This window comes from Mauremys mutica, chromosome 12, assembly GCF_020497125.1.
Source record: "Mauremys mutica isolate MM-2020 ecotype Southern chromosome 12, ASM2049712v1, whole genome shotgun sequence".
Lineage (NCBI taxonomy): Eukaryota > Metazoa > Chordata > Testudines > Geoemydidae > Mauremys > Mauremys mutica.
Genome location: NC_059083.1, coordinates 37,316,044 through 37,388,132, shown reverse-complemented (window position 1 = coordinate 37,388,132; position 72,089 = coordinate 37,316,044). Strand labels below are relative to the sequence as shown.

At 46.0% G+C, this 72,089-nt stretch overlaps 2 protein-coding genes and 2 pseudogenes across 2 annotated transcripts; 1 reads left to right on the top strand and 3 right to left on the bottom strand.

Annotated features, from left to right (window-relative positions):
• The first annotated feature begins 8,224 nt into the window (after window positions 1-8,224).
• LOC123346739 (olfactory receptor 14A16-like) lies at window positions 8,225-9,184 on the top strand. The gene has a single exon (XM_044984203.1). It carries the CDS (start codon window positions 8,225-8,227, stop codon window positions 9,182-9,184), a length of 960 nt encoding a protein of 319 aa, XP_044840138.1.
• Window positions 9,185-23,781: 14,597 nt separating this feature from the next.
• LOC123346738 lies at window positions 23,782-24,701 on the bottom strand (annotated as a pseudogene).
• Window positions 24,702-33,236: 8,535 nt separating this feature from the next.
• On the bottom strand, window positions 33,237-34,133 carry LOC123346736 (annotated as a pseudogene).
• A 17,598-nt stretch (window positions 34,134-51,731) lies between these two features.
• On the bottom strand, window positions 51,732-52,688 carry LOC123346223 (olfactory receptor 14A16-like). The gene has a single exon (XM_044983505.1). The coding sequence runs from the start codon at window positions 52,686-52,688 to the stop codon at window positions 51,732-51,734; it is 957 nt and encodes a 318-aa protein (XP_044839440.1).
• Between the last annotated feature and the right edge of the window lie 19,401 nt (window positions 52,689-72,089).

Genomic DNA, 72,089 nt, shown 5'->3' with positions numbered 1-72,089 from the left:
TTCCCCCTGGAAAGGTGAGGGTACCTGTTTTCATTGGCTGACCTTTTGTGTGCGTACTAATGACAGCTTGCGGGTGTATGTGTTACATTTGTGGTCAAAAATACCCTCCTTTGTACCCTAACTAGGTGAAAGGTTAGTAAACATTCAAAAAGTCCCTAGACATTTGCGTAGGTTTGTCTCCTATTATTACTTTTCTGAGTAAGGGTCTTAAAGGTTGCTTTCAGCATCACAGAGGAAATAGGCCAGGATGTCTGGTCTAGAAATTTCTAGGTATCTTCATTACAGCTTATTGCAAATTCTATTAATCTATGCAGCCTACACACTTTTATCAAAAAGACATTTTATACAGACCAACAGATTAATCCTCAGGGCTACAGGCCCCATTCCAGGGATATGATTCTAGGGCAATGGCACTGATTATTGGCACTATTTGCCACAGGCAGTAGTAGAGTGACCACCTTCTAAAAAGGCAAAAGTGGGACACATGCATGAGCCCAGCCCCCTCCATGGCCCTGCCCCTTCTCTTCCCTTGAGCCCCCACCCCCTGCTCCTCCTCTTCTCCCAAGGCCTGCAACTGCACACAACAAGGCAGAGCTCCTAGGTGGGCAATCAGGAAAAGGCATTTCAAAAATATGCAGGGATTTGAAAAGGGTGTGTGACTTCTGGTCTCCACGAGCCCAAGGCAGTTGAGTTCACCATTGTGACCAGCAGAGTCATTGTTGCATGGAATGGGGCATTGTGGGACAGCTGCTGGAGGACTGTTAGGATTGACACAGGTCATGTACTGTCTACACACATCCAGCATCAACCTCTGTAGGTCGACCATGGCTCAATGCCACTCAGGGAGGTGGTTTTACTGCATCACCTTCACGGGGTGCTTACATCAGCCAGAGACAAAATGGTAGACGTGGGCACAAATAGATCAATGCAAGTTGACTTACGTCGACCTAACTTTCTAGTGTAGACCAGGCCTTAGACGCACCCATGATAAACAGAACCCTCCACTCAGGGGCTGCTATGTGTATTTTGCTGCCCCAAACACGCAATCAGGATGACTTCGGTGGCATGCCTGCGGGAGGTCCGCTGTGAAGGCGGATTTGGTATACTTGCCGCCGAATTGCCGCTGAAGCCACAGGTTCAGAGGACCTCCCGCAGGCATGCCACTGAAGGCAGCCTGACTGCCGCCCTCACGGTGACCGGCAGGCTGTCCCCTATGGCTTGCCGCCCCAGGCACGTGCTTGGTGCACTAGTGTCTGGAGCCACCCCTGCCTCCGCTCAGGTGCTGAATAACCCTGTCGGCACCTAAGTTTCTGCCTCAGGCAGGCACCCAGATGCCTAGCTCAGTGCTAAGCCCCAGAAGGAACCTCAAAGCAGGTGAAGATGGACTTTTCCGCACCAAGTTCACCTGCAGGGCCCGATCCAGTAGGTGTCCTGAGAGCACACGTCACTCCAGCCAACACAGCTGGTGGGGTGGGGAGGCAAAAGTCACCTTCAAGCCATTGGTTAAGGCACTCAGCTGGGATATGAGAGTAGCCACTTCAAGTCCCTCCTCTGCCTGAGGAGAAGGGGCCTGAATAGGGATCTGCCCCCTCTCAGGGGAGTGCCCAAACCACTGGGCTATGGGATAGCCTGACATGAGGCTTCCTCCAGCTCTCCCACTCCAACTGTTTGATGCTGCATCCATAATTAAACATGCCTTGGTCCGGAGAGAATGTGGGACCCGCTCCACAGCCCAGTGGTGGGGGCATCCCACTGAGTGGGGAACACCTGTTCAAACCCTGCTCCATACCACGCAGAGGTGGGGTCTCCATGGGACATCTCAAACACCTAGCCTAGTCCTTTGTCCTACTCCCATGGGTGCAGACCTTTCTCTCCCTCGCCCTCCCACCCCTTGACCATATGCTATGCGGTTGGGTACGTCCCACCTCTAATCTTGCAAGAAACAGCTTAGATGCCTGGCTCCAGAAGGGCTCCCGGCAGTGAATTGCTGGAAGAGCTAGGCACCTCCTTTCTGCCTGGACTTAAACGCAGAACTCTCTGCTAGAACACTTCCCTCTCCTTGGCATCTGCTACTGGCTGGCTTAGGCAGCTCCCCACCTAGTGTGCTGGCTTTGTGCATCCCCCCTCAGCCATCTACCTCTTCCCAGGCATTGTATGGCGATCTGGGGCACCAAACAGAGGATCTGTGGTTTCCCCTGGGTGGCAGGTTACCAAAAAGCTAGGCACTGCATTACAAGGCATTGCAATAGCTAAGTGGATCCCCACCCACTAGGCCATCCTTCCACCCCATGTGGTTATAAATCCTCTCCATCCTCATTTGTGAACCTCCTATGACTGCTTCTGCCCCTCATAATACAGAAGCTGCAAGCAACAGGTAAGGCTTGACAAGGGGGTATTTATTTCCTATGATAGCCATTGGCTGGCAAAAAAAGACACCTGATGACAAAGACCTCTGATAACTTTACTGTTAATGGGCAATAGGGGAAGCAGAGGGTGGGGGCAGGGAAGGGGCAGCTATACTGTATAATGGGCACTAAGGGCAACAGAGGGTGGTCTGGGAAGGAGTTGCTATATCTGATGTACAGGGCTCCAGGGAGAAACTCACCAACCACCCTTAGAGAACAGACATGGATAAATCTTCTATCCTCAGCGCCAACTCTTTGCTGCCAGAGCAACCCAGAGTCGGTCACGCAGCTCATAGGCAGTGAGCAAGAGGTGTGAGTTTATTGATATTCAGTCTCACTGAGAACAGTGAAAGGGTCCTTTGGCTACCTAACATTTGGCATCCAGATCCGACTGTGATAGGGGCATCAGAGGTAGATAGATAAATAGATAGATAGATAGATGAACTTCAGTGATTCCTTCCGAGCAGTACCTTGACATTGAGAAAGAAACAGTTTCAGCTGGAATAAAGCCGCACTCCTCAGCACAGTAAGTTGACAGTTGTCATTAAATATCTGGGATATTTAAGGAGTTGAATTTAGCCATATAAATGTGAGTAACAATGCTCACTTTTTACTGTGAGCTCAATCAGCTTGGTATAGCTAATTCCATGGCACCCAGGGGCAAACTCATTTTGCTTAATTTTTATCTTTTTTACATAATGGGGAACATGGGATCTGAATGGAGACCTTGGGTCCAGTTTCTGCACTGCCAGTGTCTTGTCTTGTCCTGTAATTTTGGGCAAGGGACTTAACATTCATGGCTTTCTTGTTCCCCATGCGTCGAAAGGGTGGAAATCTGGAACAAATTCACTAAATTCAGTGGGATAGGGCTGTCGTCCGTGAGGTCAGATACTGGTCTTCTAGATTCTCTTAGACACTTGGGGCCAGATTTTTAAAGGTGCTTAGCGGGATTCTGAGATGAACCTAGGCACGTACAAACCATTAAATCAATGAATGTTAGGCATCTAGATGCTTTTGAAAATCCAACTGGGCACCTAAACACCTTTAAAAACCTGGCCCTTCATTCTTGATCCACTGTGTGATCCAGTGGCAGGAGGAAATTAGCTCCAATTAGAGCTGGCCAGGAATTTTTCAATGAAAGGGTTTTTTTGTTGGAAAACACCGATTGTCAAAATCAAACTGTTTTGCTAAAATGTACCAGTTTCAATGAGACATCCATCAGGAAGGCATCTTTATACTTTTGAAAATCCCACCCGATGCCTAAACACCTTTAACATTCTGGCCATCTATGGGGTAAGGCAGCGGCTGAGCGGGGGTTTTGTGACTGTCTGGGGGGCATAAATGTTGGACTGAGGTGCCTAAAATGGTATTTAGGGTCCTAAGCCCCTTTGTGAATCAAGAACTTAGTAAGCAAAGTGACCAGACAGGGCTTAAAATAAACACAAGCAGCAGGTATGTTGAATAAAAAGATGCCATTAAAGTAGCACCTCATGAACCTGTATTGTAAACCTTGCAATTACATGGTCATGGGCGACGAGTTCTATGCGTCTGAGGTGTCTGGGCACCAGGAATATTCCTGGTATCCAGGCAAAACGGGCCTGGCTCCAGCACTGTCTGAGGCCAGGTCTCTTACTCAGCCCCACCTCCTGCCCCCAGGCGCCCTCTCCCCGCATGTCTCCCGGGCCATTTAAAACAGCCCGGGACCACCATTCACCACCGGCAGGGCAGAGGAGCTGAGTGACTTCCCACCTGCTCCCTCCACATGGATGCCAGGCCCTCTCTGCAGCCTCTGGATGGGGTGGGTCTGTGTCCTGCCCCAAGCACCCCTGCAGCCAACAGGAAGCTGCGGGGGAAGTGCCTGGGGATAGTAGCGCGTGGAGACTTCTGGCCTGCCCTTCCTAGGAGCCCCAGGTAAGCACTGCAACTCCCCACCCCCACTCCTATCCCAGAACCTGCACCTACTCTTCAGTCCCCAAACTCCCTCCGAGAGCCTGCACCCCCTCCCTCCACATGTCCTCCTGCGTCCAAACTCCCTCCCAGAGTCTGCATCCCCTCCCTCCACATGTCCTCCTGCGTCCAAACTCCCTCCCAGAGCCTGGACCCCCCTCCCTCCGCACTCACCCCACACCCAAATTCCCTCCCAGAGCCTGCAACCCCTCCCTCCGCACCCTCTCCTGTGCCCAAACTCCCTCCCAGATCCTGCACCCCACCCCCAGCCCAGAGCCTGCACCCAAACTCAGTCTCAAACCCTGCACCCCTCATCCCCTCCTGCACCCCCAGCCCCTGTCCCAGCCTGCACACAGCACCCAAACTCCGTCCCAGAGCTTGCACCCCCACCCCCTCCCTACATGCCTTGGTCCGGAGAGAATGTGGGACCCGCTCCACTGCCCAGTGGTGGGGGCATCCCGCTGAGGGGGGAACACCTGTTCAAACCCTGCTCCATACCACGCAGAGGGGGGAGTTGAGCTGTGGTCTCCTTTGGACATCTCAAACTCCTGGCCTAGTCCTTTGTCCTACTCCCATGGGTGCAGTCCTTTCTCTCCCTCGCCCTCCCACCCCTTGACCATATGGTATGCGGTTGGGTACGTCCCACCTCTAATCTTGCAAGAAACAGCTTAGACCCCTGGCTCCAGAAGGGCTCCCGGCAGTGAATTGCTGGAAGAGCTAGGCCCCTCTTTTCTGCCTGGACTTAAGCGCAGAACTCTCTGCTAGAACACTTCCCTCTCCTTGGCATCTGCTACTGGCTGGCTTAGGCAGCTCCACACCTAGTGTGCTGGCTTTGTGCATCCCCCCTCAGGCATCTACCTCTTCCCAGGCATTGTATGGCGATCTGAGGCACCAAACAGAGGATCTGTGGTTTCCCCTGGGTGGCAGGTTACCTAAAAGCTAGGCACTGCATTACAAGGCATTGCAATAGCTAAGTGGATCCCCACCCACTAGGCCATCCTTCCACCCCATGTGGTTATAAATCCTCTCCATCCTCATTCGTGAACCTCCTATGACTGCTTCTGCCCCTCGTATTACAGAAGGTGCAAGCAACAGGTAAGGCTTGACAAGGGGGTATTTATTTCCAACGATAGCCATTGGCTGGCAAAAAAAGACACCTGATGACAAAGACCTCTGATAACTTTACTGTTAATGGGCAATAGGGGAAGCAGAGGGTGGGGGCAGGGAAGGGGCAGCTATACTGTATAATGGGCAGTAAGGGCAACAGAGGGTGGTCTGGGAAGGAGTTGCTATATCTGATATACAGGGCTCCAGGGAGAGACTCACCAACCCCCTTAGAGAACAGACATAGATAAATCTTCTATCCTCAGCGCCAACTCTTTGCTGCCAGAGCAACCCAGAGTCAGTCACGCAGCTCATAGGCAGTGAGCAAGACTTCTGAGTTTATTGATATTCAGTCTCACTGAGAACAGTGAAAGGGTCCTTTGGCTACCTAACATTTGGCATCCAGATCCTACTGTGATAGGGGCATCAGAGGTAGATAGATAGATAGATAGATAGATGAACTTCAGTGATTCCTTCCCAGCAGTACCTTGACGTTGAGAAAGAAACAGTTTCAGCTGGAATAAAGCCGCACTCCTCAGCACAGTAAGTTGACAGTTGTCATTAAATATCTGGGATATTTAAGGAGTTGAATTTAGCCATATAAATGTGAGTAACAATGTTCCCTTTTTACTGTGAGCTCAATCAGCTTGGTATAGCTAATTCCATGGCACCCAGGGGCAAACTCAGTTTGCTTAATTTTTATCTTTTTTACATAAAGGGGAACATGGGATCTGAATGGAGACCTTGGGTCGAGTTTCTGCACTGCCACTGTCTTGTCTTGTCCTGTAATTTTGGGCAAGGGACTTAACATTCATGGCTTTCTTGTTCCCCATGTGTCGAAAGGGTGGAAATCATGAACAAATTCACTAAATTCAGTGGGATTGGGCTGTCGTCCGTGAGGTCAGAGTCAGGTCTTCTAGATTCTCTTAGACACTTGGGGCCAGATTTTTAAAGGTGCTTAGCGGGATTCTGAGATGAACCTAGGCACGTACAAACCATTAAATCAATGAATGTTTGGCATCTAGATGCTTTTGAAAATCCAACTGGGCACCTAAACACCTTTAAAAATGTGGCCCTTCATTCTTGATCCACTGTGTGATCCAGTGGCAGGAGGAAATTAGCTCCAATTAGAGCTGGCCAGGAATTTTTCAATGAAAGGGTTTTTTTGTTGGAAAACACCGATTGTCAAAATCAAACTGTTTTGCTAAAATGTACCAGTTTCAATGAGACATCCATCAGGAAGGCATCTTTATACTTTTGAAAATCCCACCCGATGCCTAAACACCTTTAACAATCTGGCCATCTATGAGGTAAGGCAGCGGCTGAGCGGGGGTTTTGTGACTGTCTGGGGGGCATAAATGTTGGACTGAGCTGCCTAAAATGGTATTTAGGGTCCTAAGCCCCTTTGTGAATCAAGAACTTAGTAAGCAAAGTGACCAGACAGGGCTTAAAATAAACACAAGCAGCAGGTATGTTGAATAAAAAGATGCCATTAAAGTAGCACCTCATGAACCTGTATTGTAAACCTTGCAATTACATGGTCATGGGCGACGAGTTCTATGCGTCTGAGGTGTCTGGGCACCAGGAATATTGGGCCTGGCTCCAGCACTGTCTGAGGCCAAGTCTCTCCCTCGGCCCCACCTCCCGCCCCCAGGCGCCCTCTCCCCGCATGACTCCCGGGCCATTTAAAACAGCCCGGGACCACCATTCACCGCCGGCAGGGCAGAGGAGCTGAGTGACTTCCCACCTGCTCCCTCCACATGGATGCCAGGCCCTCTCTGCAGCCTCTGGATGGGGTGGGTCTGTGTCCTGCCCCAAGCACCCCTGCAGCCAACAGGAAGCTGCGGGGGAAGTGCCTGGGGGTAGTAGCGCGTGGAGACTCCTGGCCTGCCCTTCCTAGGAGCCCCAGGTAAGCACTGCAACTCCCCACCCCAACTCCCATCCTAGAACCTGCTCCTACTCTTCAGTCCCCAAACTCCCTCCCAGAGCCTGCACCCCCTCCCTCCACATGTCCTCCTGTGTCCAAACTCCCTCCCAGAGCCTGCACCCCCTCCCTCTACATGTCCTCCTGCGTCCAAACTCCCTCCCAGAGTCTGCATCCCCTCCCTCCACATGTCCTTCTGCGTCCAAACTCCCTCCCAGAGCCTGCACCCCCTCCCTCCGCACCCTCTCCTGCGCCCAAACTCCCTCCCAGATCCTGCACCCCACCCCCAGCCCAGAGCCTGCACCCAAACTCAGTCTCAAACCCTGCACCCCTCATCCCCTCCTGTACCCCCAGCCCCTGTCACAGCCTGCACACAGCACCCAAACTCCGTCCCAGAGCTTGCACCCCCACCCCCTTCCTACACACCCTCTCCTGCCCCCAAACTCCATCCCAGAGCCTGCACCTCAGACCCCCTCCCCCACACAAACTCCCTCCCACTGACCAACCACTCACCCATCCTGCACCCCACTCTCCTGCCCCAGCCCAGGGCTTGCACCTCAGACCTCCTTCCCTGACCCAAACTCACTCCCAGAGACTTAGGCAGGTGGTGGGGGCGTGGAGCTTGGGACGGTGGAGCTTGGGAGGCGGGTTATGGGCACCACCAAAATTTCTACAAACCTGTACATGGTGATGGAGAAGAAAAGGAAGAGTCTTGTTATTTTCCTAAGCTGCAATATATGCCCTGCAGCATAATATGTAAAGACAGGCTCTATCTACCTTCTGTTTCTCATTCCATGACCATTTCCCATTGGCCTTCCCTCTGCAGTGTATAGCTACACAAGAAATGTCCAACAGAACTACCGTGACTGAGTTCCTTCTCCTGGGATTCTCTGATGTGCGGGAACAGCAGATTTTACACTTCCAGGTGTTTCTAGTGATTTATCTGGCAGCCGTGGTGGGGAATCTTCTCATCATCACAGTCGTAGCCCTTGACCACAACCTTCACACCCCTATGTACTTTTTCCTGGGCAACTTATCCTTCCTAGACCTCTGCTACATCTCAGTCACCATCCCGAAGTCCATGGCTGAATCCCTAACTAACAACAGACTCATCTCTTTCTCTGGATGTGTCACCCAAGTCTTTTTGGTTGTAACTTTTGCAGTAGCCGAGCTGGCCTTTCTCACGGTGATGGCATATGACCGCTACATTGCAATCTGCCACCCTCTGCATTACAGGGTTACTATGAACAGAGGTGCATGTGCCCAGATGGCAGCTGGCTCATGGATTAGCAGCATGATGTGCTCTGTATTACACACAACTAATACTTTTAGGTTACATTTCTGTGGGTCCAATGTTATCGCTCAGTTTTTCTGTGATATCCCACAGTTGCTAAAGATCTCTTGCTCTAATACACATGCTAATGTAATAGTCATGACTGCCCTTGGATCACTTCTAGATGTGGTCTGCTTTGTATTGATAATTGTGTCCTACATTAACATCTTCTCCACGGTGATGAGAATCCCCTCTGAGCAGGGCAGGTACAAAGCCTTCTCCACCTGCATCCCTCACCTGGTTGTTTTTTGTTTATTTATCAGTACAGCATCATTTACGTACATGAGGCCCAGGTCAATGTCTTCAACATCTCTGGACCTGATGGCTGCTGTACTGTATTGTGTGGTGCCACCACTAATGAATCCAATCATTTACAGTCTAAGAAACAAAGAGATAAAAAGGTCTCTGTGGAAAATGATAGGCAGGATATTTTTTTCCAACAAAAGCAAATTCCTCACACTGAACTCTTAGCGTCTGACTGGAATGAAGTGTTCCCATGCTCTACCTTATGGAATGGGACAGGCTGACTCTGTATGAGGACCAGCCTATGTTCATGTTAGGGTTAGAACTTGGTGTTCTGCATTTTCTGATTTTGGCTGAAAGATTTTAAGATTTGAAAGAAATATGGGGGAAAATATTTAAAGCATCCAAGTGTCCCAGGAGCCAAAGTCCCATTTTCAAGTAAGACTCAGACACTTCTGAAAATTTTACTCTTGGGTGCTCAAATCCCGATGAGTTTTTGATAGAATGTGTGAGTCTAATTATCTTTTGGCCCCTTTGAAAATCCCAGGAAAAGCTAATTGCAATTTTTCCATATCCTATTTTGGAATATCCACTTAAAAAGAACTTTTTTATTTCAAAATGTCATTTCCAAATAAAAACAATGATTTTTTTCTTTTTAAAATGCTAACTCCATTTAAAAAGAAATGAAATGTTTTGAATGGGCATTTTGACTTAAAATATCATTTTAATGTCATTTTTAAGTCAAACTGACAATTCATAATGATTATTTTCAGTATTGTTTTGTAGACATGCTGGTCCCAGGATATGAGAGACACAATGTGGGTGAGGCAGTATCTTTTATTGTACCAACTTCTGTTGGTGGAAGAGAGAAGTTTGTGAGGAACCTGAAGAAGAACTGTGTAGCTTGAAAGCTTGTCTTTTGCACCAACAGAAGTTGGTCTAATTCATAATGACATTTTTTCATTTGCAGCTGACATTTCTAAATGAAAGAATTTTCTTTGGAATGTCAAAGCGTTTCATTCTGGTTAAAAAAAAAATCAGCGTTGTTGGTTTTGACATTTCCCAATCAAGCTTTTGAGAACTTTTCATTCTGTGAAAATGTTTGATATTTCTACTCATCAGTCCTAGCTAAGATGAAAACAAATATCAAAATACCAGAATTTCTCACAGAAGTTTCTGTTTTCCAACCAGCTATAAACCCCAGGCTTTTACACTAGCAACATTCTCACTTTGACTTTACAAGGAGTGGGCTGCTGACCTCTCCACACCTCAGGAGAAAGAACTGAGGAGGGAAAAGGGGCCCGTGGGGAGAACCTGGCTGAGGCCTGCACCTGGCCTTATTTACATCCCAGGTCCATCTCCTCCTAAACCTCCATAGGGGAGGTTTGTGCACTTAAATCCATTCCCCAATTCTATCCATTGAACAATGCGTCCCTATTGACTAGGGCTGGGCAGAAAAAAATTTTTTTTCTGTAGAAAATGTTGACTTTATGACAAACAACCCCTCTCCCCAACTTTCAGCTGAAAATGTAAATTCCTATTTGTAAATAGCACTGCCGTGTCTCTTGGGAGTTGCAATTTGTGTGCTTCAAACCCCTGTTCTCCTCTATGAACAGGTTCTCTGGCTGGACAACATCTACACCATAGGATTCCTTTTTCCTGAGCCACTGTGGTACATCATGAGAGTTCCATGGCTGCAAGAGTGGCGGGCGGAGGGGTGTTGCAGGGGAGAGGTGTGAAGGAGAGGAGGGACGCACATGGCAAGCAGGGACCTCTGGAGAAGGGGAGTGGAGGGGAAGGGAGGATCCCTGCAGCCAGGCAGCAGCTGGTGGTGGGGGCCTCAGGGAAGAGGCCAAGCAGAGACAGGGAGAGGCCCACCATGGCCCAGGTGTCTGACAGTAGGTAGTCGGCGGCTGCAACGGAGGAGACTTAGCCTCTCCTGGTCTATTATACCCACTGTCCCTTGGGACATGGAATGGGAAGAGATCCCAACATGGTTTAGAGTCTTAGTTTGGGTCCATCTCTGCTTTTCTTTCATGTGGATGCATTCCTGTTAAGGGGAATGTTTCTTCTCTCACACTGAGTAAGCCTAGATGCTATATCCCAGCAGTGTGCCAGTCTTGTTCCCATTGGAATCCATAGGCTATCCATATCTTCTGGGGAGAGCTCGTTGGGAATTTTCCATTGGAATGGCTTTCCAATGTAAAATTCTCGCTCATAAAATCAAACAATTTCCATGAGATAATTGAGGTGTTCAGTGATCCCTCTGTGCTGAAGGAGCTTGCAAGAGCTCAATGCATAGGAAAAAAATGTGTGTCTTCTCTGCATGAATGGGGTTAGCACCTAGGGATTCCTGCCTCCAGCCGCTGAGTTCAGCCCACTCAGCCTTGCTGCTTTTGCGTCTTTGCTCTCCCATCAGTTTGCCGACACTGCAGAAACTCACAGGGCAGAGAAGCCTGGGTCTGAGCTGGGCAGAGCTCCCGGGGGTGAGTCCTGGAAGCCCTCAGAGAACAGACATTGTCCCATCTTGGTTTTCCTGGCAGTGACGAGCAAAGTCTGCTGCACACAGCCCTGCTGCAGAGACCAGTGTGTCAGAGTCACCCCTTGTCCCCTGGTTAAGCCACCCAGCTAAGGGGTGGCAGAGCCCTGTTCAAATTCCATCTCCTCATCAGGCAGAGGGGACTTGAACTGGGCTGTTCCACAACCCAGGAAGTTCCCTAACCACTGGCTAAAGGCAAAAAGGGAGACTTCCCCTGGCCTGATTCCTTCTGGCAGGAAATGGCTTAGGTGCCTTAGCCAGCTGACTCCAGGAGAGGGGCTCCCAGCTGTGGTTCTCAAACAGAGATAAGGGTGTCCCTGAAACCTGGACTTAGGTTGTGATGTGCCTTATAAGGAGCAGGGATTAGCACACCCCTCTTGTCAGCATTTCCTGTTGGCTAGTTTAGGTATCTCTCTGCCTAGCATGCTCGCTTTTCTGGGTCCTATTCTTAGGGACCTGTCTCTCCCAGTTCATTGTGTGAGTCAGGGGTCCTAACTCAGGCTTTTTGGATACCATTATTCCTCAGTGATTTTCTAGGCACCTGAAAGTTAGTTGCTGTGATTCTCAGCATTGCAGCTTGTGAGTCCCCTTATAGATCTGTGGCTGCGCTCCTCTCTCATCCCTTAGAAGAGTCCCTCCTGGTCCCATCCCCCTGCCTTGCCCACACTGTATATGTTAACTACATGACTCAGGACTTGATCATGCTCCCATTCAAACTAATGGGACTTATGCCATTCACTTATTTTATTTGGGGCATGAGAAGAAAATAGCTGAGGATTTCAAACAGAGATCGGGGTGTCCCTGCAGCCTAGACTTAGCTGCTGAGCTGCCTGACGACATGGACGCTGGCACTACAACCTTTCTCAGTCAAAGTTGTCAATGCTAATCCTTCCCTCTGCCCCATTCATCAGTGGAGGGGTCTAAAGTATCTGACACAACAAGTCCTAAAATCCCAGCTGCAGTCCGCAAGCTGAAATTACCCTAGAGCAGTGATTCTCCAACTTTTGTACTGGTGCCCCTTTTCACAGTGCAAGTCTCTTAATGCGACCACCCTTATAAATTAAAAACACTTTTTTATATCTTTAACACTATTGTAAATCCTGGAGGCAAAGTGGGGTTTGGTGTGGAGGCTGCCAGCTCACGACCCCTCACATAATAACCTCATGACCCCCTGAGGGTCCCAACCCCCAGTTTGAGAACCCCTGACCTAGAGCTATGGACCCTGGGAGCTCATTCCAGGAATCCCAGGCTCCCAGCTTAAAGGTAAGGAGCTTGGAAGCCCTGACAGCCCTACTCCATTAACATCAAGGGTTTAATACTGATGAGGTTCTGGCCCAGTGCCTCTGGGCTCAATTCAGTGATAACATAAACACTGGTGTTAGTTACTTGTTTGGGGTCATTTTCTTCTAACCTTCGTGTAAATGGAAAAGTGCCATCACTTGCACTGATCTGGCATTCCATGCAGTATCCTGTGTCGATCTACTCACATCAAAGCTGAAAAAGAATTTAAGAATTTGGTTGATTCTTTTATTTATTTATTATTCCTTCTCTGTGCATTGTGTACACTGCTGAGGTCGATAAAAACTGGGTATGTGATTAGATAGACCATTCCTTGTCCTATCACACAACCTAACTGTGTCATGATAGATTTCTGTTTGATTGTGAACTACAGTAATTAGATAGATAGATAGATAGATAGATAGATAGATAGATAGATAGATAGATAGATAGATAGATAGATAGATTACGCAAATTATTGATCCTCTTTTCCTGCCATGACTGTCTATGTCCAGAGCATAATTTTCTTATAAGTATTCATGGTTAAACATTATTTTCCAAAGCATGTCTATGAATATTTCTTATCCTGTAACTCCATCACAATCAGCTCATCATATATGTACTCAGTGTATGAACTTAAAACTCTTTCAAGTGGATATATTTTCAACACTCTGTTTTCTTTGATTGGATAAATTGAAGTATTAATGTAAAAATGAAGGGACCAATTCTCAGCTGGTGTAAATTGTTATAGCGCCATTGAAGTCAATAGCGCTATGAGAATTCATATCACAAGAGGATCCACTGTGAACACTCATGATTATGATTTCAAACCCCACTACTTTTTAATATTTTGTACAAAGGCCCTAGTTCAGGAAACCACTTTGGTACATGCTTAACTTTAACCACATGAGTAGTCCCTTAAAAGCTTCAAGTTAAACTTGTGCTTAGGCACTTTTCTGGATTAGGGTCTGGGTTAGGGTTAGTGGTAAAGTCAAAGGCTACATATAAAAGGGTGTTACCCGAACTGCTGTCACATCCAGCCGCTGCCTCAGTTCCTCTCCTTCCCCATCCAAACAGTCCACTGCTATTGGTGCGTTAGAATTACTGTCCCCTCTGAGATTTGGTTTATTAACAGAGAAGAACAGTTGAAAGCCAGAATCTGCAGGCTGCCTTCTCCAGACTCACCGGCCATTATGTCCCTTGTGGGCTCCTGATTCCCTCTGGCGGGTTTTGTTCCTGCCCAGCAGTGCAGGTCGCTCAAGCCAGGCCTCCCTTCTGGCTGCTGTGAAGAGCTGCTTCCCAAGTTCTCTCTGACCCTGGGTCCTCTTTGGTTCCCCTGCAGGAGGCTCCTGATCCCTACAATTCTTCTACTTTTTACCCCCTCCCATGCCCAGTCACTGACACAACCCAGCCCCAAGCCCAAACCCATCACCTGGGATCAGATGACAGGGCACAGGTATGGATGAGCCCATCTTCCCTTAAAGGGTCATTCCATCCCATCCCATGCACATTCCTGCCTTCAGTGCTGGAATATTCACACAGGGGCCATGATCTCAGCTGAATCAAGTTCCCTGTAAGAATAACATGACTCTTCCTACAGGGATGATTTTGTTATATTCACTCAGTTCCAATGATGCAGGGTGGAGCTCACTCGAGTTTATGGCAGAGATAAATGAGAGGGTATCTCACAAGTAGAGCTGGTTAGAAATGTTCTGAGGAAACAGCATTTTGTCCAATATTGCTGACTCACAGAACCCAGAGATTCACGGAAACATCTCAGGTTCCATGAACTTTCAGTGAAGGAAAGGCAGACTGGCAATGAAGCCCTGCCTCCCACGGTACATGGCTCTGGGGCAGCCTTCCTTGCCAGGGCTTCCAGTCTCCTTGATGGATTTGTTCCCAGGATATGTGTCCCCACCACATAAACATCAATATTACTGGCAATATATTTGCACCCTTGTGCTCTATTACTCTAGCAAGGTCCAGGGGCATGGAGAAGAGGATATCCTGACATCTACAGAAAGGGTCACTCCTGCACAGGGTAGAGGCACATGTCCAAGGAATGATGACTGGGAGAAGATTGCACAGCTGCTACCTGGACTTCTATGTGTTCTATTGAAAAATGTCAGACTTCAGACCCTTGTGCTAATGATCTGACCATTTAGGGTTAGGGTGACACTCAAAAAAATTAGGAGATAAAGGGACAAGACAAATTTCTGTACATTAAGGCTGCTATAATCAAAGGGGTCTAATGAGTTAGGTGCCTATCTCCCCTTGTACGGTCAATGGGAGTTGGGCACCTAATTCTCTTAAGTCACTCTGAAAATCCCTGTCCCAGCTCATAGCCAGAGCAAGAGTCCCCTGTATTGTTGCAGATTCTACAGTACAAACTGTCCCTTGTTCCTGCTCTAATTGCACAGGATGCTGCCGAGTCAGGTATAGGTCCCTCCATAGGGCCAAGCCCATTCTAGTGCCTTTCCATAGAAATCAGCAGATTTGTACCCAGGAGATATTTGGCCCATGCTGTTGAGCTGTTTTCCACTTGCTCCTCTTGTAATGACCACAGGGGATAATCACAGATCTGTGACCCTTATGAGGGTTTCCTAGGGGATTCCCCATTCTGTCTGATTGCTTTGGTTGCTATCAGTACCTGAATCCCTGGGCTTATGTTATATCCCTTGCACACCATGCAGAAGCTTAATGATGTGGCAAGGCCTCTGTCATAAACAGATAGTTAAAGGTTAATGTCTCTTTTACCTGTAAAGAGTTAAGAAGCTCAGTAAACCTGGCTGACACCTGACCAGAGGACCAATAAGGGGACAAGATACTTTCAAATCTTGGTGGAGGGAAGTCTTTTGTTTGTGATCTTTGTTTTGGGGGTTGTTTGCTTTTGGGACTAAGAGGGACCAGACATCAATCCAGGCTCTCCAAATCTTTCTGAATCAGTCTCTCATGTTTCAAACTTGTAAGTAATAGCCAGGCAAGGCGTGTTAGTCTTTTTTTTGTTTTCTCAACTTGTAAATGTTCCTTTTTGCTGAGAGGATTTTACCTCTGTTTGCTGTAACTTTGAACCTAAGGCTAGAGGGGGTTTCTCTGGTCTATGTGAATCTGATTACCCTGTAAAGTATTTTCCATCCTGATTTTACAGAGATAATTTTTACCTTTCTTTCTTTAATTAAAAGCCTTCTTTTTAAGAACCTGATTGATTTTTTCCTTGTGTTAAGATCCAAGGGGATTGGATCTGGACTCACCAAGAATTGGTGGGGGAACGGAGGGGGGATGGTTAAATTCTCCTTGTGTTAAGATCCAAGGGGGGGATCGGTGTTCACCAGGAACTTGGTGAAAAAGCCTCTCAAGGCTGCCCAGGGAGGGGAAGGTTTTGGGGGGACAGAAAGTGATCCAGACACTGAAATTTCTGGCTGGTGGCAGTGTTACCAGATCTAAGTTAGTAATTAAGCTTAGAAGTGTCCATGCAGGTCCCCACATCTGTACCCTAAAGTTCAGAGTGGGGGAGGAACCTTGAAAGCCTGGGAATAGATTGTTCTGCAATCAGCATCTTTAGAGAGCAGAACAGTCCCTGGCCTTAGCTCCTCCTGGAGATTTGAAAAGACAAAAGATACAAGTGCATTTGCTTGTAGCTAAAAGTTACACCTTTCTCCATTATTTTTTCCTAATAAATTTAACTCTTTGCAAATCCAGATTGGAAGGTAGAGGTGAGGAGTTGGGAGAGACAATGAACCCTTTAGCATAAATGGAAAGATCTGCTGTCTGGAAGTCGGCACTGAAAAAAAACAACAACAGAAAAATAAAATATTTAATTTATAACAACAGGTGTAGACAAAGAGGAAAAATAAAGTTACAAAACTTCCCATTTAAACCCTCACAAACCAAACTAAACTTAGCAATAAATACATTGAATAAGTTCAGTGAAATTAATAATTTTAACCCTTTAGGAGTCCAAATGTCAAATTTGTAATATGATTTTTTTAACACAACAAAATATTACTTTGTTTTTAATCCTCGAATTTTGCCCTTCTGTATATAGCAGTAATCATTCAGGAAAAATTAAGTATATTGCCTTAAGTTAATTAAATTAATACAATTAAGGAAGGGCAAATAATATGAATTCTAATTAATTTTATGGGTGCATTTAAATAGAAAGGTAGCAGATAAGCTGCCTAATCAATCATTTCATCCTTTTTATTCAACTTTTGTTGCCTGGCAAGTATCGTCCTAATGGATTTAAGTTTCAATAGTTTACCTTTTATGGACAAATATAACAATTGTGGTGCCACAGTCATCTTAATTGTTAGATGTCTTATATATACGCTATATGTTTGTGTGTCACGTGACTATTTTTGTCTTATTTGGTTTTGTTGTAAGAGCAAAAATTTATTTTGTGTGCATATATATATATATATAAACAATGTTGCTTTTCACTAGTGGTACCATACTATTTTTAACCATCATTTTCGCAAATTATCATATCAATTAAATTATTCTGCAAAAAATTTTTTAAATGTTTTGTTTATTGGAATTGATGTTTTGTACAAAACTGTTAATAATCTGTAATGGAAGTTTAATTGTTATAATAAGCAAATTAATTCAGAAACTTTGGTAAAGTCCTGTAACTATCCCTCTCACAAGAAAGAAAGTCAAAGGGGGAAAGTAAATGTTTTTGCATAAAGATCACCTATGCATAAAAGTGGGTTACTGGAAATAAGAGTTATATTGATAAAATTCATTATGCTAACAACTTCAGGCTGTTTAAAAAAAGAATTCTCTTCCCAGCAAAAGGAGAAGTCACAGAAGGCAACATGCTACCAGGGCCACTCCTATGGATCTGTTTCCCAGTAGGTAGTGAAAGAGGTTCGGATCTCAACATCCATAAAACTGCAGTAGTGGGGACCTTCTGAAACAACGTGTTGTAACCAGTAATCTATGACCTCACCTGAATCCACAACTTCATTGTGATATATGTTATCTGAACAAAATCTTCTGTATGTTTTTTGTATGGAAACTTGATAGTAATGGAACAACTAATAATGTGATACACAATACAATTGAAAGTACAAATAACAATCAGGTGTATGGATATGGCAGAGATTGGTCTTTGTAATGATACTAGTGTGTCCAGATTGTACATGTGGGTTTGATTTCAGAGACTGGCCTCATATCATAGTAAAATATGAAGTACTCTTGGGGGTCAGGAGGCTCCTCTGGCATTCAGAACATGGGGTTTACAAAGCCTAAACAAAATTATAAGATCTATTTTGGGCCTTTTCAAATCAGGTAAGTCAATTTGGAACAGGGCACCCTAAGAGAATATCAAAAGACACATCAGCTATTTCGGTTATAAAGAGGCTGATATAGTGCTTAACTCAATACCAATGGAATAGATGGGCTAGCCCAGGAAATAATCGATGTTAATAGTGCAAAGTGGAAAGCTAAATACAGGGGTAAGGAAATTTTTTCTTCTGCTTAGAGCAGTTATATTTTACAAGCTGTGGACGAGGTACTAAAGGATCTTAAGGAATACAGAGTCCGTAGATTAATTAAAGACAAATACCGTATATGCCCAAGTGGTATTGTCCTAAATGTACGCAGGAAAATCAGACTATAAATTGGGCCTGTATTTGGACACATGAACTAATTCTGTTTAATACCATGAGGAACTTCGGTCAGTAATGCCACATCCCAATGAAGATGCCTGTACATTTAATTGTATCTCAACAGCCAGTCTCCTATATATTTCATTTAATCATAGAATATCAGGGATGGAAGGGATCTCAGGAGATCATCTAGTCCACTCCCCTGCTCAAAGCAGGACTAATGCCTAACGGCCCCTCAAGGATTGAATTCGCAACCCTGGGTTTAGCAGGCCAATGCTGAAAATGCTGAGCTATCCCTCCTTGGTCTTTTCCCATGTTTAATCCTTCTGACCAAGTATTTGATAAATTGGCAGATGTACATTCAGGAGGTTACCTGGAAGGAAATATTTATAAGGAATGCCTGGCAATACGAGAGATTTTGGTATATCATGATAAATCCAGAGCTTGCAGATCCCCTCCTATGGCACGTTGTTCCACTGAAGGATATTTGTACATATGCGGGTGCGATGTATTTGACATCACAATTCCAATCTGAGGGTCTGCTGGACTAGAAGAAAAGTCCAGCAAGACCTGTGAATTAGCCACTATTGTGTCCTGTCTGGTACAGCTCACCAAATGGCATTAATCGGCTGTGAGGGTGACCTATACCGTGAAGAGGCAGTACCGTAAAACCTATCGGTATGGCTCATTAATGTGTCCCGTTACTTCTGTTTTACACCCCTAGAAAAAAAACCTTGTCGTACGGCACACGGTTATTACTCCTGGCCCAGTCTGGGCTAATGAGACCGCCATTAACAGTGCTCCTGAAGGGATGGATCTTGACACATATATACCCAAGTTTAGGGTCCACATATAATCCTTTAACTCCAGCTTCTATTTAGTAACTTAAGAAGATACTAAATGGAAAGGATATTCATGTGATCCAAATCAGTAACAGTATGACCCAGTCTGAGGAATTCATGATGACAATCAATAAGTCATATGAGGTTAGAGGCTGAATTTATAGTTTTTTAATTAATGATATTAGTTGTATTAGTTCTGTTTTGTCACTTACAGTTTTTAATGCACAACTATAAACCTCCTCTTGATGCACTATCGGCAGATACATAGATGAACGTTTCCAGTGGAGGTTAATCAGATAAGGGCAAATGGGGGAAATGTTGCCACATGGACTGAAAGGCTAAGCATTTCTCATGGCTGTGCTAAACAATTGACAAACAAGACTCTCATGAATCTTTGCGATGTTAGGATAAGAGAGACAATAAAGAATTGTTAGCAAGCAGATATTCCATGGTTTATAGAGAGGAAAATATATGTAAAAGTCATGACCTATTTTTGAAGCTGTTTTCTGCTTTGTGTTTGGCTGCGCTATGTGACTAACAAGTTAGAAAATTATAATCAAAACCAAAGGAGTGAGTCTTGCCGGAGCATAGAATGTTCCAACTGCAAAGGGCAAAATAAGTGTTCTTGTCTCCACTGGCCAAAGCTGCTGTGACCTGGTGTCCTCTGGAGACTGGGAGGTGTATTAGGGCATAACGGAACACATGCTGTCTAGATGATTGGCTCCAAGATAGGCATGTAATGGTGACTGGATTAGAAGTGTGCTCAGGGCTGATATTTAGTCCTGACCAGGACCCGACCCAAACCCGCCAGACCCAACCAGGTCGAGACATTTTCAAAGCCAAGCCCACGCTTCCCCCCAAAACTGATATTAGTGCTGCTGCCACCTTCTGCCCATGGGGCTGGTTCTCCTCCTCTTGTCCATGGAGTCAGGGTGGCCACTGGATAGCCTGGATGTGAAGCCCTCACATTTTTGGTGAGAGAGAATAGGTTTTCTCCTGCCCTTGTGATTTCGAAGATGGGTCAGATCACACACTTAGAAAGGGGTCTATTTTCTTCTCATGACCCAGATAAAATAAATGAATGGCATAAGTCCTATGAATGGCATAAGTTTGAATGGGAGCATGATCAAGTCCTGAGTCATGTAGTTAACATATACAGTGTGGGCAAGGCAGGGGGACATGACCAGGAGGGACCCTTCTAAGGGATGAGAGAGGAGCCCAGCCCCAGATCTATAAGGGGACTCACAAGCTGCAATGCTGAGCATCACAGTGACTAACTTTCAGGTGCCTAGAAAATCATTGAGGAATAATGGAATCCAAAAAGCCTGAGTTAGGACCCCTGGCTCACACAATGAACTGGGAGAGACAGACCCCTAAGAATAGGACCCACAAAAGCGAGCATGCTAGGCAGAGAGATGCCTAAACTAGCCAACAGGAGATGCTGACAAGAGGGTGTGTGATAATCCTTGCCCCTTATAAGGCACCTCACAACCTAAGTCCAGGTTTCAGGGACGCCCTTATTTCTGTTTGAGATCCACAGATGGGAATCCCTCTCCTGGAGTTAGCTGGCTAAGGCACCTAAGCCATTTCCTGCCAGCAGGAATCAGGCCAGGGGAAGCCTCCCTTTTTGCCTTGAGTTAGTGGTTAGGGCACTTCCTGAGATATGGAACAGCCCAGTTCAATTCCCCTCTGCCTGATGAGGAGACGGGATTTGAACAGGGCTCTGCCGCCCCTTAGCTGGGTGGCTTAACCACGGGATGAGGGGCGACTCTGACACACTGGTCTCTGCAGCAGGGCTGTGTGCAGATGACTTTGCATGTCACTGCCATGGAGAACAAGATGGGACAACGTCTGTTCTCCGAGGGCTTCCAGAACTCACCCCCTGAAGCCCTGCCCAGCTCAGACCCAGGCTTCTCTGCCCTGTGAGTTTCTGCAGTGTCAGCAAGCTAAAGGGAGAGCAAAGACACAAAAGTAGCAAGGCTAAGTGGGCTGAACTCAGTGGCTGGAGGCAGGAATCCCTAGGTGCTAGCCCCATTCATGCAGAGAAGACACACATTTTTTCCTACGCATTGAGCTCTTGCAAGCTCCTTCAGCACAGAGGGATCACTGAACACCTCAATTATCTCATGGAATTTTTTGATTTTGTGAGCGAGAATTTTACATTGGAAAACCATTCCAGTGGAAAATTCCCAACCAGCTCTCCCCAGAAGACATGGAGAGTTTATGGACTCCAATGGGAACAAGACTGGGACACTGCTTGGATATAGCATCTAGGCTTACTCAGGCTGAAATAAGAAACATTCCCCTTAACAGGAATGTGTCCAAATGATAGAAAAGCAGAGATGGACCCAAACCAAGACTCTAAACCATGTTGGGATCCCAGATTCCTCAAAGTTCAAGAAAGGAGCTTTGAGATCTGAGGTCCTGGATTTGCCCTGTCACTACAAAACTCACCACTAGCTGGATGGGCAGACAATGTCCCCATTGCTGGTTGGCACAATCTCTGTGGAAAGGCAGGTCATGAATGGGTCCTGGAGACTGAACTAGCCTTTGCACCATCCAGATGGGCATCATAGGTCGGAACTGGTCTATTCGTCCTTCAGAAGACTGCCCAGTTGGAGACCATTAGCAAAAGTTCATATGAGTAGAAATCATGAAATCAATGGGAGTTAGGCAAATTTGAGGATCTATCTTAATATTTAGGTTCCTAAATACTTTTAACATTTGTCTGTTAGGCACTTTTCAACATTTCTCTCCTCAATTCCTCTGTTGCCCAGTGGAGGTTTATATCAGAATATGTCATCGTTCCTCAGGACACTTTATCAGGCACAATCTCTTCCCATTCCATGTCCCCATGGGCAGTGCATATAACAGACCAGGGGAGGCTAAGTCTACTCTGGTGCAGTCGCCGACGACCTGCCGCTGGACACCTGGGCCATGGTGGGCCTCTCCCTGTCTCTGCTCGGCCTCTTCCCCGAGGCCCCCACCACCAGCTGCTGCCTGGCTGCAGTGATCCTCCCTGCCCCTCCACTCCCCTTCTCCAGAGGTCCCTGCTCGCCATGTGCGTCCCTCCTCTCCTTCACCCTTTTCCCCTGCAAGACCCCTCCACCCGCCACTCTTGTAGCCATGGAACTCTCATGATGTACACAGTGACTCAGGAAGAAGGAATCCTATGGTGCATATGTTGTCCAGCCAGAGAACCTATTCATAGAGGAGAACAGGGGTTTGAAGCACATAAATTGCAACTCCCAAGAGACACAGCAGTGCTATTTCCAAATAGAAATTTACATTTTCAGCTGAAAGTTGGGGAGAGGGGTTGTTTGTCATAAAGTCAAAATTTTCTACAGAAAAAAACACCATATTTTCTGCCCAGCCCTAGTCAAAAGGGACTCATTGCTCAATGGATAGACTGGAGAGATCGGTAGATGAGCACCTACCTCCTCTGTAGGGGAACTGGAGCTGGGGTGTAAATAAGGCCAGCTGCAGGCCTCAGCCAGGTTCTCCCCACGGGCCCCTTTTCCCTTCTCAGTTCTTTTCCCTGAGGTGTGGAGAGGTCAGCAGCGCGCACCTTGTAAAATCAAAGTGAGAATGTTGCTAGTGTAAAAGCCTGGGGTTTACAGCTGGTTGGAAAACAGAAACTTCTGTGATAAATTCTGGTATTTTGACATTTGTTTTCATCTTAGCTAGGATTGATGAGTACAAATATCAAATAATTTCACAGAATGAAAAGTTCTGAAAAACTTGATTGGGAAATGTCAAAACCAAAAATGCTGATTTTTTTTTAACCAAAATGAAACGCTTTGACATTCCAAAGAAAATTCTTTCATTTAAAAATGTTAGCTGCAAATAAAAAATGTCATTATGAATTAGACGAACTTCTGTTGGTGCAAAAGACAAACTTTCAAGCTACACAGTTCTTCTTCAGGTTGCTCAGAAACTTCTCTCTTCCACCAACAGATGTTGGTACAATAAAAGATACTACCTCACCCACATTGTCTCTCTCATATCCTGGGACCAACACATCTACAAAACAACACTGAAACTAATCATTATGAATTGTCAGTTTGACTTAAAATGCCTATTCAAAACATTTCATTTAAAAAAAAATTGGAATTACCATTTTGAAATGAAAAAAAAATCATTGTTTTTATTTGGAAATGACATTTTGAAATTAAAAAGTTCATTTTAAATGGATATTTTAAAATAAAAAAATGAAAAATTTGCTATTACTCTTCCTTGGATTTTCAAAGGGGCCAAAAGATAATTAGACTCACACATTCTATCAACAACTCACTGGGATTTGAGCACCCAAGAGTAAAATTTTCAGAAGTGCCTGAGTCTTACTTGAAAATGGGACTTTGGCTCTTGGGACACTTAGATGCTTTAAATATTTTCCCCCATATTTCTTTCAGATTTTAAAATCTTTCAGCCAAAATCAGAAAATGCAGAACACCAAGTTCTAACCCTAACATGAACATAGGCTGGTCCTCATACAAAGTCAGCCTGGCCCATTCCATAAGGTAGATCTTGGGAATACTTTATTCCAGTCGGACGCTAAGAATTCAGTGTGAGGAATTTGCTTTTGTTGGGAAAAAATATCCTGCCTATCATTTTCCACAGCGAACTTTTTATCTCTTTGTTTCTTAGACTGTAAATGATTGGATGCATTAGTGGTGGCACCACACAATACAATACAGCAGCCATCAGGTCCAGAAATGTTGAAGACATTGACCTGGGCCTCATGTACGTAAATGATGCTGTACTGATAAATAAACAAAAAACAACCAGGTGAGGGATGCAGGTGGAGAAGGCTTTGTACCTGCCCTGCTCAGAGGAGATTCTCATCACCGTGGAGAAGATGTGAATGTAGGACACAATTATCAATACGAAGCAGACCACATCTAGAAGTGATCTCAGGGCAGTCATGACTATTACATTAGCATGTGTATCAGAGCAAGAGATCTTTAGCAACTGTGGGATATCACAGAAAAACTGAGTGATATCATTGGACTCACAGAGGAGATCATGCTGCTGATCCATGAGCCAGCTGCCATCTGGGCACATGCACCTCTGTTCATAGTAACCCTGTAATGCAGAGGGTGGCAGATTGCAATGTAGCGGTTATATGCCATCACCGTAAGAAAGGCCAGTTCTGCTACTGCAAAAGTTACAACCAAAAAGACTTGGGTGACACATCCAGAGAAAGAGATGAGTCTGTTGTTAGTTAGGGAGTCAGCCATGGACTTGGGAATGGTGACTGAGATGTAGCAGAGGTCTAGGAAGGATAAGTTGCCCAGGAAATGTACATGGGGTGTGAAGGTTGTGGTCGAGGGCTACGACTGTGATGATGAGAAGATTCCCCACCACGGCTGCCAGGTAATCACTAGAAACACCAGGAAATGTAAAATCTGCTGTTCCCTCACATCAGAGAATCCCAAGAGAAGGAACTCAGTCACGGTAGTTCTGTTGGACATTTCTTGTGTAGCTATACACTGCAGAGGGAAGGCCAATGGGTGATGGTCATGGAACAAGAAATTGAAGGTAGACAGAGACTGGTTATACATATTATGCTGCAGGGCATATATTGCAGCTCAGAAAAATAACAAGACTCTTCCTTTTCTTCTCCATCACCATGTACAGGGGTGGCAGGTTTGTAGAATTTTTGGTGGTGCCCAGAACCCGTCCCCCACGCCCTGCCCCCCCAAACTCCACCCCCCCACCACCTGCCTAAGTCTCTGGGAGGGAGTTTGGGTCGGGGAAGGACGTCTGTGGTGCAAGCCCTGGGCTGGGGCAGGAGAGTGGGGTGCAGGATAGGTGAGACATGGACTCTGGGAGGGAGTTTGTGTGGAGGAGGGGGTCTGGGGTGCAGGCTCTGGAATGGAGTTTGGGTGCTGGGTGCAGGTGCTGGGCTGCGGCAGGAGGTGGGGATGCAGGAGGGGATGAGTAGTGCAAGCTCTGTGACTGAGTTTGGGTGCAGGCTCTGGGCTGGGGGTGAGGTGCAGGATCTGGGATGGAGTTTGGGGACAGGAGGGTGTGTGGAGGGATGGGGGTGCGGGCTCTGGAATGGAGTTTGGCTGTAGGCTCTGGGCTGGGACAAGGGGCGGGGGTGAGGGGTGCAGGCTTTGGTAGGGAGTTTGAGGGCAGGAGAGGGGGTGTGGGAAGGGGGTGGGGGTGCAGGCTCTGGGATGGGACAGGGGCTGGGAGTGCAGGAGGGGGTGAAGGGTACAGGCTCTGGGCTGGGTGCAGGCTCTGGGAGGGAGCTTGGGGATGGGAGGGGGTGCAGAGGGAAGGGGTGCAGGCTCTGGGAGGGAGTTTGGGGACTGAAGAGTAGGTGCAGCTTCTGGAATGGGGTGGAGGTGGGGAGTTGCAGCGCTTACCCGGGGCTCCTGGGCTGGGCATGCAAGGAGTCTCCGTGCGCTGCTACTCCCAGGCACTGCCCCCACAGCTTCACATTATGATCCAGGGAAACTTGGGGCAGGACACAAACCCACCCGTCCAGGGGCTGCAGGGAGGGGCCGGCAGCCATGTGGAGGGAGCAGGCAGGAAGCCACTCAGCTTCCCTGCTCTGTCAGTGGTGAATGGTGGTCCACCACCACATGCCCATAGAACTAGCCACCCATGACCATGTAATTGCAAGATTTACAATACAGGTTCATGAGGTGCTACTTTAATGGCATCTTTTTATTCAGCAGACCTGCTGTTGTGTTTATTTTAAACCCTGTCCGGTCACTTTGCTAACTAAGGTCTTGATTCACAAAGGGGCTTAGGCCCCTAAATGCCACTTTAGGCACCTCAGTCCAACATTTATGCCCCACAGACAGTCACAAACCCCCCCTCAGCTGCTTCCTTACCCCATAGATGGCCAGATTGTTAAAGGTGTTTAGGCATCGGGTGGGATTTTCAAAAGTATAAAGATGCCTTCCTGACGGACGTCTCATTGAAACTAGAACATTTTAGCAACACGGTTTGGTTTTGACAATCGGTGTTTTCCGACAAAAAAAACAACAGTTAATTGAAAAATTCCTGGCCAGCTCTAATTGGAGCTAAGTTCTTCCTGCCACTGGATCACACAGTGGATCAAGAATAAAGGGTCAGGTTTTTAAAGGTGTTTAGGTGCCCAGTTGGATTTTCAAAAGCATCTAGATACTTAACATCCATTTATTTTAATGATTTGGACGTGTCTAGGTTCATCTCAGAATACTGCTAGGCATCTTTAAAAATCTGGCCCACGTGTCTAAGAGAGTCTAGAAGACCTGACTCTGACCACACGGACGACAGCCCAATCCCACTGAATTTAGTGAATTTGTTCCAGATTTCCATCCTTTCGACAAACGGGGAACCAGAAAGCCATGAATGTTAAGTCCCTTGCCCAAAACACTGGCAGTGCAGAAACTGGACCCAAGGTCTCCATTCAGATCCCATGTTCCATATTATGCAAAAAAGATAAAAATTAAGCAAAATGAGTTTGCCCCTGTGTGCCATGGAATTAGCTATACCAGGCTGACTAAACTCATAGTGAAAAATGGACATTGCCACTCACATTTATATGGCTAAATTCAACCCCTTAGAAATCCCAGATATTTAATGACAACTGTCAACTTACTGTGCTGAGGAGTGTGGCTTTATTCCAGCTGAAACTGTTTCTTTCTCAACGACAAGGTACTGCTGGGAAGGAATCACTGAAGTTCATCTATCTATCTATCTATCTATCTCTGATGCCCCTATCACAGTAGGATCTGGATGCCAAATGTTACGTAGCTAAAGGACCCTTTCACTGTTCTCAGTGAGACTGAATATCATTAAACTCAGACCTCTTGCTCACTGCCTATGAGCTGCGTGGCTGACTCTGGGCTTCTCTGGCAGCAAAGAGTTGGCGCTGCGGGTAGAAGATTTATCCAAGTCTGTTCTCTAAGGGCGGTTGGTGAGTCACTCCCTGGAGCCCTGTTCATCAGATATAACAACTCCTTCTCATCTCACCCTCTGTTGCCCTTAGTGCCCATTATACAGTATAGCTGCCCCTTCCCTGCCCCCACCCTTTGCTACCCCTAGTGCTCATTAACAGTAAAGTTATCAGAGGTCTTTGTCATCAGGTGTCTTTTTTTGCCAGACAATGGCTATCATAGGAAATAAATACCCCCTTGTCAAGCCTTACCTGTTGCTTGCACCTTCTATATTATGAGGGGCAGAAGTAGTCATAGGAGGTTCACGAATGAGAATGGAGAGGATTTATAACCACATGGGGTGGAAGGATGGCCTAGTGGGTCTGGATCCACTTAGCCATTGCAATACCCTGTATTGCAATGCCTAACTTTTAGGTCACCTGCCACCCAGGGGAAACCACAGATCCTCTGTTTGGTGCCCCAAATCTCCATACAATGCCTGGGAAGAGGTCGATGCCTGAGGGAGGGTGCACAAAGCCAGCACACTAGGGGGGGGGAGGGATAGCTCAGTGGTTTGAGCATTGGCCTGCTAAACTCAGGGTTATGAGTTCAATCCTTGAGGAGGCCACTTAGGGATCTGGGACAAAAATTGGTCCTGCTAGTGAAGACAGGGGGCTGGACTAGATGACCTTTCAAGGTCCCTTCCAGTTCTAAGAGATTGGTATATCTCCAATTATTACCTTGCCTAAGCCAGCCAGTAGCAGATGCCAAGAAGAGGGATGTGTTCTAGCAGAGAGTTTTGCACTTAAATCCAGGCAGAAAGGAGGTTTCTAGCAATTCACTGCCTGGAGCCCTTCTGGAGCCAGGCGTCTAAGTTGTTTCTTGCAAGATTGGAGGTGGCACATACCTAACCACATAGCAGATGGCCTAGGGGTGGGGAGGCGAGGGAGAGAAAGGACTGCACCCATGGGAGTAGTACAAAGGACTAGGCTAGGAGTTTGAGATGTCCCATGGAGACCCCAGCTCAGCTCCCACCTCTGCGTGGTAGGGAGCAGGGTTTGAACAGGTGTTCCCCCCTCAGCTGGGCTATGGAGGGGGTCCCACATTCTATCCGGAGCAAGGCATGTTTAATTATGGATGCAGTCAAACGGCTGCAGCAGGAGTGCTGGAGGGATTCTCATTTCAGGCTATCCCATAGCCCAGTGGTTTGGGTGCTCCCCTGAGAGGGGAAAGATCCCTATTAAGGCCCCTTCTTCTCAGGCAGAAGGGGGACTTAAATTGGCTACTATCATATCCCAGCTGAGTGCCTTATCCAATGGCTTGAAGGTGACTTTTGCCTCCCCACCCCACCAGCTGCTTTGGGTGGAGTGACGTGTGCTCTCAGGACACCTACCGGATCGGGCCCTGGAGGTGAGCTTGGTGGGGAAACGTCCAACTTCACCTGCTTTGAGGTTCCCTCTGGGGCTTAGCAGTGAGCTATGCATCTGCCTGAGGCAGAAACTTAGGTGCCGACAGGGTTATTCAGCAGCAGAGTGGAGGCAGGGGCGGCTCCAGACACCAGTGCACCAAGCACGTGTCTGGGACGGCAAGCCACAGGGGACAGCCTGCCGGTCACCATGAGGGCAGCAGTCAGGCTGCCTTCGGTGGCATGCCTGCGGGAGGTCAGCTGGTCCTTCGGCTTCAGTGACAATTCAGCAGCGGGTACGCCAAATCCACCTTACCAACGGACATCCTGCAGGCATGCCACTGAAGTCAGCCTGATTGCGTGCTTGGGGCAGCAAAATACACAGAGCCGCCCCTGAGTGGGGGGTTCTGTGGATCATGGGTGCGTCTAAGGCCTGGTCTACACTAGAAAATTAGGTCGACATAAGTCAACTTGCATCGATCTATTTGTTCCCGTGTCTACACTTTTGTCTCTGGCTGATGTAAGCACCCCGTGAAGGTGATGCAGTAAAACCGCCTCCCTGAGTGGCATTGAGCCATGGTCGACCTACAGAGGTTGATGCTGCATGAGTGTAGACAGTGCATGACCTGTGTCAACCCTAACAGTCCTCCAGCAGCTGTCCCACAATGCCCGATTCTTGCAACAATGACTCTGCTGGTTACAATGGTGAACTCAACTGCCTCGGGCTCATGGAGACCAGAAGTCACACACCCTTTTCAAATCCCTGCATATTTTTGAAATGCCTTTTCCTGATTGCCCATCTAGGAACTGTCCCTTGTTGTGTGCAACTGTGGGCCTCGGGGGAAGAGGAGGAGCAGGGGGTGGGGGCTCGGGGGGAAAAGAAGGGGTGGGGCCAAGGAGGGGTCTGGGCTCTTGCATGTGTCCCACTTTTGCCTTTTGAGAAGGTGGTCACTCTACTACTGCCTGTGGCAAATAGTGCCAATAATCAGTGCCGTTGCCCTAGAATCATATCCCTGGAATGGGGCCTGAAATATTATAGCTTCAGGCAATGGAAAATCCTCCCCCACCACAACCCTGGAAGGCCATACTCCTCCACATGGCTGGAGCTGGAAAACGCTTTCGACCATGATTGTAAATGATACATCTGTCTCTTTTATCAGCAGCTTCCAGCATGGTGGTCTTTGAGGTGTGCCCCCTCTGCACTCACAGAAGGCCTGACCCTGATGAGGAGGTGAAAGAAGAGGACAAGGGAGGACATGTTCAGTTAGATCCTGCAAACCAGTGTTGCAGTGGACCAAAAACAGAGGGCCTGGAGTGCCGACATGGCAGATGGCATGGAGAAAGGCGGGGTGAACAGGAGAAGGGCCCAGGAATTCCAGCAGGAAAAGGAGAGGAAGATGCCCCAGGACACTATTGGCCTTCTCAGGCCAGGGACGGCTACAGGCCCCAGCTGAACAAGCAGGTGCTTGGGGCAGCCAAGGGGAAGGGGCGGCACGTTGGGCTCTTCGGCAGCAATTCAGCGGCGGGTCCCTCAGTCCCTCTCAGAGGCAAGGACCAGCCACCAAATTGCCGCCGAAGAAGAAAGTGGCATGGTGGAGCTGCTGCCGATTGCGATCACAGATTTTTGTATTTTTTTTTTTTTTGCCACTTGGGGGGGGCAAAAGCCCTAGAGCCAGCCCTGTCTCGAGCAGCAAACCCAAATGATGCAGACCCTGGCTGACCTAACGATCTTCTGGGAGAGAGCAGGGGGTCCCATGCCACTGTCTCAGCCTCTCTTTGAGGGGCCCCCACCACTGCCACTCCATGTGGGGTACAGGGTCAAGGGGGCAGAGCCCCATGCATGGCCCTGAAGTGTATGAATCCAGCCCTGAGAGTCAGCAGAGCTTTATGGGACTAAAAGTGCCTCTTTCCACGTTCTCCTGGGAACAGCCCTACTCAGAGCAGTGACTCCTGGAGGGACCAGCACCAGCTACTGTAGAGGGAGGGGCAGTGCCTCCCAGTGAACAATTCTTCACTGAACTCTGTGTCAGGGAGGTTCCCTGTGAGTTAGTGGCTGGCTGGAGACCTGCATCATGGTGGTTTAATTCATTCTCTGATCTGATGTACATGTGAGGGCTCCTGTGATCTCTGTCAATGATTCATTTTGCTGGGCTCTTTGTATGAGTGATACCTTGTTCCCCAGCTTAACTATGTATTGGGCAGGGTTGGGCGGAGCCCACCCTGAAGTCACTGTTCAGAAGAGCAGAGCTGGGCCAGGCAGAGGAAGGAGGAGAGTGGGGAAGGAAGAAAGTGGTGGCCTGGGTTTGCCAATGGGGAGATGGAGGAGAGAATGGGCTGGTGTTTGGAGGGAGGTGGAAGGAAGCAGGGGTGGGGGGCTGTTCCCTGGGACTGGGGCCACGTCAGGGGAATGGAGCAGAGGAGGGGACAGATGGGCAGAGGGGTTAAGTAGGGATCTCTGAGGAAGCTGAGTCACAAACTCTGGGTGAGGAAATTGGCTCTGGACGGTGGGAGGGGGCAATCTCAACAGACAAGGGCTGGAAGTGTCTCTGGGGTGGAAGGTTATGAGTAGGGAATGAGGGGCTTAGGGGTTGTGGGTGTTTGTTTGGGGGGTCTGGGCTGTGTGAGAGAGAGGGAGGGAGATACTCAGGGTCTAGGGTAAGAGGGGTTCAGTGGATGGAGAACATGGTGGGGGCTGGAGTCAAAAAGCCTGAATCTCCTCTTCCTTAGACCAGCTGTGCAGCATCACAACTCCACCGAGTTACCCTGGGGTGAGAGGGGAGTCAGCCCCATTGAATTACTCCTGACTAAGTGTGGGTTGTGTCAGTCCCATTGACTGCAATGAAGTTACTTCTAACTTTTCTTAAAATTAGGGTATTTTGGTGCTGATTTTTTTTCACACACAGATAGATCAAACCGGGGCTCAGATCCTCACAGAAGCAGGTTCTCCTGTGCTTGATGGTTACTGCACCAGGGTGCAGGCCAGATACCAGCCCTTTGGGGGAAGTCAAGTTACAGTGCTATTAGCTATAGTGTGTAGCTCTCCAGTTAGGCACGTCAGCCTTTGAAGTGGTTGGTGTGGTGCTAAACAGATTACAGAGTGCATGTGCATGGAGAGAGCATGAGCTGGTTGAACACTAACTCTGGATCACAGACCTAAGCTTCTGAAGGAGGAATGGCCTGGCCATCAAACCTGAGCCCCACTCAGGCATTGAGTTTGACTCAAATAGTGGGCCAAGGTCTGAAACTAAAAGAAGGTGGCATCTGCCTCTGTCCAAGGGTTTTTAATTTTTTGAAACGTCACCCGAGCACAGCAGAAAATTTGGAAGGTGCTGAAACTATTTTTGGAATGAAAATGGTTACACATGCACATTCCTGCTGGGTAGAGAGGATGGGGGGGAACAACGGGAGAGGTGTTACCCAACGGCTTTCTGAACCCAAAGTTCTCAGTAACTTTACTCCTTATGAGGCGGTGTCAGGAAATAAATCAATGGGGACACTGCTCACCCATCTGATAAGTGGTTGATATAAATAGTACAAACAAGAGTGCTTTCACATAAAGCTTTTACTTTATTTAGTCTCCAGCACGTACACACACAAGCAACAGGTTACGTTGGAGCACCCCAAACTGTAGTTACCCCAAGGTCTGGAGTGGTCCTCGAGTGTCCAGTCACAGATTTCCAGTGGACAGCCTTCCGTCTGCTGCTGGGGAACTCGAGATGGGTTCACAGCAGAGCTCACTTAACCCAGATCTTGGCCCCTTCTTATCCTTACAAGTGTTACGTAGCTTACCAATCAAAAGCAACCATTAAGCAAGAAGCAGATGTTAAAAAAGTCACAAAAAATCATTAGCAATCAATTTTGAGCTGTTAGCCTTGCACCTGAATTTCCACATAACAGCAGTCAAAACTACAGCCAGACTTTCTGTTTTTCTAAGAAGCAAACTTCAGCAATTTCAAAAGAGAGCTTACCAGGAAGGATGCAGGCTCATGCTCACGTCTTGTGGTCGCTCAACCCCTGAGCTGCCTTTAGCAATGAGTGAGATAATCAGGATTCCAGCTACTGGCAGTGGCCTAGGCATTTTGCTAGTTGTCAAAAGCTCCCCTAACAAGGGGTTTTGGGGGTAGCAACAGAGGGGTGATTAAAGTGGGGGATAAATGGGGTGGTGGATCAGTTGGAAAGGAATGGGAGCTAGGTGGAGTGGAGAGGAAGGGTGGGACACTGCGAAGGGGGATGTGATAGTGAGTGACAGGGGACTGGGAGGAAATAGAGGCAGAGGCAGAACAGGTATGGCTGACAGCCCCTATTTCCCTCCTGTGTGTGTGCCAATATCTGCCTTTACCATTCATTACAGCTGCAGTGGACATAGCCAATGCTGCTAGTGTGCAAGCAGATGATTACCACTAGCTATTGCCAGCTCCGGGGGACAATCTTAACTAAACTACAGTGTTAACTAAAGTTTTGTTTTGGTTTGTTGCAATAGATACAGAGAGAGAGAGAGAGAGAGAGAGAGAGAGAGAGAGAGAGAGAGAGAGAGATCTTATCTAATTTACACCGGTGTAAGCCTAAAGTAACTCCATTAACTTTAGTTAACTGAGTTTTGATCATTACATAAAGAGATTGCACATCACATTCCTGTGGAGACAATAATTCTATCTGTAAAGATAGACAGAATGAAGTCATGGTCATGGGAGAAATCTGGAAATTTTATTCTTAGTTAATAATGTTCACCTAGTCAGTTTCCTCAGAGCACTTTTAATTTCCTTGTTCCCCATGCTGTAGATGATTGGATTCATAATCGGTGGCACCACGGAATAGAGCACACCCACCACAAGATCCAGACCTGATAGACAGAGGGAGGGTGGTTTCACATAGGCAAAAGTCCCAGTGCAAATAAACAAGGAGACCACAATGAGGTGAGGGAGGCAGGTGGAGATGGCTTTATGCCGGCCCCGCTCAGAGGGGATTCTCAGCACCATGGTGAAGATCTGAACATATGACACAATTATTAAAACAAATCAGCTTATAGTTAAACATGCAAAAAAGGCAATAACCCCAACTTCATTGAGATATGAGTCAGAGCAAGTGAGCTTGAGTAGCTGTGGGATTTCACAGAAGAATTGATCCACCATGTTGCCTCCACAGAAGGTTAATGCAAATGTGTTCCCAGTGTGCAGTGCAGAGCAGAAAATACCACTGATCCAAGCACTGGCTGCCATTTCAATACAAACTCTCCAGTTCATCAGAGACGCATAGTGTAGTGGTTTGCAGATGGTGACGTAGCGGTCGTATGCCATGATGGTGAGAAAACCAAAGTCAGCTGCAGTGAAGAAAATGAAGAAGAAGACCTGGGCAACACACCCAGAATAAGAAATCGACCTGGTGTTCAATAGGGAATTGGCCATGGACTTGGGGATAATGACAGAGATGGATCCGAGGTCTATCATGGACAAATTCATCAAGAAGAAGTACATGGGAGTGTGAAGATGGTGGTCCAGGGCCACAGCTGCAATAATGAGGAGGTTCCCCATCAGGGCTGCCAGGAAAATCCCTAGAAACACCACAAAGTGTAAAATCTGCAACTCTTGAACCTCAGAGAAGCTCAGGAGAAGGAATTCGGCCATGGTAGTTTGGTTGGACATTTTCCTTCTCAGGACATCGTGTGCTGCCTATGGAGGGATGGGCAAGGGCAATGTCAGGATAGAGCACTTCTGCCTCTTTACCCCTGACAATCACACCACGAGTCAGGAGCATTATCATCACACCACTGTAAATCAGTATAGCACCCTTACAGTCAAAGGATGGCTCCATTTCTACCATCTCACTATCCATCCAAGATGTGGCTTAATAAAAAGCAGTGTAAATATGGAATGAGTCACAACACAAATTGAACAATCTTAGGAATGATGGTCCTGCTATTGCGACAATGGAGAGCTATTTTAGGAGAGGATAATGAGACACTGCCTGCACTATGAGCTAGGAGCGTGATTCCCAGCTTGCATACACACACTCACAGTAGCTCAATTAGAGCTGGTGCGAGTATAAATTGTCACCATAGCATGGGCAGTGGCAGTGGAGGCACAGCTAAGCATGTTCCCTCAGGGCACAGAGGAGGTTGTAGCTGTGCCCATGGCCCCACAGATACACTGCTATTTGGACTCGCGCTAGCACTCATCAAGCTAGTGCAAGTATGTAAGCGGGAAATTACACCCCTAGCCCTTAGTTTAGACATAGCCTAGGTGAGTTTGGCTTGTGTAGCCTAGCAAAACACCAGTTGAGAGGGGATACAATCACTCTCTGTAAATAGATCAGGGAGATAAACACCAGCGAGGGAGAAGAACTGTTGATTCTAAAGGACAATGTTGACATAAGAACAAATGGCGATAAACTGGCCATGAGTAAATTTAGACTGCAAATGCAGAGAAGGTTTGTCCCCGTCAGAGAAGGGAGGGCCAGGAACAGCCTAACTAGAGCAGACAACCCAACTAGATTAACATGGGGATGGGTCAATTTCTGATGGAGATTATATGACGGGGTTGCCCAGTGGTAGCAGAGGATTGGATTTGATGACTCAGGTCCCTTCCTGTCATAAATTCTTATGACAACACTTGGACAGGAAACTACACTTCTAAACCACCTGCACAGCCTGATTCCATTGTCCTAGGGAAACACGACACAGACACACCCAGCACACTGAGCACCAGCTCATCTCTAATAGTTCCTCTCTCCCTTTCCCTGCCTTGCCCAGGGCTGCCCAGAGCGGGTTCAGGTACCGGTGAAAAAAAAAAATTCAGGCCCCCCAGCAGGGGTGGACTGGCTAAAAGTCTTTACCCGGGATTTGTATTGATGTGCGGGGAAAAAAATGCCTTGCCTGGTATACAAATGAAAGATGGAATAGGAAAAGAAAACATTTATTCTTAAAGAACATATAAAAAAATTAAACATTTAAAAAAACCTTATATTAAAATCACATATGCAACATAGTCGGGCCCTGGGCCCCCTTCCAGACCACCGGGTCCCAGTAATTTGTACCGGCTTCCCCCCACTCTCGTCGGCCCTGGCCTTGGCTAGTTGCATTGTGAGCTCCTGTGGGGAGTGTCTGTGTCTTACTATGTCTGTCTTCTGAACCCTTGTCAAGAGCATTGATGTTTAGCTAGCATCAGTGAGGGGCAGAGGCTCTGCTGCTAGAATAGGAGAGCTGGGTTCACTTCCCGTTAACCTCCTTTGTCTTCTTGGGTTGTGTCAGGATAGCCAGAGCTTAGCTGGCCAGTTCAACTCCTACTCTAAGTTGAAAGGTGCTAGTGGGTATAAAACACATTCTGTGGCTAACAGCTTTGCTTGTTACTCAATTTTTATCCTCTACTCGCTATTCCTTTAAAACAGAAATAAACACAGTTGCAATAGCACAAATGGATTGGAAATCATGGTATTATTCAAAACTATTGATGTTTCCCACTTTTGCTAACAACTCCATTTCCAATAAGGGGCAGTCAGAAATTTTCGTTCACATTTTTGTTTTCAAAAACAGAATTTTAAACTAAACAAAAATGGTCACGGAAAGTGTCTGTGATACTATTTTTAAAAAAAAAATTGGAAACCCCAGTTTTCTTTTGTTTTCAAATTAAAATTTTTAATTTTCAACAGTTTTCAACTGAAAAAAGTAGCTTTTGGCTGCCAAGTCTCCAAAATTTTTCTGATTTTGGGTTTCTAGTGCAAAGTCAAAATTTTCCACTGATTTTTTTTTCTGACTGGATCTAGATGTATGACTAAATAGACAGCAAAAGCCTTACAGAGTTCAAAATGTAATTTACGTGTAGGGTCTTACATATGCTCTGTATATTAATCCCCAAATATATTTAATTGAAATAATGAACTTACTGTGCAGGTCATTGTGGATTTTTCCCAAACCTGTGATGCATTCGATCCTCCAGTGCCAGGATTCTTTGGTCATTATCTATCTAACTCCATTGTTAACACCACTGGAGTATCTAAAAGCCAAAAGCTAAGCCATGTAAGAGTAATTTCTCCTCTCACTCTTAGACTGATCTGACAGAGCTAGGCACAAACCTGTTGCCCTCAGTAGATGAGCTGTGTGCAGCTGGCTTTGAGCTTCACTGATATTAAAGAACTGATGCTGTGGAAGGTGATTTATCCATGTCTATTTTCAGGCTTATGGGACTCACTCCCCGGAGCTCTGCACAGCTCAAAAGCAGAGGCCCAGAGGCAAAAGTTTAAAGAGTCATAGAGAAAGCCAAAAGGAGCCATTATGATCCTATAGTTTGACCCTCTGCATAGCACAGGCCCTAGAATCTCCTCCAAAGTTCCCCAACTCCAGCCCAGTTCTATGTTATCTGTGGGTCAGGATCACAAAGGTATTTAGGCACCTAAAGATGGAGACAGGTGCCTAGTGGGATCTATCAAAGCTCCTAAGTGATCCAGGTGGCTAAGTCCTATTGACATTCAATGGGAGTTAGGAGCCTAATGTGCTTAGGTGCTATTGTAAATGTCAATAGGTCTGTATTCCATTCTTAGGTGCCTAAACCCCTTGCAATCCTGGTCCTGTGTCTATCTCATTAACTTCCAAGGCCTGGGCTTCTCTTGAATTTCAGAAACATTAAACCTGAGTTTTGCAAAGGAGTCTAAGGGAGTAAGACATGAACTCCCTTAGGGTATGTCTGCACTACAAGAGTAGTTCGATTTAACTTAGGTCGAATTTGTGGATTCGACCTGATGAATTCGAATTTGTGTATCCACACTAAGGACACTAATTCGACTTTGTGAGTCCACACTAACGGGGCACGCGTCGACATTGGAAGCGGTGCATTCTGGGCAGCTATCCCACAGTTCCCGCAGTTCCCGCTTCCCATTGGAATGCTGGGTAGAGCCCCCAATGCCTTCTGGGGGAAAAATGTGTCGAGGGTGGTTTTGGGTAACTGTCGTCATTCAACCGTCACTCCCGCCCTTTCTCCTTGAAAGCGCCGGCGGGAACTCTGTTCGCGCACTTTTCTGGTCAGTGACAGCGCGGACGCCACAGCACTGCGAGCATGGAACCCGCTGTGATCATCGCTGCACTTATGGCCGTTGTCAACTCCTCGCACCTTATCGAACACCTCTTCCACAGTCAGCTGCTGAGAAATCGGGCGAGGAGGCTCCGGCAGCGCGGTGAGGACATGAAGTCTGAGAGTGGCACAGACCTCTCACAAAGCACGGGATCCCGCGCCGCGGAGATCATGGTGGCAATGGGTCATGTTCATGCTATGGGACGGCGATTCTGGGCCCGGGAAACAAGCACGGACTGGTGGGACCGCATAGTGCTGCAGGTCTGGGATGAATCACAGTGGCTGCAAAACTTCAGGATGCGTAAGGGCACTTTCCTTGAACTGTGTGACTTGCTCGCCCCTGCCCTGAAGCGCCAGGACACCCGGATGCGAGCAGCCCTGAGTGTGCAGAAGCGAGTGGCCATAGCCCTCTGGAAACTTGCAACGCCAGACAGCTACCGGTCAGTAGCGAACCACTTTGGCGTGGGCAAATCTACCGTGGGGGTTGCTGTGATGCAAGTAGCCCACGCAATCGTTGAGCTACTGCTCTCAAAGGTGGTGACCCTGGGAAACGTCCAGGTCGTCATAGATGGCTTCGCAGCGATGGGATTCCCAAACTGCGGTGGGGCTATAGATGGCACTCACATCCCTATCCTGGGACCGGCCCACCAGGCCAGCCAGTATATTAACCGAAAGGGCTACTTTTCAATGGTGCTGCAAGCACTGGTGGACCATAGGCGACGTTTTACCAACATCTACGTCGGGTGGCCAGGCAAGGTTCATGACGCGCGTGTGTTCAGGAACTCTGGTCTGTTTAGACGCCTGCAGGAAGGTAGTTTCTTCACGGACCACAAAGTAAGTGTTGGGGATGTGCAGATGCCTACAGTGATCCTCGGGGACCCAGCCTACCCGCTAATGCCCTGGCTCATGAAGCCCTATACAGGCGCCCTGGACAGTGACAAGGAGCTCTTCAACTACCGGCTGAGCAAGTGCAGAATGGTGGTGGAGTGTGCTTTCGGACGTCTCAAGGGGAGATGGAGGAGCTTACTGACTCGCTCGGATCTCAGCGAAACCAATATCCCCATTGTTATTGCAGCTTGCTGTGTGCTCCACAATCTCTGTGAGAGCAAGGGGGAGACCTTTATGGCGGGATGGGAGGTTGAGGCAAATCGCATGGCTGCTGATTACGCTCAGCCAGACACCCGTGCGATTAGAAGAGCCCAGCGGGAAGCGCTGTGCATCCGGGAGGCTTTGAAAGCTAGGTTCCTCAGAGAGCAGGGTAACCTATGACTGTCCAGTCTCTTTACAGAGAAGCGGAACCTGCCCTGTTTCAGTTACTATTGACTTTTTTCAGCGGTTACATACCCCGTTCACCAGGTTTCCCCCCTTCCAACAGACGTTTAAAAATAAAGTTATTGGAACATTTTTAATTAACAAAGTTTTCTTTACTAACGAATTCTCGTTCAAGGGTTCCAACAGGGACGCAGACTGTGGTGGGTACGGTGTGCAGTGATGTACAGACCGCTTCTACACTCGAGGACTAACAGGCTCCTGCTCCTACGTCGGTCTCTGGGGGGAGGACGGTTACCGGAGGGTGTGCAGGAAGGGGTGGGTTTGCAGGAAGGGATGAGGGGTGTGTGGGAAGGGTGAGTAGGTGTGGGGGGATGATGGCTCTGGCTGGGGCTCAGGGCATTGGAGAGGTTCATGGCTAGGGTGGAAGGGCATGGTAAGGGCAGCCTGCCTTGCCATTTGTGGTTTTCAGGCGCTCGGACCCTGGGGCAACATACACCTTCCAGACTGACCTGGGGCAGCAGACACCTCACAGAGTGACCCGGGTGCCTAGTGATTGCACTCTGTGTGTGACCTGCTGTTGATCCTGCCCCCATGTCTGTACCCTGTTAATGGTGGCTGTCCTATGCAATTAACAAACCCCTCCCCCGCCCTTCACACAAAGTCTTCTGCAAAGAAACATGACGGAAACAGTAATGAACAGCAAACTATTTTTAATACTCAACTACACAGTTGGGGGATGAAACTGGGATTTGGGATCGGGTGAGCCAGGAAGGCAAGCAATTCTCATACTTTAGGGAATGAGAGCTGTTTGTACATGAGCGCTCTGCTGGGGTGGAGTGACAGTTTTCACGGCCCCTAGCGCCCCTCCTTCTTGTTATTTTGGGTGAGGGGGGGACAGGACTTTGTGGCGGGGGAGGGCGGTTGCAGATACAGTTCAGGGGGGCTCTCTACTCCTGCCTGCAGTCCTGCAGAACATCCACAAGGCGCCGGAGCGTGTCCGTTTGCTCCCTCATTAGTCCAAGAAGTGTTTGAGTCGCCTGCTGGTCTTCCTGCCGCCACCTGTCCTCCCGTTCGCTGTGTGAGCGCTGCTGCTGAGAGAGGGTCTCCCTCCACTGGCTCTGCTGGGCCGCCTCAGCTCTGGAGCAGGCCATCAGTTCAGCGAACATTTCGTCCCGAGTCTTTTTCTTTCGCCGCCTAATCTGCGCCAGCCTCTGTGAGGGGGATGCCGGGGCAGTTCGGGAAAGAGCCGCAGCTGTGTGATGGGAAAAAGGAAGTGATTTCCTTCCAAAGATACATGTTTGCGAACACTGAACACAGTCTACTCAGTTTCTGTGAACAAGACCATACAGGGCACCTAATCTCATGCGCTCTCAGGACAAGTTCGAATTTTCGGCATTCGCTTTCATTGCCTGGGGTCTTGCACTGGAGATTGGACAAGCGGGGCAGGACAGCAGAATCCGTGTAGCAGCCAGGCCTGGTAAGCCGTAAACTTTAGGCTGCTTAACAGTTAATGGATAGCAGTGCCCTCCTGCTGCAGGCAATCTGGAAAGCATAAAGTCTGACCCTGTTCCAGCCCCTCGCGGCTGTCCCCGGGAAAGATCCCTGTATGCTTTTCCTCTGCAGCCTACAACACGTGGCTGTTAAACGACGGTCATTGTTATGCAAAGGAAAAGTCAAGCATTCACAATAGTAACATTAAAGTAATTCCCCTAATTAGATGCAGCAGTCGCCGAGCGAGATCACCCTGAGGCGGGTCTCCAGGAGAAACAGAGAGCGAATGCTGCGTGAATCCCTGCACAGACCAGGACCCTATGCTGCCATGCTGGTCGAGGCGATGCTCCCATTATACCTCAGGATGGCCTGGCGCTGAAGAGTGTGCTTCCACAGAGCACCCAACAAGGCACCTCTCCCCAGGAACCTCCTGCGAAGGCATTTCGAGTACCTCTCAGAGAGCTTCATAGAACTGTCCCAAGAGGATTTCTGTTCGATCCCTATATGCATTGATCTTCTTTTTATATAGTTTTTATTCCTGTTTTGTTAAAAAATAAATGTTTACATGTTTATAGCACTTACCGACTGATCCTTCCCCTGATTCGGAGTCCGGGTTAACGGCCGGGGAGGGTTGGTAGGGGATCTCTGTGAGGGTGATGAAGAGATCCTGGCTGTCGGGGAAAGCAGTATTGTAACCGCTGTCGCCTGCCTCGTCCTCCACAAACCCTTCCTCATCTTCCCCATCGGCGAACATCGCCGAGTAACTGCCCCTCGACACTATCCCATCCTCAGAGTCCACGGTCACTGGTGGGGCAGTGGTGGCAGACCCACCGAGAATGGCATGCAGTGCCTCGTAGAAGCGGCATGTCTGGGGCTGGGCTCCGGAGCGTCCGTTTGCCGCTTTGATTTTTTGGTAGCCTTGTCTCAGGTCCTTGATTTTCACGCGGCACTACGTTGCATCCCGGCTGTATCCTCTGAGTGCCATGGCTTTGGAGACCTTCTCGTAGGTCTTTGCATTCCGTTTTTTGGAGCGCAGCTCCAAAAGCACAGACTCATTGCCCCACACAGCGATCAGATCCAAGACTTCCCGGTCAGTCCATGCTGGGGCCCTCTTTCTACTCTGAGATTGCATGGACTCCTCTGCTGGAGAGCTCTGCATCGCTGCCAGAGCTGCTGAGCTCGCCACGACGTCCACACAGGAAATGAAATTCAAACTGGCCAGACAGGAAAAGGAATTCAAATTTTCCCGGTGCTTTTCCTGTATGGCTGATCAGAACATCTGAGCTCGGACTGCTGTCCAGAGCGTCAACAGAGTGGTGCAGTGTGGGATAGCTCCCGGAGCTAGTAAGTTCGATTTGCATCCACACCTAGCCTAATTCGACATAGCCATGTCGAATTTAGCGCTACTCCCCTCGTCGGGGTGGAGTACCGAATTCGAACTAAAGAGCCCTCTAGGTTGAATTAAATGGCTTCCTGGTGTGGATGGGTGCACGGTTAATTCGAATTAACGCTGCTAAATTCGAATTAAAGTCCTAGTGTAGACCAGGCCTTAGACTCCTTTTAACATTCTAGCCTACGATAACAAGTATAGCCAGGTAACAGTGGCTAGAAAGGTGATCAAGACACTAAGTTAGCTCAATTCTTTGTGCCTCAGTGTCTCCAGGCCTAACATGGGACTTATAGTGATTCCTTAATTAGGGCATGACCCACAATTTTTTTTTCCTCTAGGTAGGTGCTGTGAACCTTCTCTTTGTTAAGCTATGTGTTGATATATTGTTTGTGTTTGTTTGTTTGTTTGTTTTATGGAAAATTGGGTATTCAGCTAAACATTTTTTTTCTCAAAATATTTTCTTGGAAATATTGATTATTCTTGGAAAACTGAAAACTAAAAAAAAATGGTTTTCATCTTAAAATGTGCACTTTTCAGCTGAATTTTTTTGACTGACAAAAAGTAAAAAATGAATATATAAATAAAAGTCATATTTTGGGGTTTCGGTGAAAATTCAAAATTTTGCAGAGGGGAATAAGATTTCTGACCAGCAGTAGATATTTCATTACATTGATACCAAAAATCAAAAACAGTTCAGATTGAAATTTCACATTTATGTTCTTAAATTTCCCCTGTATATTAATCCCCCAAAATATAGTTAATTGAGATAGCAAATTTACTGTGCTGGTCTTTGTGGAGTTTGTCTCAGCTTGTGATTCCTTCAGTTCTCAACCATCAGTATTGTTTAGTCTATCTACCTGTCATGCACCCATCATTGTATTAGCCCACAGTCGTTTCCATGTGTTCAGCTGAGTTATGCTGATTTACACAGGCTGGGATCTGGCCCACTCTCTCCAATGGAGCTATGTCAATTTACACCAGCTGGGGATGTGTCCCATTACAGTTTCAAATCCATATTCTGTGCCTGTGAATCTGAACTGAAGACAAGTCACAAGTTCCTAACTCTTCTGCACGTCCTTAATTCTTTGCCTTTGAGATTAATTAGAAGTGTAACTTTTAATGGTTAAGGATCGATTCATTCAATCCTCGGGGGGAACTTGGAGGAATTCAGTGTTGCTAAGATTTTCTGTATCTAGTCTTTCTTTTTCTATTGGGATGAATGGCCCAACTTTATCGTTCTTTCTTTCTTTCTTTCTTTCTTTCTTTCTTTCTTTCTTTCTTTCTTTCTTTCTTTCTTTCTTTCTTTCTTTCTTTCATAGCAATTCCATTTTTTTCTTACCTCATACAACAGCTCATCAAGCAGCAGTTGCAATGTTTCATGTCATTAGTATATATCAGCCGTAATTTTATTGAAGTCAGTGGGACCTGGTCCCCAGTTTGTGTAAATTGGCATAGTGTTAAGGAGCTCTGTTGCTTTGCCTAAGTTGAGATTTTGAAGAACTTGCAAAAGAAACAAAACATAACAGTAATAATAATAATAATAATAATAATAATAATAACAACAACAACAGAAGCAGGAAGCCTGTCAAAGAGTCAGTGGGCCAACTGGATGATTGAGATCCTAAAGGAAGATAAGGCCATTTCAGAGAATCTAAATGAATTCTTTCCATCAGTCTTCACTTCAGAGAATGTGAGTGAGACCCCACACCTGAACCATTCTTTTTAGGTGACAAATCTGAGGAACTGTCCCAGAATGTGGTGTCAATAGAGAAGGTTTTGGAACAAATTGATAAATGAAACAGTAATAAGTCACCAGGACCAGATGGTATTCACCCAAGAGTTCTGAATGAACTCAAATATGAAATTGCAGAATTACTAACTGAGCTATGTAACCTATCGCTTAAATCAGCCTCTGGATCAGATGACTAGAGGATAGTTAACGTAACACTGATTTTTTTAAAAAGGCTCCAGAGGCAATCCTGGCAATTACAGGCCAGTAAGCATAACTTCAATACCAGGAAATTGGTTGAAACTACAGTAAAGAATAGAATTATTAGGCACATAGATAAACACAATATGTTGGAGGAAGAGTCAACATGGCTTTTGTAATGAGAAATCATGCCTCACCAATCTATTATAATTCTTTGATGGTGTCAGCAAACATGAGGACAAGGGTGATACACTCAACACAGTGTACTTGGACTTTCAGAAAGCCTTGACAAGGTCCCTCACCAAAGGCTGTTAAGCAAAATAAGCAGTCATGGGATAAGAGGGAAAGTCCTCTCATGGATCGTTAACTGGTTAAAAGATAGTAAACAAAGAGTAGGAATAAATGGTCAGTTTTCCTATTGGAAAGTGATAAATAGTGGGGTCTCCCAAGGATCTGTACCGGGACCAGTGCTGTTCAACATATTCATAAATGACTGGAAAAAGGGGTCAACACTGGCATGGCAAAGTTTGCAGATGATACAAATTTACTCAAGATAGTTAAGTCCAAAGCTGACTGAGAGGAGTTACAAAGGGATCTCACAAAATTGGGTGTATGGTCAACAAAAGAGAAGATGAAATTTAGTGTTGATAAATGCAAAGTAATGCACATGGGAAAACATAATCCCAACTATACATACAATATTATGGGGTCTAAATTAGCTGTTACCACTCAAGAAAGTGGAGTCATTGTAGATATTTTTCTGAAAACATCTGCTCAATGTTCAGCGGCAATCAAAAAAGCTAACAGAATTTTAGGAACTATTAGAAAAGGGATAGGTAATAAGATAGAAAATATCATAATGCTTCTATATAAATCCATGGTACACCTACACCTTGAATAGTGCATGCAGTTGTGCTCACCCCATCACAAAAAAGAAAAGAGACGACAAAGGGAGGATATGATAGAGGTCTATAAAATCATGTATGGTGTGAAGAAAGTGAGTAGGGAAGTGTTATTTACTCCTTCACATAACTGAAGGGCCAGGTGGTCACCCAATGAAATTAATAGGCAGCAGGTTTAACACAAACAAAAGAAAGTACTTCACACAATGCACAGTCTACCTGTGGAACTTATTGCAAGGGGATGTTGTGAAGGCCAAAACTATAATGGGGTTCTAAAAAGAATTAGATAAGTTCATAGAGGATAGGTCTATCAATAGCTATTAGCCAAGATTATAAGGCATGCAACCCCATGCTCTGGGTTTCCATAAACCTCTGACTGCCAAAAGCTGGGACTGGACGTCAGGGGATGGATCACTCAATGGTTGCCTGTTCTGTTCATTCCCTCTGAAGCATCTGGCATTGGCTACTGGTAGAGACAGGATACTGGGCTAGATGGACCATTGATCTGACCCAGTATGACCGTTTTCAGGGCCAGCTTTAGGCCTATTCCACCAATTCCCCCGAATTTGGCCCTGCACCTAAGAGGGCCACGCACCCAGTGAGAATCCCTTCCCTGGCTAGAGATGCCTTTTTAATTTTTACTCACCTGGTGGCACTCTGAGTCTTCGGCAGAACTTCGGCAGTGGGGAAAGGATAAATGGACACAAATCAGATATTAGGAATGGCAATATACAAAAACCTATAGGAGAACACTTCAACCTCCCTGGCCACACAATAGCAGATCTTAAGGTGGTCATCCTGCAGCAAAAAAACTTCAGGACCAGACTTCAAAGAGAAACTGCTGAGCTTCAGTTCATCTGCAAATTTGACACCACCAGCTCAGGATTAAACAAAGACTGTGAATGGCTTGCCAACTACAAAAGCAGTTTCTCCTTCCTTGGTTTTCACACCTCAGCTGCTAGAATAGGGCCTCATCCTCCCTGATTGAACTAACCTCGTTATCTCCAGCCTGCTTCTTGCTTGTATATATATGCCTGCCCCTGGAAATTTCCACTACATGCATCCAACGAAGTGTGTATTCACCCACGAAAGCTCATGCTCCAATACGTCTGTTAGTCTATAAGGTGCCACAGGATTCTTTGCTGAATCTACAGAGTGTGATCATCCTATTTGTATAAATGTACCACTCTTGTATCTGATACTTGACACCAATTGTAGCAGTTTGTTTAATTGGGAAAGGGGAGAAACTGAGGCAGTGGCAAGTCTGACACCAGTTGGCCCTATCCCTAATCCAACAAAACACTTAAGCATGAGATTCACTTCCAGTTTTCAATGGGACTACATACGTATTTAAAGTTAAGCATGTCCTGAAGTGGTTTGCTGGATCAGGGCCTTAATGCAGAATATTCAATGGAGGGGAGTTTCGAATTCACAATCATGAGTGTTCTGAACAGATCCTCAGGTTGTGTAAATTCTCAGAGCTCTGTTGACTTCAATGGAGATATAACAATTTACACCAGCTGAGGATTTGTCCCATCCTTTTTAAGGTACCTGCATAGGCTGGTTGATGGTTGAGTGATCTAAGACTCTGTCTTTCCCCCAATCAGCTGTTCCGGTCTCTCTATGGAGATATGGGTTCAAATCCCACTCCTAACACATCCTTTCATATAAGCAGGAGCATTGTCAGCTGATTAAGATGTGATAATTCTCCTCTATTCAGCATTGGTGAGGCCTCATCTGGAGTATTGTGCCCAGTTTTGGGCCCCACACTACAAGAAGGATTTGGAAAGAATCCAGCAGAGGGCATCGGTGACATTATTGATATAAACTGGGACCATATAGAACATGGTTTGCAACCAAGGTCCTGTAGTGGCACCAAATCTTAGGTAAAGGGGATCATCTAAGGTGTCTAAGACCAGGTTATGGGTTTCTGGTTATGATTATGCTGTCTGTATGTCTGTGTATCATTTTGTAGTTGAAGTTATAAGTATTGGCTCTGTATTGTCTGTATTTTGTACTTGTGCTCTGCTTCTGGGTGACACCGCAGACAAGTTGGTGTTAGCCCTGCCTAGCCTGCTTGATTGCCCATTAAGGACCATCAGCTACACAATTGACCCATGGAAAGAAGGCAGACACGCCTTGTGACTCAGCAAAGTATGCAGGGACTTGTCCATGTGACTCCAGACTCCATTTTGCTGTAATTTTCCACAGTAAGGACAAAGAGGTTCTTACACCTGGAAAAGCCTATATAGGGCTGATGCCTCATCTCCATCTTGTTTTCAATCCTGCTTCTACCTCTGGAGGGACTTTGCTACAAGCTGAAGCTCTACACAAGGGACTGATGACCCAACCCAGCTGGGGATGTTCCAGAGATTTGATTTGAACCTGCAGTTTACTCCATCACTGCTACAAGCCTGAACTAAGAACTTTGCCATTACCGTATGTAATTGATTCCATTTAACCAATTCTAGCTCTCATCTCTACCTTTTTCCCTTTATGGATAAACCTTTAGATTTTAGATTCTAAAGGACTGGCAACAGCGTGATTTGTGGGTAAGATCTGATGTGTATATTGACCTGGGTCTGGGGCTTGATTCTTTGGAATCAAGAGAACCTTTTCCTTTTATTGGGGTGTTGGTTTTCATAACCATTCATCCCCAGGACAGGTGGCACTAGTGGTGATACTGGGAGACTGGAGTGTCTAAGGAAATTGCTCGTGTGACTTGTGGTTATCCAGTGGGGTGAAACCGAAGTCCTTCTTGTCTGGCTGGTTTGGTTTGCCTTAGAGGTGGAAAAACCCCAGCCTAGGGCTGTGACTGCCCTGTCTGAGCAATTGGTCCTGAACTGGCACTCTCAGTTGGGTCCCGCCAGAACTGCATCGTCACAGCATCAAAAATTATTAGTTTTGGAGTAGCAGCTGTGTTAGTCTGTATCTGCAAAAAGAACAGGAGTACATGTGGCACCTTAGGGTACGTCTATACTACCTGCTGCATTGGTGGGTAGTGTTTGATGTATTGGGGATAGATTTATCGCATCTTGTCTGGACATGATAAATCGATCCCTGAATCAATGCCTGTACTCCACCTTGGTGGGAGGAGTAAGCGGAATCGATGGGGGAGCCGCGGGAGTTGACTTGCTGCTGTTAGAATGGCCAGGTAACTTGAACTAAGATACTTTGACTTCAGCTATGCGAATAGTCCGCGGCTCCCCCGTCGACTCCGCCACCGTCGTTCACGGTAGTGGAGTTCCGGAGTCGACGGGAGCGCGTTCGGAGTTCGATATATCGCGTCTAGATGAGACGCGATATATCGAACTCCGAGAAGTTGATTGCTACCCACCGAACCGGCGGGTAATGTAGACGTATCCTTAGTTCGAACCTCCCCACTAGTGTAGCCCAGGCTTTAGAGACTAACAAATTTGTTTGAGCTTAACCTTTTGTGGGCTACAGCCCACTTCATCAGATGCATAGAATGGAACATATAGTGAGGAGACATATATACATACAGAGAACATGAAAAGGTGGCAGATGCCCTACCCACTCTAAAGGCTAATTAATTAAGATGTGCTATTATCAGCAGGAGAAAAAAAACTTTTGTAGTGAATCAAGAGCCCATTTGAGACAGTTTGACAAGAAGGTGTGAGGATACTTAACATAGGGAAATAAATTCAATGTGTGTAATGGCTCAGCCATTCCCAGCTTCTATTTAAACCTAAGTTGATGGTATCTAGTTTGAATATTAATTCAAGTTCAGCAGTTTCTCCTTGGAGCCTGTTTTTGAAGCTTTTCTGTTGCAAAATTGCCACCTTTAAGTCTGTTACTGAGTGACCAGAGAGGTTGAAATGTTCTCCTATTGGTTTTTGAATGTTATGATTCCTGAAGTCAGATGTGTGTCCATTTATTCTTTTGCGTAGAGACTGTTGGGTTTGGTCAATGTACATGGCAGAGGGGCATTGCTGGTACATGATGGCATATATCACATTGATAGATGGCTGGAGCACATGACTTATAAGGAGAGGCTGAGGTAACTGGGATTATTTAGTCTGCGGAAGAGAAGAATGAGGGAGGGATTTGATAGCTGCTTTCAACTACCTGAAAGGGGGTTCCCTAGAGAATGGATCTAGACTGTTCCAGTGGTACCAGATGACAGAACAATGAGAAATGGTCTCAAGTTGCAGTGGGGGAGGTTTAGGTTGTATATTAGGAAAAACTTTTTCACTAGAAGGGTGGTGAAGCACTGGAATGGGTTCCCTAGGGAGGTGGTGGAATCTCCTTCCTTAGAGGTTTTTAAAGTCAGGCTTGACAAAGCCCTGTCTGGGATGATTTAGTTGGGGATTGGTTCTGCTCTGATCAGGGGGTTGGACTAGACGTTCCATGATATTCCATGATATTCCAACCATGATATTCTATTTAACCACGAGATCTTCTATGATCTAAAAAATAAAAAGGAGTCATATAAAAAATGGAAACTAGGTCAGATTACAAAGGATGAATATAGGCAAACAACACAGGAATGCAGGGGCATGATTAGAAAGGCAAAGGCACAAAATGAGCTCAAACTAGCTATGGGAATAAAGGGAAACAAGAAGACTTTTTATCAATACATTAGAAGAAAGAGGAAGATCAAGGACAGGGTAGGCCCACTGCTCAGTGAGGAGGGAGAAACAGTAGCAGGAAACTTGGAAATGGCAGAAATGCTTAATGACTTCCTTGTTTCGGTCTTCACCAAGAAGTCTGAAGGAATGACTAATATAGTGAGTGCTAATGGGAAGGGGGTAGGTTTAGAAGATAAAATAAAAAAAAGAACAAGTTAAAAATCACTTAGAAAAGTTAGATGCCTGTAAGTTACCAGGGCCTGATGAAATGCATCCTAGAATACTGAAGGACCTAATAGAGGAGGTATCTGAGCCTCTAGCTATTATCTTTGGAAAATCATGGGAAACAGAAGAGATTCCAGAAGACTGGAAAAGGGCAAATATAGTGCCCATCTATAAAAAGGGAAATAAAAACAACCCAGGAAACTACAGACCAGTTAGTTTAACTTTTGTGCCAGGGAAGATAATGGAGCAAGTAATTAAGGATATCATCTGCAAACACTTGGAAGGTGGTAAGGTGATAGGGAATAGCCAGCATGGATTTGTAAAGAAGAAATAGTGTCAAACTAATTTGATAGCTTTCTTTGATAGGATAACGAGTCTTGTGGATAAGGGAGAAGCGGTGGATGTGGTATACCTAGACTTTAGTAAGGCATTTGATACAGTCTCGCATGATATTCTTATCGATAAACTAGGCAAATACAATTTAGATGGGGCTACTATAAGGTGGGTGCATAACTGGCTGGATAATCGTACTCAAAGAGTAGTTATTAATGGTTCCCAATTCTGCTGGAAAGGTATAACAAGTGGGGTTCCGCAGGGGTCTGATTTGGCACCGGTTCTGTTCAATATCTTCATCAACATCTTAGATGTTGGCAGAGAAAGTACGCTTATTAAGTTTGCAGATGATACCAAACTGGGAGGGATTGCAACTGCTTTGGAGGACAGGGTCATAATTCAAAATGATCTGGACAAATTGGAGAAATAGTCTGAGGTAAACCGGATGAAGTTTAATAAAGACAAATGCAAAGTGCTCCACTTAGGAAGGAACAATCAGTTTCACACATACAGAATGGGAAGAGACAGTCTAGGAAGGAGTACGGCAGAAAGGGATCTAGGGGTTATAGTGGACCTCAAGCTAAATATGAGTCAATAGTGTGATGCTGTTGCAAAAAAATCAAACATGATTCTAGGATGCATTGACGGGTGTGTTGTGAGCAAGACACGAGAAGTCATTCTTCCGCTCTACTCTGCACTGGTTAGGCCTCAACTGGAGTATTGTGTCCAGTTCTGGGCACCGCATTTCAAGAAAGATGTGGAGAAATTGGAGAGGGTCCAGAGAAGAGCAACAAGAATGATTAAAGGTCTTGAGAACATGACCTACGAAGGAAGGCGGAAAGAATTGGGTTTGTTTAGTTTGAAAAAGAGAAGACTGAGAGGGGACATGATAGCAGTTTTCAGATATCTAAAAGGGTGTCATCAGGAGGAGACAGAAAACTTGTTCACCTTGGCCTCTAAAGATAGAACAAGAAGCAATGGGCTTAAACTGCAGCAAGGGAGATTGAGGTTGGACATTAGGAAAAAGTTCCTAACTGTCAGGGTGGTTAAACACTGGAATAAATTGCCTAGGGAGGTTGTGGAATCTCCATCTCTGGAGATATTTAAGAGTAGGTTAGATAAATGTCTATCAGAGATGGTCTAGACAGTACTTGGTCCTGCCATGAGGGCAGGGGACTGGACTCGATGACCTCTCTAGGTCCCTTCCAGTCCTAGAGTCTATGAATCTATGAATCTATGATTCTATGAACTGATCTACTGAGGGAAGGGAAACAGAGCATGTTAAAAATGTTTCCAGTTGAAACAGCTTGAAGTTCAAACACCAATTACTTAGGATGAACTGTTTGTAGATGAGCTGTGGAGTAAGATATTGTGAGAGAAATTCTTTGGTAAATAATGTTTAATAATTAATTTTTATAAAAGCAGCAAAGAGTCCTGCGGCACCTTATAGACTAACAGATGAACTGGAGCATGACCTTTCGTGGGTGAATAACCACTTTGTTGGATGCATGTAGTGGAACTGTCCAGAGGCAGGTATATATATGCAAGCAAGAAGCAGGCTAGAGATAAAGAGGTTAGTTCAGTAAGGGTGGGTGAGGCCCTCTTCTAGCAGTTGAGGTGTGAAAACCAAGGGAGGAGAAACTGCTTTTCTAGCTGGCTAACCTTTCACAGTCTTTGTGAATGGATTAAACAAAGGATTAAACAAAGCATAGTCTTGAATAGGAAATGAGTCTCAATAATTTGCATAAACTATTCATTATCTATCTATCTATCTATCTATCTATCTATCTATCCAACAATTCACAATTAAATAGAAATCTATCATTATGACACAATTAGGTTATGTGTTAGGACAAAGAATGGTCCTCTCTCTCTGTCTATCTAATTGCAGACTCTTCCTTTGTCTGTCATATATGCAGTGTACACAACTATGCAAAGATAGTATTCTAATACTAGTAACAGGCCAACTTCTTAGATCCTTTCTCAGTTTGGATTGTGTTTGTAAAGAAACAGAGATAAAAACCATGTTCATAAAAGAAATATAGACATTTTATTCTTGCTGAATAAACTCCACCCAGTAAGTTTCCTCAGGGAAGCTTTGATTTCCTTGTTCCTCATGCTGTAGATGATCGGATTCATAACTGGAGGCAGCACAGAATAAAGAACAGCCACCATGAGATCCAGACCTGATGGAGAGCTGGAGGTGGGTTTCAGGTAAGCAAAGATGCCCGTGGAAACAAACAAGGAGATCACAATGAGGTGAGGGAGGCAGGTGGAGAAGGCTTTATGACGGCTCTGCTCAGAGGGGATTCTCAATACTGTGGTGAAGATCTGAACATATGACACAATTATGAAAACAAAGCAGCTTGAGGCTAAGCACACACTAAAGATGAGAAACCCGACTTCACTGAGGTCTAAGTCAGAGCAAGCAAGCTTGAGTAGCTGGGGGATTTGACAGAAAAATTGATCCACCACGTTGCCTCCACAGAAGGATATTGCAAACGTATTTCCAGTGTGCACTGCAGAATAGAGAATAACACTGATCCAGGCACTGGCTGCCATTTGGACACAAGCTCTTCTGTTCATCACTCTCTCATAGTGCAGTGGTTGACAGATGGCGACATATCGGTCGTATGCCATGATAGTCAGTATGGCAAAATCTGCTGAAGCAAAGAAGAAGACAAGAAAGACTTGGGCGACACATCCAGAATAAGAAATCAATCTTGTGTTCATGAGGGAGTTGGCCATTGATTTGGGGATGATGACAGAGATGGTACCGAGGTCTAGGATGGACAAATTCATCAGGAAGAAGTACATGGGGGTGTGAAGGTGGTGGTCTAGGGCTACAACCATGATGAAGAGAAGATTCCCCATCATGCCTGCCAGGTAAATCACTAGAAACACCACAAAGTGCAAAATCTGCAGCTCCCGAATGTCAGAGAATCCCAGGAGAAGGAACTCAGTTATGTTGGTTTGGCTGGACATTTTCTTTCTTAGTTCATCGTGTCCTGCTGTGGAGGGAAAGACAAGGGCAATGGTCAGGATTATAGTGAGAGACGGAGTGACTCTGATTCCTCTCTCCATAATATCTCATGATGTGAATGTCAAAGGTGCACAGCATTCATAATTTATATTGATTGGAGGAACATGTGTTCCTCATTGTTCACAAACAAAGCACTATTCTGGTGTGTTATCACAGGAGTGACAGGTTTCAGAGTAGCACACGTGTTAGTCTGTATCCACAAAAAGAACAGGAGTATTTGTGGCACCTTAGAGACTAACAAATTTATTTGAGCATAAGCTTTTGTGGGCTACAGGCCACTTCATTGGATGCATAGAATGGAACATATAGTGAGAAGATATATATACACATACAGAGAGCATGAAAAGGTGGGAGTTGTCTTACCAACTCTGAGAGGCCAATTAAGTAAGAGAAAAAACTTTTGAAGTGATAATCAAGATAAGAAGTGTGAGAATACTTACATGGGGAGATAGATTCAATGTTTGTAATGGTTCAGTCATTCCCAGTCCCTATTCAATCCTAAGCTGATTGTATCTAATTTTCATATCAATTCGAGTTCAGCTGGAGTGTGAATTGGCATCACTCCTTTAAAGTCAATGTAGCTAAGTCAGTTTATACCATCTGAGGATCTGGCCAAATATGTGGCTTGATCAAATGCAGCATGGAGGATGGAACAAAGTAGAACCCAAATCCAACAATGTTAGCCAATCTTTTGCCCCTATTGCTACAGACACCAGGCTCATAACTTGGCCATGAATCTAAAATGCCCACACAGCCTGATTCCCACTTTCCTGGGAAATGCAGCAAAGACTTATCCAGAGTCCCACATGGCAGCTCATCTGTGATTATTTCATCCCGACACCACACAGACAGCCTGCTGCCTGTTTACACGTTGATTTATGGCATCAAATCATAGCTGCATTTCCATCTCTGGGCGATGATGGGCTAGTAGCATTGTTCAGTTACTGCTAGGTTGTATTGTTTCCTTCTGTGACTTTATGTCTGTCCTGTGTGGGTCAGTGGCAGCCAGGAGACTTGGGTTCTACTCTTGGCTCTGCCACTGACCTTCACTGTGACCTTGGGGCAGTCACTTCTGCCTCTCTTTCCCCTCCCTCCATTTGTCTGTCTTGTCTACTTTGAATGTAAACTCTTTTGGGGATGGACTGTTTCTTCCTAGGTGTATGTTCTGTGCACATGTGGACAGTATTTTGTTTAGCGGGCAGCAGTGTGGGACAGAAACAGTGATGGTAGAAAAGGAGAGCTAAGTTCTAGTTCCATCTCTCTCCTATATGTCCTTGGGTAGGATCAAGATAGACAGTCTTTGTCTGGGGGCTTCAACACTCTGGGCTTCAGTTATAGAGAGGTTAGTATGTTTAAAACATATTCTGTGGGATACCAACTTCGCTACTCACTTAGTTTTACCACCCTGCAGCTACCCCTTTGAATAGGTTGCAATAGAGGGAATGGGTTGGAAACTGTGGTGTCATTGGACAATATTCATGTTCCCCAAAGCTAAGTTAGACAATTTCTGCTTTATTTCAAAGGAAAATTGAGTTTTCAGTTGAATACATTTTCATAGAAAGCCTCTGCTAGCCGTAAAAATGAAAACATTTTTTATTATGACTAAAATTTTTCAGTTTCCAACAGTTTTAGGATGAAATTGTTTGGATCTCACAACCTCAATGAAAAGTTAATTTTTGCTGATGAATTTTTTTACAAAAAATCTGATCATCTCTAGATGTCTGCATAATTTGATAGTTAAGTCGTAAAGAGTTATAATGGCAATTCATAGTTCTGATATTAAATTTTCCCTGTACATTAATACTCTAACATATTTAATCGAAATAGAAAACTTACTTTCATAGAATCATAGAATCATAGAACGGGAAGGGACCTTGAGAGGTCATCTAGTGCAGTCCTCTGCACTCCTGGCAGGACTAAGTATTATCTAGACCATCCCTGACAGGTGTTTATCCAACCTGCTCTTAAAATGATGGCGATTCCACAACCTCCCTAGGTAATTTATTCCAGTGCTTAACCAGTCTGACAGTTAGGAAGTTTTTCCTAATGTCCAACTTAAACCTTCCTGGTTGCAATTTAAGCCCCTTGCTTCTTGTCCTATCCTCAGAGGTTAAGAACAGTTTTTCTCCCTCCTCCTTGTAACAATCTTTTATATACTTGAAAATTCTTATCATGTCCCCGCTCAGTCTTCTCTTCTCCAGACTAAACAAACCCAATTTTTTTCAATCTTCCCTCCTAGGTCATGTTTTCTCGACCTTTAATCATTTTTGTTGCTTTTCTCGGGACTTTCTCCAATTTGTCCACAACTTCCATGAAATGTGGTTAACAGAACTGGACACAGCACTCCAGTTGAGGCCTAATCAGCGCAGAGTAGAGCGGAAGAATTACTTCTCGTTTCTTGCTTACAACACTCCTACTAACACATCCCAGAATGAGGTTTGCTTTTTTTGCAAAAGTGTTGAACTGTTGACTGATATTTAGCTTGTGATCCACTATGACCCCCAGATCCCTTTCCACAGTAAACTTTCTTAGGCTGTCATTTTCCATTTTGTATGTGTGCAGCTGATTGTTCCTTCCTAAGTGGAGTACTTTGCATTTGTCCTCATTGAATTTCATCCTATTTACATCTGACCATTTCTCCAGTTTGTCCAGATGATTTTGAATGATAATCCTATCCTCTAAAGCACTTGCAACCCCTGCCAGCTTGGTATCATATGCAAACTTTATAAGTGTATTCTCTATGTCATTATCTAGATCACTGATGAAGATATTGAACAGAACCAGACCCAAAACAAATCCCTGTTGGACCTCACTCGTTACACCCCTCCAGCATGAGTGTGAACCACTGATAACTACTCTCTGGGAACAGTTTTCCAATCAGTTATGCACCCACCTTATAGTAGCTCCATCTAGGTTGTATTTCTCTAGTTTGTTTATGAGAAGTTCATGCCAGAAAGTATCAAAAGCCTTACTAAAGTCAAGATATACCACATCTATTACTTCTTTCCTATCCACAAGGCTTTTTACCCTGTCAAAAAAAGCTATCAGGTTGGTTTGACATGATTTGTTCTTGACAAATCCATGCTGACTGTTTCTTATCACCTCATTAGCTTCTAGATGCTTGCAAATTGATTGCTTAATTATTTGCTCCATTATCTTTCTGGGTACAGACGGTTAGCTGACTGGTCTGTAACTCCCTAGGTTGTCTATATTCCCTTTTTATGGATTGGCACTATATTTGCCCTTTTCCATCCTTCTGGAATCTCTCCCGTCTTCCATGACTTTTCAAAGATAATTGCTAATGGCTCAGATATCTCCGCAGTCAGCTCCTTGAGTATTCTAGAATGCATTTCATCAGGCCCTGGTCACTTGAAGACATCTAACATGTTTAAGTAATTCTTTTCCTGTCTTAGCCTCTGATCCTACCTCATTTTTACTGGCATTCACTATGTTAGATATTCAATCGCCACCTACCTTCTTGCTGAAAACTGAAACAAAGAAGTCATTGAGCACCTCTGCCATTTCCACATTTTCCGTTGTTGTTTTCCCCCCCTCATTAGTAATGGGCCTACCCTGCTCTTAGTCTTCCTCTTGCTTCTAATGTGTTTGTGGAATGTTTTCTTGTTACCCTTTATGCCCCCAGCTAGTTTGACCTCATTTTGTGCCTTGACCTTTCTAATTTTGTCCCTACACACTTGTGATATTTCTTCATATTCATCCTTTGTAATTTGACCTAGTTTCCAGTTTTTGTAGGACGCTTTTTTGAGTTTTAGATCATTGAAGATTTCCTGGTTAAGCCAGGGAGGTCTCTTGCCATATTTCCTAGCTTTCTTACTCAGTGGGATACTTTGATCTTGTGCCCTTAGCAATGTCTCTTTGAAAAATTGCCAACTGTCTTCAAATCTTTTTCCCCTTAGACTTGCTTGCCATGGGATTTTGCCTACTAACTCCCTGAGTTTGCTAAAAAGTCTGCCTTCCTGAAAACCATTGTCTTTATTATTCTGTTTTCCAACCCTCCATTGCTTAGAATCAGGAACTCTTATCATTTTGTGATCACTTTCTCCCAAGCCATCTTCAACTTTCAAATTCTCAACCAGTTCCTACCTATTTATCACAATCAAATCTAGAACAGCCTCTCCCCTAGTATCTTTCTCCACCTTCTGAAATAAAAAAAATGTTTCCAATGCATTCCAAGAATTTGTTGGATAATCTGTGTTCTGCTGGGTTATTTTCCCAACAGATGTCTGAATAGTTGAAGTCCCCCATCACCATCAAGTCCTGTGCCTTGGGTGATTTTGTTAGATGTTTAAAAAAAAGCTTCATCCACCTCTTCTACCTGAACATAACATAACATAAGAACATAAGAACGTCCATACCAGGTCAGACCAAAGGTCCATCTAGCCCCGTATCCTGTCTACCAACGGTGGCCAATGCCAGGTGCCCCAGAGGAAGTGGACCTAACAGGCAATGATCAAGTGATGTCTCTCCTGCCATCCATCTCCATCCTCTGACAAACAGAGTCTAGGGACACCATTCTTATCCATCCTGGCTAATAGCCATTAATGGACTTAACCACCATCAATTTATCCAGTTCTCTTTTAAAAGCTGTTATAGTCCTATCCTTCACAACTTCCTCAGGTAAGGAGTTCCACAAGTTGACTGTGCCCTGCGTGAAGAAGAAATTCCTTGTATTTGTTTTAAACCTGCTGCCTATTAATTTCATTTGGTGACCCCTAGTTCTTGTATTATGGGAATAAGTAAATAACTTTTCCTTATCCAATTTCTCCTCATCACTCATGATTTTATATACCTCTATCATAGCCCCCCTTAGTCTCCTCTTTTCCAAGCTGAAGAGTCCTAACCTCTTTAATCTCTCCTCATATGGGACCCATTCCAAAACCCTAATCATTTTAGTTGCCCCTTTCTGATCCTTTTCTAGTGCCAGTATATCTTTTTTGAGATGAGGAGACCACATCTCTATGCATTATTCGAGATGTGGGCGTACCATTGATTTATATAAGGACAATAATATATTCTCAGTCTTTTCTCTATCCCCTTTTTTATGATTCCTAACATCCTGTTTGCTTTTTTGACCGCCTCTGCACACTGTGTGGACATCTTCAGAGAACTATCCACGATGACTCCAAGATCTTTTTCCTGACTTAGTGTAGCTAAATTAGCCCCCATCATATTGTATGTATAGTTGGGGTTATTTTTTCCAATGTGCATTACTTTACATTTATCCACTTTAAATTAGTTTTGTGAGATCTTTTTGAAGTCCATCACACTCTGCTTTGGTCTTAACTATCTTGAGCAGTTTAGTATCATCTGCAAATTTTGAGACCTCACTGTTTACCCCTTTCTCCACCTAGTTAGGTGGTCTGCAGTAAATCCCTACCATGACATCACACTTGTTTTTTTTTACCACTTTTATGCTTACCCAGAGACTTTCAACAAGTTTGTCTCTTATTTCTATCTCAACCTCAGTCAAGTGTATACATTTTTAATGTATAAGGCAACACCTCCTCCATTTTTCCCTGCCGCTCCTTCCTGACTAAACTGTACCCTTCTATACCAATATTCCAGTCATGTGTATTATCCCACCAAGTCTCCATGATTCCAACTATGTCACAGTTGTGTTTATTTATTAGAATTTCGAGTTCTTCCTGATTAATCCCCATACTTTTCACATTAGTATACAGACATCTAAGATACTGATTTGATTCCCCTCCATTCCCCGCAGTTTTGTCTTGTCTCTCCCTTATTTCTGCTAGAGCAGCCCATGCTCCCCCCAGATCCCGACCCTTCTCCCAGGTCTCCATGTTTTTGACTTACCTGTGGGCTTTGGTCACCTGCCGCCGTTGAACCTAGTTTAAAGCCCTGCTCACTAGGTTAGCCGGTCTGTATCCAAATATGCTCTTGCCCTTCTTCTTTATCCCAATTTGCAGTGCATTTGATCTTGCAGTGTTAGGAATCGTTGGTCATTATCTATCTATCTATCTATCTATCTATCTATCTATCTATCTATCTATCTATCTATCTATCTATCTATCTATCTATCTACCCACTGCCAGGATTGTTTGGTTTTCTCTCTCTCCCATGCCCCCATCACTGTGTTATCCAACAGCTGTTGTTGTGCCCCTTCACTGCATGTTCTGAGTTGCAGCGTCTCTCTGCAGTTCCTAGCACAGACGGGTGCTCCCTGCTACCTTCCTAGGGCAGGCTTGGGTGAGAGGCGATGGACTAATTGGGATCAGGGACTGAAAGCCCTTCCCAGCTCTAGAGCTGATCCCACCTTGTGCAGGCTTCAGACACAGTCGCAGCCCAGGATGTTCCTGTTGAGGCTAAATAGCTGAATCTGGTCTCCAGGGATGTGAGCCCAGCTCTGATCTCACCTCGGAGCAAATCACCCTGACAATCTGCGCTAGCTGGTCCTAACCCCCCAGAGGGGGTACAGCACCTGCCCTGGATCTCACACGATGGCAGCATCCCTGGAAGGACCCTTGGCTAAAAACAAGACAGGGCTGAATCACAAAGGGGGTCCCCACAGGATGGCAAAATAAAATATAAATTAGTAGCACAGACATGTGACCTAGAATAGCTGAGAGCCTAGTGGCACCAGAGTCTCAGCTGGCCTGGAATGGCCTGTTCCTTCATTAAGTTAACATAATTACCTCTGAGTGAGCAGAGATGGTCTTCTCCAGCATTGCACCAGCCACTCTTGGGATGCAGCCACCAGAGGAACCCAGAGCTCAGGCTGTCCTGGCTGCTTGAAGTTGGTCACTAAGAGGTACCCAGAGGCAAACGCTAAAAACTAAAGACCAGGTCTTGAGCTGGTGTAAATTTGATTGTGTAAAGGTCCATGGACTTCAGAGTAAAAAGGACTGTTTACACCAGTGGGGATCTGGCTCACTGACTTCCATTGAGCTACATCCATTTACACCATCTGGGGATCTGGCTCATGAGGCAGTTTCTAATCCATATTCTTTGCCTGTGAAACTGAACCAAAGAAGTGTCAAAAGTTCTTAATCAATCTGCTCTTTCCTAGTGTTTTGTCCATTGGGATTAGTTACAAGTGTAATTTGTACGGGTGACAGAGTGATTGATTCCCACTGGGGACTGAACTTTGGAGGAATTCCGTGTTGTGGAGATTTTCTGTATCTATCTTCAACTTCTACTGGCATGAATGGCCCAACTTTTCTTTCTTTCTTTCTTTCTTTCTTTCTTTCTTTCTTTCTTTCTTTCTTTCTTTCTTTCTTTCTTTCTTTCTTTCTTTTTTGTCAGTAGTTACATTTTTTCCTTTCTGCAGACAACACTAAAATAAAAGGCTCCTTTGGCTGCAGATGCACTGTTTAAAAATGTGAAATGTACACTAGACATTCATGTCGGAGAATGAAAGACAAAGGACCAGATCCCCAGTGGTTATACATCAGCCCTAGATCTTTTGGAATCAATGGTTCAGATCCCCAGCTAGTTCAAATCAGGGTAGCTCCACTGCAGTGAATGGGTCAGAGCCCCAGTTTTTGTAAATCACCTCTAGCTGCCTTGGAGTCAAAGCATCCAGATCCCCAAACAGCTCTTGTGTAAATCAGCCCCAGACCCACTGAGGTTGATTAGACCATTTCCTCAGCAGCTGTAAATTGACATAGTGCTATGGAACCAGGCCAAGTGAGAGGAGCTGAATATCTGTGCCCTGATGTCTAGCTTTTTGCTTGTTCCTGTATCTGAGATTCTCATTGCTGGACATCACAATCCCATCTCAATGCTCATGGAATATTACAATAACGTGATTAATAGAAACCTATGAGATGGGTACCCAGCCAGTAAATGAACAGATGAATATTATAACTACACAGGAACACCCCAATAGTGAAGGTTGCATCATGACTTCTGTTTAAAGTTCCACCTTTATTTTAAAAAATGTTACACTTAGTCAAATTTCTTTCACATTTAATGTGCCTTAGGAGGGTGCAGGGTAGGGTTAGTGGCCTAAATTTGGGGTCATTTGAGCTAAGGGTTGTAGAGATATGAGCCCAGTTACAAGTTTCTAGGTTTGTTTATTTTGCTCAGAGCTAGAGCTCAAACTACTGATGTGATGCAGGACAAAATGGTCTCAAGCTGTTGAGTTTTACCCAATGTAGTACATGGCCTCCACTAAATGTTCTCTGAGCTCATGCAGTCCTACCACACTGAAAGAGCTCAGCAGAATGCGTGGAGGCAAACAGTGTCAGAGTCCAGGAAAGCAGATAATGAACGCAAGGACAGGAGGGATGAGTGAGATGAGAGGTGGCAGGAGCAAGATGAGAGGTGGCGGCAGTGCGATGAAAGGAGGCTGGATCCAATGCTGAGGCTACTGGGGGAATCAAACTGATATGCGCTGGCATGTGGTGGAGCTGCAGGAAAGGCAGCCGGAGCACAGACCACCACTGCAGCCCCTGTGTAACTGCGCTCCCCCCTCCCCCTCCCCATGTTCCATAGCCTCCTCACCCAGATGCCCAAGAATGCGGAGGGGTGGGGCTCCGGGCACCCAACCACTCCACCCCAGAGGACTGCCCAAGCAACAGAAGGCTGTCATTCAATAAGTTTTGAAGTGCAGTGTGGCCTTGTCCTTCCCTCATCCCCTCATCCACCACCCCACCTGGTCCTTCCCTCCTCACCCACCCTTCCCAGGCTACCTTGTGAGTTTTCCCCCTATTTATGTGATGAATTAATAAAGAATGCATACTTTTGAAACAATAATGACTTTATTGCCTATGCAAGCAGTGATTGAAGGGGGAGGAGGTCGGTTTGTTTACAGAGAAGTAGAGTCAACCAAGGGGGGTGGGTTTTCATCAAGTAAAAACAAACAGCACTGTCACAGTGTAGCCTGGTCAGCCATGAAACTGGTTTTCAAAGCTCCTCTGATGCTCAGCGTGCCCAGCTGTGCTCTTCTAATCACCCTGGTGTCTGATTGTGCGCAATCAGTGGCCAGGCGATTTGCCTCAACCTCCCACCCCACCATAAACATCTCCCCCTTACTTTCACAGATATTGTGCAGCACACAGCAAGCAGCAATAAAAATGGGAATATTGGTTTCGCTCAGGTCTAACTGAGTCAGTAAACTGCCCCAGCGGGCTTTTAAATGCACTAATGCACATTCTACCACCATTCTGCACTTGCTCAGCCTATAGTTGAACTGATTCTTACTACTGTCCAGGTTGCCTGTGTATGGCTTCATGAGCCATGGCATTAAGGGGTAGACTGGGTCCCCAAGGGTAATTATTGACATTTCAACATCCCCAACGGTAATTTTCTGGTCTGGGAAGTAAGTTCCTTCCTGCAGCTGTTCAAACAGATCAGAGTTCCTGAAGATGCGCAAGTCATGCACCTTTCTCAGCCATCCCACACTGATATCGGTGAAATGTTCCTTGTGAACCACCAGTGCTTCTAGCACCATTGAAAAGTACCCCATGCAGTTTACGTACTGGCTGCCAAGGTGGTCCAGTCCCAAGATAGGGATATGCATTCCGTCTATCACCCCACCACAGTTAGGGAATCCCATTGCAGAAAAGCCATCCACTATGACCTGCACATTTCCCAGAGTCACTCCCCTTGATAGCCAGACCTGCAACACTATGCGGTCCCACCAGTCTGTGCTTGTTTCCCAGGCCCAGAATCGGCGTTCCAGGGCATGAACCTGCCCCATTACCACCATGATGTCCAAATTGCCAGGGCTCATGCTTTGAGGGAAGTCTGTGTCCATGTCCTCATCACTATCATGATCCTGCTGTTGTCGCCTCCTCGCCTGCTGTTGCAGGTTCTGCACGTACTGCAGGATAATGCGTGAGGTGTTCGCAATGCTCACAACAGCAGCGGTGAGCTGAGAGGGCTCCATGCTTGTTGTGGTATGGTGTCTGCAGGAGAGCAGGAGATCAGAGATGCAATGGAAGAGGTGGATGACGATGGTTAGCAGTCCTACTGCACCATCTGCTGACAGCAGTATGGCGTCTGCATGGAAAAAAGATGCAAAACGATTGTCTGCAACTCCTTTCACGGAGGGAGGGATGACTGATGACATGTACCCAAAACCACCTGTGACAATGTTTTTGCCCCATCAGGCACTGGGAGCTCAGTCCAGAATTCCAATGGGCAGCAGAGACTGTGGGAACTGTGGGATAGCTGATCACAGTGCAACGCTCTGAAAGTCGACGCTAGCCACGGTAGTGAGGACACACTCCACCGACTTAATGTGCTTAGTGTGGACATACTCAATCGACTTTATAAAATCTATTTCTAAAAACTGACTTCTATAAAATAGACCTTCTTCCACACTACAAGAAGGATGTGGAAAAATTGGAAAGGGTCCAGTGGAGGGCAACAAAAATGATTAGGGGGCTGGAGCACATGACTTATGAGGAGAGGCTGAGGGAACTGGGATTGTTTAGTCTGCAGAAGAGAAGAATGAGGGGATTTGATAGCTGCTTTCAACTACCTGAAAGGGGGTTCCATAGAGAATGGATCTAGACTGTTCTCAGTGGTAACAGATGACAGAACAAGGAGTAATGGTCTCAAGTTGCAGAGGAGAAGGTTTGGGTTGGATATTAGGAAAAACTTTTTCACTAGGAGGGTGGTGAAGCTCTGGAATGTGTTACCTAGGGAGGTGGTGGAATCTCCTTCCTTAGAGGTTTGTAAGGTCAGGCTTGGCAAAGCCCTGACTGGGACGATTTAGTTGTGGATTGGTCTTGTTTTGAGCAGAGGGTTGGACTAGATGACCTCTCGAGGTCCCTTCCAACCCTGATATTCTATGATTCTATGAACTGGTCCACTCAGGGAAGGGAAACAGAGCATGTTATTAATATATCCAGTTGAAACAGCTTAAAGTTCAAACACCAAATACTTAGCATGAACTGTTTGTAGATGAGCTGTGGAGTAAGGTATTGTGAGGGAAATTCTTTGGTAAAAATGTTTAATAATTAATTTTTATAAGAAAATCATGATCTGGGCATAGTCTTGGATAGGAAATGAGTCTCAATAATTTGCATAAACTAGTCATTATCTATCTATCTATCTATCTATTTATCTATCTATCTAGCTAACAATTCACAATCAAATAGAAATCTATCACTATGACACAATTAGGTTGTGTGTTAGGACAAAGAATGGTCCTCTCTCTCTGTCTATCTAATTTCAGACTCTGCCTTTGTCTGTCATATATGAAGTGTACACAACCATGCACAAAGATAGCATTCTAAGGGTATGTCTACACTACCAGAGTAGGTCGATTCTACTTCAATCGAATTTGTGGAACCGACATTACACACTAAGGACAGTAATTCGACTTTGTGAGTCCACACTAATGGGGCAAGCGTCGACACTGGAAGCGGGGCACTGTGGGCAGCTATCCCACAGTTCCCACAGTCCCTGCTGCCCATTTGAATTCTGGGTCGAGCCCCCAATGCCTGCTGGGGGAAAAAATGTGTCGAGGGTGGTTTTGGGTAACTGTCCTCATTCAACCATCACTCCCGCCCTCCATCCCTGAAAGCGCCGGCGGGCAATCAGTTCGCGCACTTTTCTGATGAGTGACAGTGCGGACGCCACAGCACTGCGAGCATGGAGCCTGCTGCGATCATCGCTGAAGTTATGGCCGTTGTCAACTCCTCACACCTTATCGTCCACCTTTTTCACAGTCAGATGCTGACAAATCGGGTGAGGAGGCTACAGCAGCACGGTGAGGACATGAAGTCTGAGAGTGGCACAGACCTCTCACAAAGCATGGTACCCCGCGCTGTGGAGATCATGGTGGCAATGGGTCATGTTCATGCTGTGGAACGGCAATTCTGGGCCCGGGAAACAAGCACGGACTGGTGGGACCGCATAGTGCTGCAGGTCTGGGATGAATCACAGTGGCTGCGAAACTTTAGGATGCATAAGGGAACTTTCCTTGAACTGTGTGAGTTGCTGTCCCCTGCCCTGAAGTGCAAGGAAACCCGGATGCGAGCAGCCCTGACTGTGCAGAAGCGAGTGGCCATAGCCCTCTGGAAACTTGCAACGCCAGACAGCTACCGGTTAGTAGTGAACCACTTTGGCATGGGCAAATCTACCGTGGGGGTTGCTGTGATGCAAGTAGCCAACGCAATCGTCGAGCTACTGCTCTCAAAGGTAGTGACCCTGGGAAACGTTCAGGTCATCATAGATGGCTTCGCCGCGATGGGATTCCCAAACTGCAGTGGGGCTATAGATGGAATTCACATCCCTATCCTGGGACCGGACCACCAGGCCAGCCAGAATATTAACCGAAAGTGCTACTTTTCAATGATGCTGCAAGCACTGGTGGACAATAGGTGATGCTTTACCAACATCAACGTCGGATGGCCGGGCAAGGTTCATGATGCGCGTGTTTTCAGGAACTCTGGTCTGTTTAGACGCCTGCAGGAAGGTATTTTCTTCCCGGACCACAAAATAACTGTTGGGGATGTGGAGATGCCTATAGTGATCCTCGGGGACCCAGCCTACCCGCTAATGCCCCGGCTCATGAAGCCCTATACAGGCGCCATGGACAGTTACAAAGAACTCTTCAACTAATGGCTGAGCAAGTGCAGAATGGTGGTGGAGTGTGCTTTTGGACGTCTCAAGGGGAGATGGAGAAGCTTACTGACTCACTCAGATCTCAGCGAAACCAGTATCCCCATTGTTATTGCAGCTTGCTGTGTGCTCCACAATCTCTGTGAGAGCAAGGGGGAGACCTTTCTGGCAGGATGGGAGGTTGAGGCAAATAGTCTGGCTGCTGATTACGCCCAGCCAGCCAGCCGTGCGATTTGAAGAGTCCAGCGGGAAGCACTGTGCATCTGGGAGGCTTTGAAAGCTAGGTTCCTCAGTGAGCAGGATAATCTGTGACTATTAAGTTTGTTTACAGAGAAGCTGATCCTGCCCCCGTTTCTTTACCAAGCTAATGTTGACTATCCTCTGCAGTTACATACCCCGTTCACCCCTTCCCCCCCTTCCAACGCATGCTTAAAAATAAAATACATGGAACTTTGTTAATTAACACCGTTTTCATTATTACTGACTTCGTGGTAAAGGGTTGAAACTGGGACACAGACTGTGGTGGGTAGGTTGTGTAGTGATTTACAGACTGCTTCTAAACTCGAGGAATGACAGGCTCCTGCTCCTAGAGCGGACTGGTTGTTTCAACAGAGCCTGCCACCCCTCCTTTTCAGGACTCTCTGTGTGGGGGCTATGTGACTTTGTGGCGGGGGAGGACAGTTACAGATCCCCTGCTGCATGGCTCTGTGATCCAGGATAAGGACCGCTGCATAAAATCTGTAACCGCCCTCCCCCGCCACAAAGTCACATAGCCTCCCCCACACAGAACATGAAAACCACCTCCCAGACTGACCAGGGTGCCTAGTGACTGCACTGTGTGTGTGTGACCTGCTGCTGAACCAGCCCCCGTGTCTGTAGCCTGGTAAAGGTGACTGTCCTGTCCAATTACCAACCCCCTTCCCCCCCTTCAAACACAGTGTCCTGTAAAAGAACAGGACAGAACCAGTAATTAACAGACAAGTATTTTTTATTATCAACTAGACAGTTAGGGGATGAAACTGGGACGGGGGCTTGGGAGAGGCGGGAAGAAAAGGAATTATCAAACTTTTGGGAATGAGAGTCTTTTTGTAATTGCGCACTCTGCAGGGGTGGAGTGACAGTTTTCACGGCCCCTGCCGCCCCTCCTTCTTGTTACTTTGGGTGAGGGGGGTATGGGACTTTGTGGCAGGGGAGGGCGGTTAGACTGCAGATGGGCTCTGTCCTCCTGCCTCCAGTCCTGCAGAACATCCACAAGGTGCCGGAGCGTGTCCGTTTGCTCCCTCATTAGTCCAAGCAGCGTTTGAGTCACCTGCTGGTCCTCCTGCCACCACCTGTCCTCTCGTTCGCTGTGTGAGCCCTGGTACTGTGACATGTTCTCCCTCCACTGGGTCTGCTGGGCCACCTCGGCTTGGGAGCAGCCCATAAGTTCTGAGAACATCTCATCCCGTGTACTTTTCTTTCGCCGCCTAATCTGTGCCAGCCTCCGTGAGGGGGATGCCGTGGTAGGTCGGGAGACAGTCGCAGCTGTGTGATGGGAAAAAGGGAGTGAATTCCTTACAAAGATACATTTTTGCGAACAATGAACATAGTCTAGTCTGTCTCTGTGAACAAGACCATGCACAGCACCTATCTCATGCACACTCAGGACAAGTTTGAATTTTCGGCCTTCGCATTCAGTGCCTGGGGTCTTGCACTAGAGATCAGACAAGCAGGGCAGGACAGCAGAATTTGGGTAACAGGCAAACATGGTAAGCCGTAGACTTTTGGCTGCTTAAAACTTAACTTATAGCAGTGCCCTCCTTTCACGGTCAAAGCAATGCTCCTAGTGTTGGCCAGTTCCTGCTGCCGGCAATCCGGAAAGCATGAACTCTGCCGCTGTCCCACCCCATCTCGGCTGTTCCTAGGAAAGATCCCTGTATGCTGCCCCTGTCCCGCCTCCACCCCGTGGCTGTAAACCGCCGGTTATTGTTATGTAAAGGAACAGGCAAGCAGTCCCAATACTAACATTCCCCTAATTCAAATCAGGATGCCATGAGCGAGATCACCCTGCTAAGGATCAGTGACAGAGATAAATCCCGCATGCTGCGAGAAAGCCAGCAAAAACCAGGGCCCTATGCCGCCATGCTCGTTGAGGCAATGATACCAGAGTACCTGAGGATAGCCTGGCGCAGAAAAGTGTGCTACCACGGAGGACGCAATAAGGTCGCTCTCCCCAGGAACCTCATGCATAGGCTTTTCGATTACCTCCAGGAGAGCTTCGTGGAGATCTCCCAAGAGGATTTCTGTTCTATCCCCATATACATTGACATTCAGGGTCTGGGTTAACGGCTGGGGAGGGTTGGTAGGGGATCTCCGTGAGGGTGATGAAGAGATCCTGGCTGTCAGGGAAATCAGCGTTGTAAGCGATGTCGACTGACTCGTCCTCCTCATCTCCTTCTTCATCTTCCCCGTCCGCGAACATCTCCGAGGAACCGGCCGTGGACACTATCCCATCGTCAGAGTCCATGGTCAGTGGTGGGGTAGTGGTGGCGGCCTCACCTAGAATGGAATGCAGTGCCTCATAGAAGCGGCATGTCTGGGGCTGGGATCCGGAGCGTCCGTTTGCCGCTTTGGTCTTCTGGTAGCCTTGTCTCAGCTCCTTGATTTTCACGCGACACTGCGTTGCATCCCGGCTGTATCCTCTCTCTTGCATGGCTTTGGAGATCTTCTCATAGATTTTCGCATTCTATTTTTTGGAGCGCAGCTCCGAAAGCACAGACTCATCTCCCCACACGGCGATCAGATCCAAGACTTCCTGGTCAGTCCATGCTGGGGCCCTCTTTCTATTATGAGAGTGCATGGACACCTCTGCTGGAGAGCTCTGCATCGTTGCCACCGCTGCTGAGCTCGCCACGATGTCCAAACAGGAAAAGAAATTCAAACTGGCCAGACAGGAAAAGGAATGCAAATTTTCCCGGGGCTTTTCCTGTGTGGCTGGTCAGAGCATCCGAGCTCGGACTGCTGTCCAGAGCGTCAACAGAGTGGTGCACTGTGGCATAGCTCCCGGAGCTATTAGCGTCGAATTCCATCCACACCTACCCTAATTCGACATGGCCATGTCGAATTTAGCGCTACTCCCCTCGTAGGGGAGGAGTACAGAAATCGAACTAAAGAGACCGGTATGTCGAACTAAATAGCTTCGTTGTGTGGACGGGTGCAGGGTTAATTCAATTTATCGCTGCTAAATTCGACATAACGTCCTAGTGTAGACCAGGCCTAATACTACTAACAGGCCAATTCCTTTCTCTCAGTTTGGATGTGACTAGATTTACACTGGACAGCATATGCAATACCAGATCGGTGCATGTGATGGCATTTTCCCATTCACACCAATATTATAACAAAATGACTCCTGACAAATAACTTGCACCAGAGTTTATGTTACTACTGAACTTAATCCCTTGTCTTTGGTCCAAGACCTTGTCAGTATTAAACTGGTGGTGTCAATGGAGCTACTCTGCATCCGCTCTGGTTTACCTGAGATCGGAATCTCACCCTTATATCTCTGTTGCATTCATTTTCTCCAGGCTCCCTTTACCCACACTTGGATCCTTGTGTGTATTGGCCAATGACCAAATCATGATTCTTTTGAAGTGAGTGGCTAAATTCCAGTTACTACCATGGGATCAAAATTTGGCGCATTATCCAGAGTCGGAATGTCTTTAGGAAACATTGCAAAACCTTCCTCTTAAATAAGCCTTTCAACAACATCAAGAATAACACAACACTGATTTATGCAGTGGTGTTGTCGCCATGTTGGTCCCAGGATATTAGAGAGACAAGGTGAATGAGGTAAGATCTTTTATTCCTCAACTGCTGTTGGTAAGAGAGAGACAAGCTTTTGAGCTTACACAGAGCTCTTCTTCAGGTCTCGGAAATGCAAATAGAGAGTTACAGCTATATACAAATTGGAACGGATTGTTTAGTGTAAATAGTTAACACATGTTTCAAGGGACCATTCAAGGTGAATTGGCCTGTTGATGATAATAACAAAAACAAAGCATCTTCAATGGATTGTGTTTGTAAAGAAACACAGATAAAATCCATGTTCATAAGAGAAATATAGACATTTTATTCTTGCTGAATAACCTCCACCCAATGAGTTTCCTCAGGGAAGCTTTGATTTCCTTGTTCCTCATGCTGTAGATGATCGGATTCATCACTGGTGGCAGCACAGAATAAAGAACAGCCACCATGAGAACCAGCCTTGATGTTGAGCTGGAGGTGGGTTTCAGGAAGGCAAAGATGCCAGTGGAAACAAACAAGGAGACAACAATGAGGTGAGGGAGGCAGGTGGATAGGGCTTTATGCCGATTCTCAGCACTGTTTGGAAGATCTGAGTGTATGACAGAATTATAAAAACAAAACAGGTTAAGGCTAAGCATGCACCCAAGATGAGTACCTCAACTTCACCAAGGTATGTGTCAGAATAAGTGAGCTTGAGTAGCTGGGGAATTTCACAGAAGAACTGATTCACCTCATTGCCGCCACAGTAGGAGAATGCAAATGTGTTCCTGTTGTGCAATGAAGAATAGACAATTACACTGATCCAGGCACTGGATGCCATTTAGACACAAGCTCTCCTGTTCATTATAGTCTCATAGTGCAGTGGTTTGCAGATGGCGACATATCGATCGTATGCCATGATGGTGAGTAAGGCGAAGTCAGATACAGAAAAGAAGACGAGGAAAAAGACTTGGGCCACACATCCAGAATAGGAAATGGACCTGGTGTTCATGAGGGAATTAGTCATGGATTTGGGGACAGTGACAGAGATGGTGCCAAGGTCTACGATGGACAAATTCATCAGAAGCAGCAAAGAATCCTGTGGCACCTTATAGACTAACAGAAGAAGTACATGGGGCTGTGAAAGTGGTGGTCTAGGGCTACAACCATGATGATGAGAAGATTCCCCATCATGACTGCCAGGTAAATCACTAGAAACACCACAAAGTGCAAGATCTGCAGCTCCTGAATGTCAGAGAATTCCAGGAGAAGGAACTCAGTTATGCTGGTTTGGTTGGACATTTTCTTTCTTAGTTCATTGTGTCCTGCCTGTGGAGGGAAAGACAAGGGCAATGGTCAGGATTATAGTGAGAGACAGAGAGACCCTGATTCCCCTCTCCATAATCTCTCATGATGTGAATGTCAAAGGTGCACAGCATTCGTCACTTCTATTGACTGGAGTAGCTAGTGTTCCTCACCGCTCACAAAGAGAGCACTACTCTAGTGTGTTATCACAAGAGTGTAAATTGGCATCGCTCCATTAAAGTCAATGTAGCTTGGTCAGTTTACACCATCTGAGGATCTGGCCCAATATGTGGCTTGATCAAATGCAGCATGGAGGATGGAACAAAGTAGAACCCAAATCCAACAATGTTAGCCAATATTTTGCCCTTTTTGCTACAGAGACCAGGCTCATAATTTGGCCATTAATATAAAATGCCCACACAGCCTGATTCCCACTTTCCTGGGAAATGCAGCAAAGACTTATCCGGAGTCCCACATGGCAGCTCATCTGTGATTATTTCATCCCGAAACCACACAAACGGCCTGCTGCCTGTTTACACATTAATTTATGGCACCAAATCGTAGCTGCATTTCCATCTCCGGGCGATGATGGGCTAGTAGCATTGTTCAGTTACTGCTAGGTTGTATTGTTTCCCTCTGCGACTTTATGTCTGTATTGTGCGGGTCAGTGGCAGTCAGGCGGCTTGGTTTCTACTCTTGGCTCTGCCACTGACCTTTACTGTGACCTTGGGGCAGTCACTTCTTTTGGGGATGGACTGTTTCTTCCTAGGTGTATGTTCTGTGGATGTTTGGACAGTATTTTTGTTTAGCGGGCAGCAGTGTGGGACAGAGGCTATGATGGTAGAAGAGGAGAGCTGGGTTCTAGTTCCATAAACCTCCTATACGTCCTTGAGTAGGATCAAGATAGACAAGCTTTGTCTGGGGGCTTCAACTCTCTGGGCTTCAGTTTAGAGAGGTTAGTATATTTAAAGTGTATTCTGTGGGATATCAACTTCGCTACTTACTTAGTTTTACCATCCTGAAGCATTGAGAGACATAAAAAATATTTGCAATAGAGGGAATAGGTTAGAAATTGTGGTGTTATTCGACAGTATTCATGTTCCTCACCCTGGCTTAAAGCTAGGTTTCCAGTTAGGAGTAGTCAGACAATTTCTGCTTTATTTCAAAGGAAAATTGAGTTTTCAGTTGTATACATTTTCATGGAAAGTCTCTGCTAGCCGTAAAAATGAAAACATTTTTATTATGACTAAATTTTTTCAGTTTCCAACAGTTTTAGGATGAAATTGTTTGGATCTCACAACCTCAATGAAAAGTCAATTTTTGCAGATGATTTTTTTTTTAATCTGATCATCTCTAGATGTCTGCATAATTTGATAGTTAAAGTCATGAAGAGTTCTAATAGCAATTCATATTTCTGATATTAAATTTTCCCTGTACATTAATACTCTAACATATTTAATTGAAAGAGAAAACTTACTTTCATAGACTCATAGAATCACAGAACTGGAAGGGACCTTGAGAGGTCATCTAGTGCAGTCCTCTGCACTCCTGGCAGGACTAAGTATTATCTAGACCATCCCTGACAGGTGTTTGTCCAACCTGCTCTTGAAATGATGGAGATTCCACAACCTCCCTAGGCAATTTGTTCCACTGCTTAACCAGTCTGAGAGTTAGGAAGTTTTTCCTAATGTCCAACCTAAACCTTCCTTGTT

Bases quoted from the DNA above. Each gene is read 5' to 3' on its own strand.
- LOC123346739 (XM_044984203.1), top strand. From the start codon at position 8,225: ATGTCCAACAGAACTACCGTGACTGAGTTCCTTCTCCTGGGATTCTCT.
- LOC123346223 (XM_044983505.1), bottom strand. From the start codon at position 52,688: ATGTCCAGCCAAACCAACATAACTGAGTTCCTTCTCCTGGGATTCTCT.